Genomic DNA, 72089 nt, shown 5'->3' on the forward strand with positions numbered 1-72089 from the left:
CAAATAATTCAACAGTGATTTATTGAATTAGTTATTGCAGTCAAACCCACAACATCGGCCACAGTAAGACTTGGAACACCGAGACATGCGTATCAATACAGATGGATAGACCAAACAGACAGGCAGACAGATGCATACTGTCTTAAGTGCAGGACTATATATACTCATTGTGAGAAACAAAACATACCTACTATACTACTACAGATATACAGTATAGTTATTGGTCTTATATCCAGATAATCAGGGCTTGCTATGTACAAACTTGGCAACACTCCAAAACAGCCTGAGCGTGTGATTTAATAATGATTTATTCAATACCCTTAAAATACAGCTTTTCTTATTATAGTTGGATTTTCAGACTGAGGGATTTCTAAACGTCCAAACCTCCATGACAGTAAGGAGCCTCGTCGTAATATCAAAATCCATCAACTATCCTCTGGAATCAATACAATTCAGCGGATGTGATGAAGGGGCTATTATACAACTTAAATTGAGTTCACCTTTATTAAATACTGTTGGAGATGTATTTGGTAATAGTCTTCATTAAAATGTAACATGCAAGCCTCCCTCCTCATCTCCCCTTAGGTTGTTAGTGTTATTGATCCATTGGGAGGGTCCTTGATATGGCCCAGATAAGAAATTACATCACAGCCTGAATTTACAGTAGCATTGATAGTGGAGAGAGTTTGGTGTGGTGATGTATCATAGAATTGTATACTAACCAGTCCATGGTGCATGTTCATATATCCAGTACCCTACACCTCCATAGTTTACAAAATACATGATTGTCAGGGAAAGTCTATAAAATATTGGGGGGAAAAATAGATTCAGTTTGTAGGCTAACATTGTTTCTATTGGTCTTTGACACCTAACATGAAATTATAAAGAAAATGTCTTTACGGTATACTGTATAATGGTTTTAGAATACCACTCAGTTTCCATCGTTTACCTTTTTAATAAAGACATAACTTCTAAATCAAAGATCCAAAGGCCAAGGGTGGGGCATATATTCTGTCACACAAGGAAATGCAATACAAGATAATGCAATCTAAGCATTATGAATCACTCAGGAAATGAACACTTGTCCTCCAGATCTCCTCGTGCAGGACTGCTGACTTAAGACTTTGGCTCTAATTTATGACACACTTACAACTTACTGCTCGCGAGGGCTGCTGAAACACAGCATGCGTGACGGAATACTACACTGAATCAGCTGCTACTGGAGATGGGTGCTTGTTTCACGTGTCAGAAAGTGTGTATTTGCATTACATTGCACAGATTTGCTTTGTGGAATACACAACACGCCCAGTGTCAGGTATAGTGCAGTGGCTTTCTCTATCGCAGTTTGACTCCTTCCACCAGCTTAAAAGGCAGTTTCTGCTTTTGATTCAAGAGTCATTTTAATGGAAGAAATAAAACATTAGGCTGTCTTTAAGGACCATAAAGAGATTAAAGCACGCTCCCAGTAGAGGTGGTCTGATAAGTTGCACTGTGTCTACCTAAGCTTGAGCCTCCCTTTGTTTTTTTCTGCCCAGATGCAATTAAGAAGTACACCAGAAGCCATTACGACTCTCTTTAGCCCTAACCTGCTGATTCAAGATTTTAATCTGGCACTATCATCTCAAAAGGGCTAATAAAGCCAGGCGAACTCTGCATACACGCACATGCATGCACATGCATTCACACATGCATATACACAGACACACATGGACACTTGAATACATGCATGCACTTCTGCACACACATGCACACAAACACTTTTTCACACACACCTCCTGTGCATTCTCATTCAGATTGTAACGAATACGTCCATTAGTCATCATAGAAACAGAAACAAAGGTTAAGCCATTTTCCAGATGAGCTCTGTGTAAATTGCCGCAATATAGTACCTTATTGCCAATCTTTTTAATGTAATGCTTTTGGTGTCAACTCTCTGGCCTACTTCTGTAAGAGAACCATCTTAGTCAGACTAAACTATCAATTCTTTAACCTTCCATTGCCTTATGAAATTGGCCTGATAGAGGGACACAGATTGTAATTATTAAGATATGTTACAATACAAAACTAAATATACACTTAGGTCAAATTCAAAAGATTGTCAGTGTAAAGCTCCTTCTTTGTATAGACTTGATTGTTGTCCAAAATATCATATGACTAATTTTTACCACTTTATCAGCAAATTGAATAGATCAAGCCTGTCAGGATACAAATAACGTTTTTTTGGATTAATAACAGTTTTATGAACACCAGACAGATACAGGTGAATGACCACAAAACACCACGTCGTTTCTATACAAACACAGACACACCGTCATGGCTAATAGATGCTTTTGGACGATAACGCCATGACATTTCTTGGATTTTGATCTCTTTACAGGCATCAGCAATTAGGTTTTCAGTTCAATACACTGCTTCTTTATCCTTAAAGCAAATGGATGGCTACACTCAATCACTATTGAGTAACTTACATTATTGCTAGCCACATCAAGTACAACCTAGTCGTTACAAATGTCGTGGACTTGAAACGAAATGTCATGCCGCCTATTTCAGTGGCCAAACACTGCTGCCTTTCAGAATGAAAAGTATAGATTGTCCTCTCAATTAACATCGCCCTTTCCAATTCTATCAATAACATTGGCGCACACAATGTGCTAAGTTGTTCATATTTTGTAACAATTAAGAAGTACTTTATTGACAGGGTTGACTCCACACATACTGTACCTCATTCGAAATACGTCAGAATGTTAACATTGAATTTCACGCCCTGACCTTAGAGATATTTATTCTCTATTTGGTTAGGTCAGGGTGTGACTAGGGTGGGCAATCTATGTTGTCTATTTCTTTGTTGGCCAGGTATGGGTCCCAATCAGAGGCAGCTGTCTATCGTTGTCTCTAATTGGGGATCATACTTAGGCAGCCTTTTATCCACCTTAGTTTGTGGGATATTGTTTTGTACTGTTGCTTTCCAGACCAACAGAACTGTGCGTTTCGTTTTATATTTGTTGTTTTTTCGGTGTCGTCGATAAATGAAAGATGTACGCCTACCACACTGCACCTTGAACTACTCCTTCCAACGATCGTAACAGAAGATCCCACCACAAACAGACCAAGCAGCGTGGCCAGGAGGAGCAGGGATTGGAGGACTTCCTGGACATGGTAGGAGATCATGGCGGGAGACAAGAGCCTGCCATGGAAGCAGGCGGAGGCAGCGAAGGAGGATCAACGACGACTCTGGGGTTCGCAACCACGACGGGAGCCCGAGAGGCAGCCCCCCCCAAAAACAATTGGGAGGGGAGGCACACAGGGTGGTTAGCGGAGCCAGGGGTTGAACCAGAGCCAACTCCCCGTACTCATCGTGGGGAGCGTGTGACAGGTCAGGCACCATGTTTTGCGATGATACGCACTGTGTCTCCAATGCGCATCCACAGCCCGGTGCGTTCTGTGCCAGCTCCCCGCATTTTCCGTGCAAAAATGGGCATCTGTCCAGGACGGGTGGTGCCGGCTCAGCACGCCTGGTCTCCAGTGCGCCTCTTCGGTCCAGGATATCCTGCGCCGGCTCTATGCACTGTGTCTCCGGTGCGCCTTCACAGCCCAGTGCGCCCTGTGCCAGCTCCCCGCACTTGCCGTGCGAAGGTAGTCCTTTGTCCAGGACGCGTTGTGCCAGCTCTACGATCCAGACCTCCAGTGTGCCTCCATGGCCCAGTATATTCTGCGTCGGCCTTACGCACTGTGTCTCTGGTGCGCCTTCACAACCCAGTGTGTCCTGTGCCAGCTCCCCGCACTTGCCGTTGCGAGGGTTGTCCTTTGTCCAGGAGACGTGGTGCCAGCTCAACGCTCCAGACCTCCAGTGATGATCCATGGCCCGGAGCCTGCAGTGATGATCCATGGCCCGAGGACTCCAGTGATGATCCATGGCCCGAGGACTCCAGTGATGATCCATGGCCCGGAGCCTCCAGCGACGGATCCCAGCCTGGAGCCTTCTGCGACGATCTACGGTCCGGAATCCCTGGCAATGATCCATCCATTCTTCCGGCGATGATTCATGGTCCAGAGCTCCCTGGCGACGATCCCCGCACCAGAGGCGCCACTGAAGTTGACGGAGCCACTAGCAGAGCGGGGTCTGCGTCCCGCACCAGAGCCGCCACCGAGGGTAGATGCCCACCCGGACCCTCCCCTATAGGTTCAGGTTTGCGGCCGGAATCCGCACCTTTGGGGGGGGGGGGGGGGGATACTGTCATGACCTGATCTTTTATTCTCTATTTGGTTAGGTCAGGGTGGGCAAAACTATGTTGTATATTTCTTTGTTGGCCGGGTATGGTTCCCAATCAGAGGCAGCTGCCTATCGTTGTCTCTGATTGGGGATCATACTTAGGCAGCCTTTTTTCCACCTTAATTTGTGAGATCTTGTTTTTTTACTGTTGCTTTCCAGCCCTACAGAACTGTGCATTTCGTTTTGTATTTGTTGTTTTTCCGGTGTCATCGATAAATGAAAGATGTACGCCTACCACGCTGCACATTGGTCTACTCCTTCCAACGACGAGCGTAACATTTAAACATAGTGGTTGTATTCCCTAACCCTATCCATTAACATGTCCCTAACCCTATCCATTAACCTGTCCCCAACCATGTCATCTTAGGTGACATACTGTATAACTGCAAAGGTTAAATGTCACTACTTTGACATTCTAATGAGACCATGTTATTATTTCAGTCCCTTGGTAACTTTTGTAATTGACACCATCCTGTTTTGCTGTATTGCTGCGTCTCCTAATATATTACAATAATATTTAGGTACGTATTCTTCAAAATACGTGAAATTGCTGCAGGCTTTTAGCAGTGGACACAAGATAAAAATCAAGGTCCTTTTAGAATTGTTTTTACGCAGTCTAGCTGTTCTCTATAACTCATGTCAGTGGAGTCTGAGGAATGAGCTGAAAAGTCTTTCAGAGGAGACAAAACCCTTTTGGCTTCAAAAAATGTAGCTTCATGACAGATGACTAATGCCTCCTCTCCTCAATGGAAAGTTGTTACTGGCATCTGGATCATAACTCAGCCTGTTGAGGTGCATTGGAATATGAATTTTGAGCCCTGAGTCAGGTTTTGATTAAGCATGAGAACATCAATATTTTACAGGTTGTCTCAGCAGTATATCCTCTGACATCTTTACATTTGTATTACATAGGATATGAGAAAATACAGTAACAAATGAAGGGGGTATACTTGAAGGGGGTATACATAAGGCATTCGTAACACCTTTATGAAACCCGTCATAACACGTGTTGTGGTATCATTCATTCACATTGCCGATTATAGCGTTTGAATCTTGGTGGGGCAAACTCAACATGTTTTTTTTTTAGACGCATGCCAGCAAAGCCACAACACAACACTAAACAATACATTAGTTGCACTATAGTGGTGACAAATGGTGCCCACAAACTGCTAAGCCCTACAGAAAGCTGTCCCAATAACAGAGCTTTCTTTTCAGCACCGTGGAGTGAATCCTTACCACTGATGCACCTGGCTATCAGCAGAGCCTTGTCTGGCAGCAAAACAGTTATTCAGACTAATTTTACTCCCTTTAAAAAAAAACATAACTGATATGGCTGACTTGCTTAAACACATGTGGTTTCTACTGACAATTGAGATGTACAAACTATGGCATAAGGGGATGACGAGCGGATCAGAGGCAATCCTTAATTTTGATTAAGAAATTAATGAGCGAGGTAGGATGGACGTAGCCAATATAACTGTTTGTTGAGCACTTTCAAAATGTACAGCAACAGAATTGAGAACATGGGCTGTTCTTACAGTATTCTCCCAGCACACCAAGTCAGGGCCGTAGGATAAATAAAGGGGGCATATGAGCATATAATGAAAGCTCTTAAAATATTAGATGACATTTCTTTAAAACAGGCTATAGGCTACGTGTGCACCACCAAGTCAGAACAGTAGGCTAAGTGATGAGGGGGATAGGGACCAAATTATTGGGTGCCGCACATGGACCGCTAACAGATTACCACACAACATACTGTACACTTAATATTACTTTCTTAGATACAGTATACATATTTCCCTGGCATATAACATAATTTGTGAAGCAGCATACAATACATATTTGGACTTACCGTTGTGCTCACTTGAACAGTAAGGTGGCGCGGCGGTCCATCTTGTGGGCAAATTGTCATCAAAGTCTGGCATTCTTTGGATTTATGGTGCTTTCACCATAAACTGGGAACTCTGGAAAAAAACAAGGTTGAATCATGACGTCAGTGATCTTCAGGTCGGAGCTTTAGAAAGAGACCAGAGTTCCTGACTTGGAATTTCGAGTTGGATGACCATTCAAAACGAATTTTTCCAGTCGAAGCTATTTTTTTTCCCAGAGTTCCCTGTTGTCTTTAACTCACTGAAGTCTGAGATTTCCCAGTTCTGAGTTTCCACTTGTTTTGAACGTGACAGAAATCATGCTGAACCGACATCATGGCCAATGTATTCGTCCTATTCTGGCCCATGTTGTTTCTGGTGAATGTTTATCCTTTTAAGCTTTGAAAATAGACTCTTAAACCCAGACTTGGACTACACACCCACTCCAATGAATAGCAGGGGAAGAAAAATAGTCATTGCTTTGCAACGCTTGCAGTTAGCCACTGATTCCTTCCAAACCACTCATTGTTGAATTTGCGATTTCCAACTTGTTGTGTAATGTTTGTCAAGTGGCTAATGACCACCGATAAATGTTATCTATATTTTCTCTTCATATGACTAGGATTGAAAATGATTTGCCAGTAGATTGTCGACGTGATCCATGTTGATTTTCTAGCTTGCTAGCTAAGATTTTGAAAGTATGATGTTGACATGATGATCAGTCCAAGCAAAGCTACGGTAGATAAAATGTATTCAAATCGCGAATTCAAATTGTGGCCAATGACCTTGAGCCTTCTTGGATGGGCACTTCTAATGTAAATCTATGGCAGCACCGAAGTTGGCTTGAACTTTCTAGCTCTCCCTGTAGATTTTGCAGTGAAGTAGTGTCCCCATGAGTGACAGAATACTAAGCCAATCATGGCGCAACTAGAGAAGATTACCAACCCCTACGCCTTGTTGGCTGCTTTTCCTTCACTTTGCGGTCCAACTCATCCCAAACCATCTCAATTGGGTTGAGGGCGGGTGATCGTGGAGGCCAGGTCATCTGATGCAGCACTCCATCTTTTTCCTTCTTGGTCAAATAGCCCTTACAGGGCTATTGTCCTGTGTGTTGGGTCATTGTCCTGTTGAAAAACAAATGATAGTCCCACTAAACCCAAACCAGATGGGATGGAGTATCGCTGCAGAATGCTGTGGTTAAGTGTGCCTCGAATTCTGAAGAAATCACAGACAGTGTCACCAGAAAAGCACCCCCACACCACCATACCTCCTCCTTCATGCTTCACGGTGGGAACCACACATGCAGAGAACATCCGTTCACCTACTCTGCGTCTCACTAAGCCATAGAGGTTGGAACTAAAAATGTCAAATTTGGACTCATCAGACCAAAGGACAGATTTCTACTGGTCTAATGTTCATTGCTCGTGTTTCTTGGCCCAGGTAAGTCTCTTCTTATTATTGGTGTCCTTTAGAAGTGGTTTCTTTGCATCAATTTGACGATGAAGGCCTGATTCACAGTCTCTTCTGAACAGTTGATGTTGAGATGTGTCTGTTACTTTAAATCTGTGAAGCATTTATTTGGACTGAAATTTCTGAGGCTGGTAACTAATGAACTTATCCTCTGCAGCAGAGGTAACTCTGGGTGTTCCTTTCCTGTGGGCGGTCCTCAGGAGAGCCAGTTTCATCACAGCACTTGATGTTTTTTGCGACTGCAGTTGAAGAAACTTTAAAAGTCCATGAAATGTTCTGTATTGACTGACCTTCATGTCAGTAGTGATGTACTTTCGTTTCTCTTCGCTTATTTGAGCAGTTCTTGCCATAATATGGACTTAGTCTTTTACCAAATAGGGCTATTTTCTGTATACCACCCCTCCCTTGTCACAATACAACTGATTGGCTCAAAGCTGTCCTCAAGGCAAAGGGTGGCTACTTTTTAATCTTTCAACATTTGAACATTCTTTAATTGTTTTTGATCAAAGTTTTTTTAAATTATATATTCAAGGGAAAATAAACAGTTTTGGACAAATAACAATTGCATTGTTAGAGCACATCAAACACATTTCAACATTCTGACATATTTCTAATGAGAGGTCTGTTGTTGACTATATGTGAAAAGCCCAGAGAAAAGTTAGGCTACTGGTTCGTGTCAGGGAACAGCAGTTAGAACACTTGTTTTCACAAGCTTCTAATTTGGCTTTTAACTTGTACTTGTCTTCTCTAGAGCATTTGAAAATGTGATTCATTAAGATGTATTATACGGTATCTACATCATGGTCATTTCCTGGTACCTAAAAGCATTTTGAAACAATGTGATGTTGAGCAATTTAATTTCCCCAGTTGAGGAAGGCTTGGTATGTTGATTTGAAGATATACAATGTTACCTTTTGTACTTTCTGATGAAAAACTCAGAAGGATTTCAGTATAGGTTTTAAATCTTTGTTCCATTGAACATGCCGTAACAATAAAGGCATTTTAAGTACATGAGTGCCTTGGTCCTCGTTTTTGTTGATGACCAATTAAACCCTTTACCAAAACAGATAGGACAACCGCCAACACAAAACACTGCAAGTTTCTTTGTCTTTTTGTAAATGATTGTAAAGCCCAATATGGATGTTTTTTTATTTTTATCCTAGCAGCGCTCCCTTTCTTATTTTTTTTCTATGACCAAAACAATATTAAGTCAGATTGAGCGGACACAGTGAATGGGATTTCAACATTTCCAAAATAATCTGTCCAATATATTCTTACAGCTGACAAATCATTTCCCCACATTAAAGTGAAGGGAGCAGACATGGAGCAGTCTGCGCGATACTAAAAACCTTGCTCTGGGAAGCTCTTTCCTTTCTATCTCAGCTGTAGATCTATGGTTCAGTGAATGTGTGCTGATATGTTGACGGTATTATTACATCAATTATTTGGCAAGGGGGAGGTAAAACCCACACCAGCTTCCTGTTTCCAGAGAGAAGAGCAGGGATCCGAGATTAAATCACATCACTCCTGTCCAACAGAAATACACTCTTCTCAACGGTAGATAGACAACAAGAGATATTACAAATCATGCCCAAAGCGATTGCCTGAAAACAATGGCTTAAGTGACCATGTAACCAGACAGTGACCCCAATGATCTTTCATTATAAAATACACACTCATACAATACACACTTATACAATACACACTATGTTTTGTGTTCTGCACAAATTCAGCATGCTTTTATGATTAGCCTGAAATCAATTAGCTTGTAAACAAGTCGTATGTGGCGCTAGAGAGAAACAATTATCCATGTACATACCCTCAGAAAGTATCAAGGGAGTGCAGTCATGTTGATTTTGGTTTGGCAGTGTTAGCCTCATCCACACAACTTTGGGTTTCATCCTGAACAAAAACATTTCAGTCAACAAAGTTTCATTTTTTGGGTACTTCTTTATGATACTTAGGCCTTATATCAAAGTAACAACCAGTTATAACCATGTAACAAGCTTGTAAGTACATGCCATGACTTAAACACATGACATAAGTTAGGCCCTGGTAAATAAATACCCTGTAATAATGTAAACAGCATGTAATGTTCAGTGTTGCCAAAAACATTATTCTGTTTATTTTACAATCGTCAAATCATGCTTACTTGATAGTATTGCCTCTGCTAATGTGTAACAAACGCAAACAAAACTTGAATTTGCAGTTACAGAGTACCAAAATGAGTCAGATGGATCGAGTTGGACTTGTATGTCTCTATCCTTCCTTCTAGCTGTGGTGAGTTGGCCACTACTTCCTTGTTTTTTGAATAGCAGGCTTGGATTACTCTGGCCCTCTGCTCTCCCAGTTTGATTACCCTGGCCTGTTGGCCTCCATGCTGCAGTTTGGAGGGCCAGAGCAGGAAGACACTAGCACTAATTCTGTATGATGGATTTGACTGCCATCACGAGAGCATATGGGAGATGAAGGCCTCTTCCTCCAGAAGATGAGAGGAGCTATTCATGCTCTCCAAAAATACACATGAACCTGTCAGGCTGTCACGTTATGGACTAAAACAAGAGGATAGACACAATGCTTGATCTATCACTCTAATGTAGGTCTGCTGACTCCGCTAACATTTTTTATCAATTATCATATTAGCATCTCACAAATGACTTTGACTGGAGTCTGGAGGCTTTCAGTAATTTCAAATGCCTCTCAAATGTCATAGAATAAGTTGACGAAAACGTCTTCAATGCATTTGGTAAATCTAAGCTCGTTGAGTTTTGATTCCAAAGGACAATGCATTCTTTAAGACGAGTGATGTTTTGGATGTATAAACATAATATATTGTATAGAGAAGGGTGAAAGATCCAATGCAACTTTTTTTTATCTCAATGTCAAAACACAGGAAAATCACGTTTTTGACTGCACTTTCCCTTTAAATCCTAACTTGAGATTTGCATTGCAATAAGTGAATATGAATATTATTACCAACATCCATTGCATACTGTGGGCCTTTGCAGCAAACGGTCTCGATACGCTTTGTCATACAGCACCTCCTGTAAACAGAGAACAAGGAGCATTTACAAAGTCTTCTGTAGAATTAATCAAATACAGTACCTGTACAGGTAGGGAGCAATGACACATAGGCGAGCAATGTGTCAGCAGCACCATTAAAAAGGTAAGTGTCTGCCTGTGCAGATGGGAAGCGGAGAATGGACCTCCCTTGTAAATTTGGAAGATATAAAAAAAAATAATAACATATATTTTTTAAATCATTCTAAAAAAAATGATGAATACATAAAGTTTAAAAGACCCAAAGCCTTTCCGACTGAACTGAACAGAGAAACCAGACAACAACTTCCTAGGTTACATCACAGCCCTGTCTGGATGTCCATGTCAGGAGTGTTATATACCTCTCTATCAAACCAGGATCTGACTAGAGCTGACTACCACTTCCAGGCCAGCTCAAATGATTTTCTCCCTATCGTCTGTTTCTAGGCTCCCCAGTGGCGTTCTGTCACCCAACCAGTGTCACAGGGGGTCCCTCGAGGGAGAGAAACAGCCCTAATATGAAACACTAGACCAATCCATCACAGAGCTGTCAATCTAGGTAATCTGAGCCTTAAGGTATCCAAAAATGAACATTCTCTTAGGCTACTTTGTAACAGAACAAGGAAACAAAGATGGATTGAGTGTAGTGGACTGTCATCAATGATACAGAATGCTTTTGGGGATTACTATACCTATGTGCAGTAGACTAATATGTGTCAGCAGCTTGGCACAGACAGAATAGAGATACTGCTTTTTGGGGTAGGTTTCAAATCTTAATAATGTAATCTGTGAAATCCTATGAATCACCTACAGATATCTTTTGTATCAGCAACAAAAATCTGCAATTACTACACTGGTTTATTATGACTACTGTATTGTTTAGTAAGAAACAGTGAAGTTTAAACCACTGCATTAACACCTTAATGTGCTGTTGTCACATATACTCCCTCTCCGGCCTCTAGGTCAGGCTTCTGATTGTCCCACACACCTGTCACCATCGTGTCGCGTACCTGCGCCTCATGACACTCGCCTGGACTCAATCACCTCCTTGATCATCTTCCCTATATCTGTCACTCCCGTTGGTTCTTTCCTCAGGTGTTGTTGTCTCTGTTTTCATGTCGGAGCGTTGTTTGTGTTTCGTGTTTATTTTATTTATTAAAACACTCACTCCCTGAACTTGCTTCCCGACTCTCAGCGCACTCGTTACAGCTATATTGAAAGATAATAGCCATATAATATAAAAGGTAAACTACAATAAATTGGCCAAACAAGTGTCATTGACCTATAGAATTTGAAAACAAGCTATGTTATTAGAGGCCTCAAAGCAGAGGGGAAAGTAAACAAGGTGCTCCCTGTCTGTCGTAGAGTGGAAAAACAATGAGTGGCCATTTCATCTTTGGTTGAATAGACACTATGACATCCACTCTGAACAAAGAATACGCACTAGGTCACTTCTGAAAAAGTCCAACCTCTCTGTCAGTCACTCATTAAAAAGCCATATTACTCTCAATTCATGCTGGGGTAAATGTGGGTATGGTGCGTTGGCCCTAGTTTCTTATCCTCCTGATAGAAATGTGATATGAAAGGAAATTGTGTCTTTGCTAAAGTAATTAAAACCTTTATATATGTACTGTACAGTAGAGTAATTTTTATTATCAGCTAAATAGCTTACAGAGTAGGGATACATTTAAACTCAAAAACAGCATTGGACATGGAAATTAGATCCTAAAATGACTAAGTCATGTGTATTAGTTTAATTAATACTTAATAATCGTCACTATATCACAAACCACACTGGAAGCATTGTTGCTTACATTAACCTGGCAGGTGACTTGTGGTTTGAGCTACTGTAAGTGCAACACAAGTCTCCTAGCAACCAATTCCATGAGCTCCTCCTTAAATGTCAATGTTTTGTTAAATTATTTTAGTATATGTGAACAGTTTATTTTAGTGTATTGTTGTGTTCTGCACATCTAGAGGAATTGGAAGATACTTTTATTTTGTGGAAACGGTTTGGAGAGATGTTGAGAGATTGATCGACTTGGTTCTTGCATGGCTCATCTACTGAATCATCAGGCAACACAAGGAAGGATTGGGATTGGGGGACTGTAAACCCAACAAGGACCACAAGAAGAATTAGGACATAGATAACCAACAGAGGGAGAAACAGGAAGGATCTTTTTAGGTATTTCTGGAAGATCGTTCAGACAAACAAACAAACAAGAAGGCAAAAGAGCACTTGGAAAGGAGGTGGGAACATTCTGAACATTGAGAGAGTATGTGTAATGTGTTATATATATATATATAAATATATTTATTTGTATCATTCCTAAAAAAGTGAATTTATCTATAGGCACATTATTTAAATAGGTGCTTTTATCAATAGGCACATGCACATCATTCTATAGCAGAGTGCGTTTTTAAAATAGGTCACCATGGAGATGAAGATGGATGTATTCTCTAAGCATTTCTTTCAGAGACCTTGCCATCACATATCCTGAAAATGTTACAAGTGAGTCAGGAAAAAAGAAATTGCTAATAGAATCCCCAGAGACTCTGAGGGCAGACTTCATCCTAAAACAGCTCTCCACAAGACCAACAACTTAAAATGTCAGAAAAACAGATCAATGAGGCAACTGTACATTGATACCACCTCCAAAATGTAACATTAATACTTATAATAACGGCACTGTGATGGTTCAAGATTCGGGGGTCAGTCTGGATAAATGTTTCCACTACTATGAGCAAATAAAACCTCTTGTTGCTGAACTTAAAACTTCTCCACTGTCCACTACCTACAGCATCCTCCACTCCCTCTGTGCCCCAGTATGTAGTCACCAGTGTCCCACTCCCTCCCTTGCCTGCAGCAGACACAGTCCTGGGCATGTGTCTCTCACATGTGACACCTGCAGTACCACAGCATCTTATAGCCACCAGCCAGATGGAGGACCTGCAGATGGAGCTACATGAGCTAAGGCAGGAATTTCCCCGCCACCACCATCCACTCTACAAAGAGTCCCAAAAGAAAGCCAGGACCAAGCCAACAGCTAAATCAGAACACACCAACCAACCCAACCAACCAATGGACCAACCCAGCTGACCCCCTCCATCCCCATCTCACAGTCCGTAATTCCTCCCATCACTCCACAGACCTGACGAGAAACCAAGCATTATATTAATGACGGACTGCAATGAAAAGTTTATATTAGAGAATAAACGTTTCTCTAATAAAAAGGTGGCAAAGTTATGGGGCCCCACAACAGAGAGTGCTATGGAGCTCTTGACTGTAGCCCAGCTTGTCACCCTCAGCCATATCATCATTCACACGGGGACCAATGACCTGCATGCCCTACAAGAGAGGGTGGCCACATCACCAAGGGGACTGATAGAGAGGGCCTCCACCATCATTCCTCTTGCTAAGATTGCAATATCTACCCTTCTCCAGAGGAGAGATTTCCACCCTGCCACCATCCAGAGGGTAAATGCCAGCCTCTCTCGGGACTGTGTGCTATGGCCCAACGTACACCTGGCATTTCTGCAGGCATTGTGTTCATATTTTGATGTGTATTTTCTGTAATTTATGTCATTCATGGCTCATTGTAAAAGAGACGTTGGTCTCAGTTTGACGTCCTGATTTTTAAAAAAAAAGGTTAATTTAATAAATACAAGTAAAATACAGTACAAATAACATTAGAGAGTGGACTTGCATGTCCACTGTAATATTCAGGGATTTTATAGATTTTATAGCCCAGGACACAGTGTCTATAATACTGTAATATGCTCATTAACTTCAAACTAATTTCCCACTGAGCAAACCATTTCTGTACACAGCAATCATAGAAGTGAATTTATATTATGTTTTTGCTTCCTCCTGACCTTCTTTGAATGAATGAATGAATGCAACTGTTCATGTCAAATTGTTTTTGATTCTACTTGTAGCCCTGGTTGTCCTGAAATAAAATGGTAAAACACTTAATTGTGAGGCTAAATATAAGGGCTGGACATGCAGATAAATGAAAGTCAGATAAATGAAAATACTATTTTTGCTGGGGTTTCGAGACTGATAGGGTTAAAGTTAACTTTTAAATTGCAACGGCTAACTCTAACCTGCCCATCTGCCTTTAGCTTCTGCTGATGACCAGCCCATTACTTAATGCTGTGAGAGCCCTATGGGGCCTGACTATAATCACCAGACAGTGAAGCTAATGGAAGCTCATAATACTGCGGGGGGTGCTGTCACACTAGCCATATATCTGCCAGATAATGGCTACTTGGCCTTAAAAGTCTGATCTACAACATAATCTGAAATATTGTTAAGTAGAGTGTACATTATGGAGAGACGCTTTCAAAATCCCATTACGGCTTAATCCCTCCATGCTCCCTAATGTATAACCCACAATCCCTTTCCTATGCAGAGCACCATCCAAAACAAACAGAAAAGCTTTTCTTTTATCCGCTTCAAGAAAGACTGTCTTATCTAATCGATACACATCTTGTCCCATGAGAGGAGAGAGAATTACTTCTCAATAGGAGTGTACAACACGGCTCCTCTTTGCTGACTCAATTAGGAACTGTGAGGATCAAAGTCTCAGGCTGAGCCTTACTCCTAGAAGGATTCACAAGTACTTTAGTACTGTCTACTTTCACTTTTGTTGGAATTTGCCATTATTAACAGTTATCATCCACTGTACTAAGTAATTGTGATGTCACAAAAAGTACATAAAACGTACATAAAAGTCCATATCTTAAATCATCTTGTCCAGTTGATTGGACATTGTCAGTAAAATTATTTATCTATAGTTAAAAAAAGTATCCAAAGTTTTAAAAAAATGGATGCTGTTCTAAATATTTTGTTTTCAAAATGACAGGAAATTGTTTTTGTTTACACAAGCAAATTAGTGTTACTTGGACTGACATGCACCATATGGTAGCAGGTGACATTGATGGGAGACTACGCCTGTATCAACAACAATGCACTCCATAGGGGGAAGACACAAAGGCAACGAACGACCAGCTCATCATTATGTTTTTTTCAGTGATCATCAAAAAGCACGCATTTGATTGTCCTTTGTATCTGTCACACATTCACTCGACATTGTTGCAGTACACATTTGTATGAATTTCCCATAGTGGTAAATGGTCCATTCCACACCCTCCCCTCTGAAGGGTCCTCACAGGAATCAATGTAGCTCGTGGGGGATACCTAGTGTCCATAAGCCAGTAGTGCAGCCTTCAGCTGTATCCTACATGTCTCCAGTTTCACCCACCCTCCCCAAAAAATGTGCATTACAAGCTCCTATTGATCGACTGGGGGATGACATACTAGCTATCACTTGGAGTGTTTTTTTTTTAAGGGGGAAAGGAATTCGATAGTGGCTCACTCTGGTTAGGGACCTCGGCATTGATCTATAGGAAGTCCAAGACTAGACCTCAACTGAAGAGGAGAAGATGAACCTGCCTTGTCCTGTGAAACCAGATCCCTTGGAGCACGTTTAAGGTGACCCCCAAATGTCAATGCTCTACCCTGATGTCTTGTAACGCTCTGATTGTTTATAAATACGGCCACTGCTGTAACATGCCTTCTGAGGTTTCCACCGGTATCTTCGCAGGCTTAATGGCTCTTTCCATCATTATTGGCGTGTCAGCTCCTATTAACCCCACAAAGGGCCTCTGATCAATACGTGGCGAGGTAGTTTCAGCAGAAGCATCTGTCAGGCTCAGAAAGCAGGTCAGGATTACACTCCCACCCCAGGAAATAATCTCAAATGCAATCATCAGAATGCCAAAGCAGTATATTCTGCTCTGTGTCAGGATCTGGGAAGGTTACAGACCTGCAGCCAATCCACTGAGAGAGGACTAATTATCAAAAACACAAGGAACTAGAATGTGTAGTGATTTACTTACAAATCATGATGTTATGTGGAATGTTCAGTACACTAATTCAAATCTATGTATATCATGTTTTAAGTCATGTATGTTGCTCATTGATGGCAACAATGCCTACGGCAGTTGATATGTTTTGCTTGTGTAGATGTTATGTCTTATGTTTAATTATGTGCTCAATATCTGTGAATACATTACCTGCAGAGAGTTGTGTCACCCCCCATTGGTTGTAACAGCAAAGCTGTGACAAACACTGACAAAGGGCTGGTACAGACCCTGCATGGAAGAGAAAACAGGTTAAGTAGATTCTAAAAATGCACTGGTTTGTGATGTTTGGGCATGATGTCACCGTCAAACACTGTATGCATGACGTTCTTTGTTTTATACAAATATGCAAGCATGTGCACTCAGAACCAGATTTACTGAGCATTGTTACACCTGTGAACGAAGCTAAAATATGAAACTGTCTTTTTGCATTTTTATCTAACAATATTGTTACCTCTCTGTAAATCTCTAGTTGACAATTTTACCCCTTTTCAACCTTGTAGAATTTATAGACAAACACTGTACCTTGTAACAGTAGTCAGAGATGTCGAGGACATCAACTTTGGTTGGTAGAAGGTTATGGAGGGTAAGCCATGCCTGGTCCATTTTCAATGCAGGCAGTCCTAAAAACAATGGTTTCATAAAAATATGAATACAGTCATTTACAATTCCATGAAAAAGCTTTATCTGAATCATAACGATAAAGCAGGCGTAAAACACTGTAAATAGCATGCCTATATAATGAAGATGACCGCGCAGTAAATTAAGTGAAATTAGTCACAACTGACAACAAATGACAGTTTGCAAATTCTCTTTCCTCTTTTAAATTATACTCAATGTAAAATCTACACATTTCATTGTACTTTTTTAAAAGTTGGTTATAAAGTGGTAACAGTAAATACAAGTAAACTGACACGTCATTTTATGCTGCCTTGAAGAAAATGATCTAATATGTAAAAACGTCGCTCATTTTGGTTACAGTTGATAAAGTGAAGCCACGGTACTGTATATACAGCCACGTGGATTGAACTTTGCTGTTCAACTATGCATACACAGCCTTACACATTCGCTGTTGGACATCAAAATAAGACCACCTCTTTTGCCCTTACCCCTGAAGGAGAACACTCACCTGAATACAACTTTGCATTATGCTTTCCTTCATTTAGCTTGGTTGTATAAGAAGGAGCAAAAAAAATTGTGTCTGTGTTGGAATTCTTCTGAGCTCTATTTCCTACTACAAAACAATTCCACTGCCACTCATCTTTATGACAGACAGTTACAAATAGTGTTTCAAGGGCAGTATGCATGCGTGCAGAGTAGTTCCCCTCGTTTGGCTTGGAGTGTCTTTGGGTTGTGATTGAGGGGATAAGACAACATAAACAGTCACATAAGGAGTTGTACGTGTGCTTATAACGTATTATGAAGGGGTTATTCATAGTACATGGTACCTAAAGGTTTTACCCACACATTTGAAACTCATTGCAATATGAACATGTGTGCATTGATATGTTGGTACTAAGACTCTATTGGTGTACCATCCCAGGGTCTGTCTTACGCCAAAGGATATACAGATGAGAGGGAGCCATATTCTAAGGTGATATCATTTGGGGGAAAGAAGAGAGCTCAAACAACCCACTATCAGTACAACAACCCCCATTACCCATCTACCTCGAGTTCTAGCCACTCAATATATGCACATTAGCAAATCCTTTGCAGTGCAAATCAAACCAAACCACTGAAGCGGCACATTCATTTCCCACACTCATTCAGCCATTTAACATTATCACTTGTCACATCCTCTCCGTCGGTTCATTTCATTAACTAGTTAATTTCCATGAGCGCTCCCCGTGAGGGCTGAGTTCACAGGGGTCATCTCACAGTAGGGCAACTCATTAAACTTTGACCTGCATTGGACCACGACAGTGGGACAGAGGTAACCGTCGACTCGCTCAGACATATGGGTCCTCATTTAGCTAAGTCTACGTCTCCATCGCAGTAAACCATTGAATATTAGTATCCTGCACTCATGTGAATGACATCATTCAGTGGTTTTTGTTTACAGTGAGTGCTGTTGTATATGAGAACATAATGTGTGATCATCCTTTCACGAAGAAAACATAATCCTACATGGATGCCCTTTTCAATTTCCCCTCATAAAGACTGGCTAGAGAAATGGCGTTGTTATGGGCAACGGCAGAGGATTTATGATGATTGCCATGCTGAAGACAAGCTGGGCAGTATAACCAGAAGAGGGCATTTCTCTTCAGGCTTCTGCATGGACAGCTGAAACAGGACCCCAGCTTGCATTCCAGCTGCTAACTGCAATAGCAGATTGACTCACTGCAAGTGAAACGAGCAGAAGCCGAGCCCTCTGTCTCTCTGAGAACAGACAAAAACCATGGTGAGTGAACTGCTTCAATCTTATCAGAGGGCGCTGCTCATAGCCAAGTGCCAACTGTATTGTTATGTTGCTGCGTTGTCTTCAATAGATACTGAAGATGAAGCAATATGAGTTTTTACTGTTGATTGATCATTTGATCGTGCCAAATAGAATATTTGACGAACAGAATACTAACTCAATATTATAACATGAGATGGCACCTAAAGTGTATACGTTGTTTTGCAATAAAACATATTATTGTCCTGACAGGAACAGTCTCTATGCAGCCAATCATTGGATGAGATGAGGTTGAAGCCTCAGGTTATTGTATGCCTGTGCTCAATGTGCTGTCCCCAAAATCTGTCAGCGTTTCTCAGATAGAACAGATTAGCCTGTTGCTAAGATACCTGTTGACTTCGTTCCACTTTATCAGCAGTATCGACTACTTCATTGTGACATGTTTGCTTTGTGTCTATGTTGGCTCAACACCATTACGTTCATTTGGGGGCATTGACAAATCCTCAAAAAATATCTCCCTTCATTCATTCAGTTGCATGCCTTTTATTCTATAACACAAATTAGTTGAAGATGCGTGATTTGCTTATTATTGCACTCCATAGTCTGTGCCTTTTCCGTTCACAACTGCAGCTGACATAAGCCTCCTTTTTGATTTACCTTTCAGAATTAACTGAGTTTTAAGCTCATGTGATACCACATGTGTGAAGCGCTGTGGGATTCCCATAGACTTAGACATTGCATCATTATATCTGTCCCATTATGGTGTCTGAGAGCATGGGCAGCGCCTTTGATGCCATCTCCATTTTGAAATGGCCCATTTTCTTCTTCCACTACTTCTATGAGTTGGTAAACAAACTGAAAGTGTGCACACTGCCACATAGAGTGTGTTGTTTGAACAGGTATAAAGACAAGGTTGGCCATTTACTGCCATTTGCAGTTATGGAATGTTTCCTCACAAGTATAATTCATTGGCTGAGCCCTCCTGGTGACCAGGATGGAATTATGTGATCCTTCCTTATCCCATAGGAAGTCCCACCCAGTTGACTACTTCCAAAATGGTGAAAGTCCGCGACCCATCCTAAAACGGGCTTTTGGGCACTTGAGTCCTCTATCTATCTCTATGGGAATTCTATGCGATATGGAGAAAGTAATGAGGCCTCCCCCATTTTGAAAACCAGGGTGTTTGCAGTTAGGGTGAATTTTTTTTATTAATAAAGCTGACACAATTCCCAATTCTACATAACAGGTAATTGTACATGTCTTGTTCTACAAAACACATTTCTATCTGAACGTTCTGTAACATTTGCACCCTTATGAACAGGCCTTGGGAATGCTATGCAACACTCTATTGATTCCAGATGGGCTTCTTTGTAACCAATCCCAGTTTGCATTTGTGCAACTGCCCCCTTTACATTGGAATCCGGTGAATGTTTGCTTTGCTCTTCCAGGCCAGTAAAATCCAGGGTTTGAGTGAGGAGGAGAGGGACCACTTACTCCCCCTGCTACGGAACGCCCAATGGGTGGAGGTTGTGGGCAGGGATGCCATCTACAAAGAGTTCATCTTCAAAGACTTTAACCAGGTCAGATAGGCTTGGACAATATACTCAAACTAGGGCTCAGGGCCCATTATTTATAAAGTGTCTGTTTTATCTAAGATCAGGTGCTCTCTGTCCATGCTATATTATTCATTATGTTCTAAAAGTCATCACTGATCCTAGCTAGATCAGCACTCCTACTCTGAGATACTTTTTGAATACAGGCACAGATTATTTTCTGACCATGTGACGTCAAACAAAATACAAAATTTGCTAATAAATGGCTGTAGGCTATACAATGCATATTACTTGACTGTGACAATAAGACCATGGAAGTATAATCTGCTACTTTATCACAGGCCTTTGGTTTCATGTCCAGGGTGGCACTACAAGCTGAGAAGATGGACCATCACCCTGAGTGGTTTAATGTGTACAACAAGGTATTTCAATAAGCCCCTGCCCAAGGCCCACTGCCTGGGGTAAAATAGATATAGACAAAGCTGTTAGCATCACTCGTTGTAAAAGGTATGTTGTGACTTGACATTTTTAAAATTTAAATGTCCCTCTGTATGTCTCATTCTCACCCATTCCTGTCATTCTGGTTTCCATTTACCATGTCTTTCCTGCAGTCTCTCATCCTTATCCTCACTCCATCTTCTCCTTTCCCCCAGGTCCAAATCACACTCAGCACACACGACTGTGGGGGCCTCTCTCAGAGAGACATCACTTTGGCTACCTTCGTTGACCAAGCATCGGTCCTCTAAACAACTCGTGGCCTGCTGCCATTTCAGTTTATAATTTCAGTGGTGGAACCCAGAGCAGAGCCTGCCTATTAATCGCTCTCCATACATTCATTCAGATGACTAACCTTTTAACAGGAACAGGAAATTATCAAACAGGAAATTACATCACAGAATCCCAATTAATGTTTAATGTTTACAGGTAACTTTTAATTCAAACATTTTGCTGGTGTGGTGTTTGTTGCTTGACTGATGAAGCCAAATATACCTTTTAAAAAATTGCTTTGGTGGAAAGTGGATTTATTAGCAACCAGTGATTAGCCTGGTTAAAAAATACCATAGATACTGTATATCAAACATTCCTCTGTCCCCAACTGAGCAGAATCAGGTAATGTAAAATCAAGTTTCTAATGTACATATAACTTTAGCTCGGACTCTAAACCTTTGAAATCTGGGGAAAATCGATTTGTTCATTCCAACATATTTGCTATATAAAACACTGACGTTGTCGGTCTGTGTGTCTGAAATGGTTTTCCTGTGTAATGTTTTGTTAGTGACAAATAGTTGTTTGAATAACCAGTAAGTGTCTGTTTATTCATTTGTCCAAAGTGTAGCATACAGACAAATGGGGTCAGCCTCAATATTTCACCCCTCCTAGAAATAATATTATAAAACAAGGTTATCACATTGAATGAATCTCTTGGAACAGCTGTTGTAGGTTTATTGAAATTGTTATGGTGCTCAGCTTCCTGTGTGCTGAAAGTATTTTGGAATCAATTGTTGTGCTGAAAGGAGTGTAACCATGGCCAACAAATGCTTTCCAACGGGGTTTTCTCTGGAATAATGAAGGGTAGCAAGAAACTACTCAATAATACAAATAGCTACAAATTCATGCTACTATATTTTTAGATTTTCAAAAACATTTCATGATATTAAAATTAACATTTTACATGTACAGTATAAATTAACTGGACCTTACTGAACTTGATGTTGCGAAGCCAAATCCATAAGGCTGATCGATACATAAATAGAATCTACATTTTGAGATTCTATACATTGGTATTACCCAACAGCCCTCATTAATCTGGCCTCTGAAGGCATACAGGTGAATGTGATTTATTGCTGTGAAGATTATGCCCTTAGACAATAACAGAAGGCATGATCTTAACCCTACCTCCTTGAGGGCAAGGTGCTTTGTTAAGATTTACACTGTACAATTTAGACTATGGTGGGGTAAGCACTAAGCAGCAATTCAGGTACTATCACAATTTACATTAAATTACCTTTGTTTCTTTTGCAATTTAATATACTCCTGGCTATTAAAAATGTCAACATATTAGTGGTTATTTCTCCATTGATGGCTCCACCTAAAAAATAGAAACTACACATTGTCAGATCTTTTACCCTTTTGTTCAGTGGTACTGTATGGTTCCACTAACTACTATATTTACTGTACATTTTCAGGTAATCCAGCTAGTGTCCTCAACTCGTCTGAGGGCCACCCTGTCTTATTGGTTTTCATAGTTGCTATATAATCAAGTATTGATTTTGAGCTAGAAAACCAATCAAAGCCTTCAAGGACCAGGATTGACCCACAAATTAGTATTTACCCCAAAACACAATCGTTGCAGATAAGAAAAATCACAGTGATTAATAAGAATAAAAACAGTGGTCACACAGACAATGCTTAAGAATTATACAACAGGACTGGGCTAAAAGTAAAATTGTATGATTTAAAAGCCATCGCATCATTATAACATTGTCAGATTATTTCCCTTTTTATGACTCCAGAAGGTTAAACATCTACGACACAAACCAAATTTCCCTCCACAGTTTTGTGAGTAAAGTAAAAGTATTCAAAAGAAATGGAAGTGTCGGTACAATTTTATAAATACGACAGATCATTTGTTTGTTCGGCATGGTGTGATCTTTTTGTCTGTAAAATGTATGATGAGAGAAATGGCGGTGGAAACGCCTTTATGCGCCAAATAGAAATATAATAACCATCATATCGAAGTAATTTGAGTCACTCGATGATAGTGTGTGGTCCTCCCACTACGACTTGGAAAACCATACCGTTTATTAAATTACAGATTAAATAAATGGTGAGCACAGCGTGGTGAAAGTGCACGGTGAGCATGATGCTCCTTTCCATTAAATATCGATGGTCATAGTCTGGTAACATGATAATCGATGCTTGACAAATAAAACATTCATATGCATAATATCGTGTAGACTAGCCTACCCGCACTTTATCTGTGAGCTGTTGGCTATAGCGGAAGTGTCAAGACCAGAGCCGGCACATTTGCTAATTAACGCAACAGTTTGTGACAAAACTGTCAGTAGAGTTGAAGATTGCGATGGAAACACATTGAACTTCAGATTTGTTTGGGGGTCGGTACATAAACTTCAGCGAAAAATAAAATGTTTTGTGCCCTACGTTATCACGCAATGAGTTTTATCCGCAACAGGTCTGTTTGGTGGAAACATCACTGGTGGGAAAGTGAGCATGCAGTATTTTCTTTGTTAATTTTTTAAATATTCGTATGAATCTGTTGTCAATTGGATAGAAACCTAGCTACAGACATGGAAAGAAAAGTGGATATTCACTTAAGTTTGACTGCAAACACAAATGTGAAAGCACATGGAACATTTTGATGTAAAGATCATTTGAAGTGTGTTTTGGGGGCATACCAAGTGTACATCCAGTATTTATTATTTTTTTGCAAACAGTTTTATACCATTATTGCTTTTTTTAAGAACACTGCAGTTTATCAAATGCCATACATTTAAATGTTACATATGAAAAAAACTGAGGCAGGCTTTTCCGGTATTCTTTAGACCTATAATGACTGAACAAGCAACACAATTGCATTGAACAGAAACTGAGGTAGATAAAATTAGAAGCCAAATCAATTAATTAGCTACAAGAACACATAACTGAGATGGAGACTTTACAACTTCTAAAGATATTTCAGTATGTATTCTGTTCTTTGAGATCATTTCAGGTCTAAACCATTCAATTAAGGGCTAAACCATTGTCTCAAAGAATAGAGGGGGTAATGAATATGTTGATCAGTGGATTGCAGTCTCAGATTCTTAATAACATAGTGGCGGTGTACAGTATACTAGGTCATGTGTTACAGCAGCCAGGGTTTCTTGCAGTCTAAATTATTACTGAAAGATGCAAATAGCCACAAACTGACCACAATTAGTCATACATGTATATATGCAATATAGTACAAGCCTAGGTAGGTAATGTTAAATTCAAAATGGGCTCAAGTCTTAGATTCAAGTATGTTGTCCTTACAAATACATGCAGAGAACATTGCTCCCTCCTGTTCACTGGATAAGTATTTATTTCACTAGGACATTAGTGCTTTTCAGTTAAAACCATTATTTGTTGTAGATGAATCAGAGACTGACAAACACTGTTGTACCTGGAACATTGAGTATGAAAGATGTCCTCTGGCGATTTTTGTTTACTGTTAAAGCGATATCCCAAAGTACACACACTAAAGGGTAAAAAAAAAAAAAGTCAGCCTCTCCCTTGCTTGAGGAAAAGTAGAGGCGCAATAGAGAAAAATAGGAAAGTCCCCCTTTAGCGATATCATGATTTACCTGAACCACCTATTGAGATGTGCTTTTTGTTAAGTAAATCAGGTGTTAAACAAGGCAACAATGAACATGTCATCCTCCACAAATGATGCAGTGCAGTTGTCTGAAATATCGCATGTGACTAATGTACATACAGTCGATTACTGTAGTGCCTCTCTTGGGCCAATGAGTAATTCTGTAAATGCTAGATCTCTAGGGTAAGACATTTTGATAAAGAGGGAGTTGGCTTTAGCACAGACCTATAGGGAGCCGGCGGAACAGGAATTCCCTGTTACACAGAGATAGGGGGGCTCATAAGGGTGTAAGCTATCAGCCAATACAGTGCCTTGTAAAAGTGTTCATCTCCCTTGACATTTTTCCCATTTTGTTGCATTACAACCTGTAATTTAAGTGGATTTTTTTATTTGAATTACATATAATGGACATATACAAAAAGTCAAAATTGTTGAAGTGAAATGAAAAGGGTTATGCCTTGCAGAATGGGCAAAAAACCCAGTAGCTAGATGTGCCAAGCTAATAGACACCCCAAGAGACTTGCAGCTGTAATTGCTGCAAAAGGTAGCTCTCATTTGATTTTCTGTAACTACTACATGTGCCCATCTCATTGATATCAAATTATTAGGAGGTAGGCAAGTAGTTTTAAAAAAAATAGGTAATTGTAATTATATCTACAGCCACTGCACGACCTGCATGTAATGGTCATATGGTTGGGTATTACAACAGTTTACAAATCGTTTTACTGTTGCCCATGTTTTCATTTGTATGCATTTAATCCTTTATGACCATGAGTACCTCTGGGATTAATTATATGATTGACTATGCGCAAAAGTGAATTGAATTAATTCCACACCCACCATGCGTCATGTGAGGTGAAATGTGTATATTTTGGGATGTGAGCACTCAGTCTGTTTGACTGGATGAAGATCTGTTTTGGATCGAAACATTGTGAATAAAGCTGCGAATTGGGAGCTTTAACAGTGTGCAGGCTTTCCTGTTCTTTACACATATTCTTTATTAGCCCAGCCCCTACGTTGTTAAGGATGTGCGTATGACCACAAATTTTTCTAAAAGACAGATAATTCCCCCAAGTTCCATCAAAATATTGCGAGGGTTAGCTAGACTCAATAGTGGGCATGTTGTTTTAGGTACTAGTCTGGAAAATATTCCGCTGAGAGATCTTAGTTCATAGATGCCACATGTTAAGTTTCATGCAGATCGCTCATTTGGTGTCAGAAGAGTAGCATTGAGTGTTTTTTTTATCACGGCAGATGCTTCATTCACATAAGTTTTGTCAAAATCGGGCCAGTGCTGTCTGAGATATCGCGTGTGACTAACGTATGAATGTACGGAGACAGATCAATAGTCCCATCCCTGATTTCATCGTGGGGGACAATTAATACAAACAGACCAAAACCCCTCAATGGTTTGAGCAACTATTCTATATATTTTTGTACAATAGGTGCTTTCACTTTCTACATATTTGAAGAATTCTCCTCACGATAGCTAAAAACAATGGCTTGTGCTTCAGAACATATCTGAAAAAAGGTGAGTAGGTAGATAAAAGGTGGGCAGGATAAGGCAAATGTTGAGTGATGTAGCGGGTGGACCAGAGGTGAGGCAGGCTGGTAACCAGGGCCGTGTTCATTAGTCACCGACCTGAAGAAAATGGACTGAATCATGGAGGGACTACTTGAGCTTATCCAGTAAACGCTCCTTTTCATTTTCCGTTGCAAAACGTTTCACAACGCTTACCATTATGTTCCCTAATGAACATGACCCAGGTGTGTGTCCAGGCCACAGCCAGCCTACTCCTGACTCAGTGGGCCTTGCCGTTGCCATTCATATGGGTCTTCTGAGGCTGAGACGACTTGGGCTCCTCTGTGCTGTAGAGGCAGTCCAAGAAGCCTCGGGAGATCTCGGTCACCATGGATCTGTCAGGGATGGACTGGGCCATGCCATAGATTGCTCCCTAGAACATGAACACATGAATGTAGAGCCATTTATCCAATTTCTACAACATAAAATAAATGGATTAATATGGTGCACTGCTGTGTAGTGTATTCCAGTGTCAGCATTAACAATCACCATTCCAGTGGTCTTCTCATTGGGGTTTTTCAAAATGACAGCCACCTGCTCTTTGATGTCACTGATTAACTGTTTGGCCACACCTTCATGTGTGTGCAGTACAGTACAACAGATATGGATGCTGTGATAGGAAAGATAATTTTGTTTAAAAACACAAAAGGACTTAAAAAAAAAAATTCAACATGAATTGATTGATGTCTTTGCTTGCTGGTATTACTTCAAAATAAAGTGCATAGTCAATATTCTATGAAATCTATACATTATAACTGATAAGTATGACTGAATTTCAAAGATGAGAAAAAGGCGAGGAAAACATACCTGGATGGATACTGTAGCATGTTGAGATTCCAACCCTTTGAAGTCAGTGCGTTGGATAAACGAAAAATGTCGAAGACGTCAGAGCCTATTGCCACCACGGACACTTCAGGGTCTCCAAACACAAACACCCCATTTATCTTACGGATTCTGTCCGGAAATAAACAAAAACAAAACATTTTTATCTCATCCAAAAATAGTGAGATCACAATGTGCCTGCCAAGAGCTCTTATAAACAGTCAAATTTAACAACATTTTATATATAGGTTGACAGACGGATTAGGAATCAACAAAAATAATATCAATACAGGTAGCCTAGCAGTTAAGAGTGTTGGGCCAGCAAACTGAAAGGTCCCTATTTCGAATCCCTGCCCAACTAGGCGAAGAAAAAAAAAAAATCTGTCAATGTGCCCTTGTGCAAGGCAATTAATCCTAATTGCTCCTGTAAAATCGCTCTGGATTAGAGCGTCTGCTAAATTACTAAAATGTTAAATATCTTGATGAGAAAAACTACCATAATGTTTCAGATTGTACCTATAATAGTCTCGCTTTACCATACATCCAAGTCTTGTTCAGTGAGAAAGCCAGAAATCAAGGTTCTGCTGATAAAGACTGCAGTAAAAGATGAGTCTCTTACTCTGTCTTGATGGTACGTGCAGTATCAATTATCTTCTTGGTGGCCTTTATGTAGCCATCCTCTCCCATGTGCATCATGGTAGCCCAGCACGCTGCGATGATACCGCCTGGCCGAGATCCTGCCACTGATGGGGACGCATAGATGCCCCCTTGCCAGTCTGGAGCCACAAAGTACTGGTAGTGCCTGTACTTCTTGTCACTATACAGGATCACTGATGAACCTTTAGGGGCGTAGCCATACTGGAGAGTAGAGGTAGATCAAAAAAACTATTCTTAGTCAACACCATAACCGGTTAAACGACAAGTCTATGGAACAATGAGCATCTTATGATCGAAAATCAAGAAGGACAAAATGTTTGGTAAGACAGCCTGGGATCCACACCCTCTTACCTTGTGTGTGTCTGCAGATATACTGGTCACACCCTTTACCCTGAAGTCAAAGGGAGCCAGTGGGTAATTGGCTTTGGCCATGAACACGATGAGAAACCCTCCCAAACAAGCATCCACATGCAAAGGGATGTTGTACTTTAAAGCCAGCTGAAAAACACCATGTGGGATGGATTAGGTAATTTCATGTAAATTACTATGCTACAACAATGTTGTTATTACAGTGTTACTACAGTACACAGGTATACAAACAAATTAATGTTAAAGATTCAATGCAGACATTTTTGGTTCAATATCAAATTATTTCTGGGTAACATTAAGTACCTTACTGTGATTGTTTTCAAGAAAAAAATAAAAAAAATATATATAACTATTTTTTTTAGCAAAGAGTAATTTCTCAAGCGATAATTTTGCTACAACTATGTGGGAGTAGTCTGAGTGGGAAGTGGAAAACTGAAAATTTGCTGTTATCGGCAGAGAGGTTGGGAACTCCTAACTAATTTACCATAGGGGGATGTCGCCATGAAAGGCCAAAACTCCATCCCACCAAAATAGGCTGAAATTTCAGGCGGCCTTTTCAAAACAGCCTTTCACAGTATTATTCCAACCTCCTAGTGTGAAAATATATATAAAACACAGGAACATTACTGCACTGGGCCTTTAAGTATTACCCCCCCCCCCCCCCCCCCCAAAAAAAAAAACTTACTTACCTTACTTACTTACCTTTTACAAGTACATAACAATGAGACAATTTACCTTTCCTACTTCCTCAATAGGATCAATGATTCCATGCGGGAACTGGGGTGCGGAACATACAAGCATGGCTGTGTTCTTGCTGATAGCTCTCCTCATCGCCTATACAAAACAAGTTGAAGGTGTCACAATATTGCTTTAAGACAAATGATTATGGTGATGATAAGTCTCATCTACACTCACTAAGAACGAGTAATTCTAGTTGTTGCCACCATGTTTTTTGTAACTACTGCGGTCATGTCTGAAATGTTCATCTTGAACAGTCCAAAATGAGGATGTGATCCCCAGTCAGTAACGGAAGTGCCATATACATCACACCATGCTCTCGTTACCTAGAGTAGGCTGGGATCTAGGCTACAGTTCAATTGGGAATTTGTACACCAACATTTACTCTGACCTTTTCAGCGCATGTTGAGCACCGATTGAATTTATTCTTTAGAATAACCATTTGTACAGGAACTAATACATATTCACACCTTAACATCCACTTTCAATGTATTTTTGTCCAGGGGGATGTGAACAAGCTTCATTCCAAAGTAGTTTGCTGCTTTGTCAAAGGCGGCATGGACACTGACTGGTGCTATGCTGCAAGATTAGGGGAGGAAATACAACACAAATGATTCCCAGTACTATATAAAATGTATTTCACAGGTGATATTACCATTTATGAGACAGACAACATCTCAACAATGCAAATCAAGCTTGTTCTGAGGTCATCTGGTGTGAAAGTTCAAAGAAAAAGAATCTGGAGGCTACATTTTGACAGTGAACTTACATTTCAGGATGTTTCACACCGCGCTCATAGGCCATGTCTCTGTACGCCTTGCATGCCATCAATATGCTTTCAGTTCCTCCAGAGGTGACCTGAACAAAGCAGAAACAACAAGGAACAATCCGTGTTCAGAATGTGCCAGTGAATAGGTTTTGATTATTCTCTCAAGTAGAACATTTCCCAAGCCCTGGGTCAGTGAGTCTTGTGGAAGTACTGAAGGTAAACTCACTGTGCCACAAGTGTTGGGCCCACCGTTGAAGAGGGTACACGTCATTCTTACAACCTCTGCCTCCATCTTCCTCACACCAGGAAAGATGTCTGGGTGAAGTGGGTTGCTCCATGCAAAGTCTCCATACACCTAGCGACAAGAGGAAGAATATCAAAAGGAATCAGTAAGATATGGGATTTGTCATACAAAACAACAAGGCATATTCCGACTGTAGTATGAGCTCTAAATTCCACGTATTTCGGGAAAACGTATTACTCAGAATACTACACACAGAAGTTTAACGAGACAAAAACGGTTGGTTTGCGGACTAGACATACCTTCACCAAAAGTTTGGTAAGTGTCTGATCTCCCCAGTACACTGCACCGGACACTCGTCCATTCTCCCAATCCACTTCATCTGTGAAGAGCAGACAACAACAATGCCTCAGGAAACAACTATATACTGTAACTCCACATCAACTACAAATTTTAAAAAATTAAATATGCTAAAAAACACCCTGGCACACATGTCACATATTCTAGGATAAAAGTAGTCAATACAAAAAGGCACTGTAGGTCATTGGCTCCATAATATTGTCATTAAATTGCATTATGGCTCCACAGAAGAAAAAAAAAAAGGCAGTCTAGAACTTGCCAAAGCAACTTTTTAATTAACCAGGTATCCATCCAAACTCTTTATGTGAGTAAAGTACATGTTGTATAACAAAAAAATAATAATGACAGGCCTGAAAAATGTTGACAAAACACGCTATAGACAAGGTGGGATCTATTTGTCTGTAAAATGCATTATGCGAAAAATGTAGGTGAAAATGCTTTTATGCGCATATCTTGATATAATAACCATCATATCGAAGTAAACTTGGATTCACATTATGACATGTTGTGTGGTCCTCCCACTACCACTCGTTGGGAAAGCATGCAGTTTGTTAGGCTACAGACATAATAATGTGATCATTTAGGCTATATGTGCGCTCTAGCCAACAGTGTGAGCACACGTGCCAATACCAGAACGGGCACACTTGCTATATTACACAACAATTGTGAGAAAACCATCAGTAGAATTAAAAATGCAATGGAAACCCATTTTTCATTAAAAAAAAATTTGATTTGGTACTTGGGAATATAACCGCAAAAGGTACTTTTAAGTGCACTGTGTCATCACGCACAGCCTTTTATGGAAACACATCTCTGGTGGGAAAAGATTGTTGAATTATTGCATGAAAATCTGTCACCAATTGGATGGAAACTTAGATTATGTTTCATTTTCTAGGATCTAGTCAATACAAAACATATTAGGGCAGTAGGGCACTGTAGGTCATCGGCCCCATTTAACTACAAAGAAACAAAGCACTCCAGAACATGCCCTGGGATAACTCTCAGCCACTTACTCAGTGTTTCGTACTCGCTGATCCTGTCTAGAACTTCAGCTTGGGTTAGCCCTTGTTCAGGCAGCTGTTTGGTGTAGTTCATGCCCTCCTTCAGTGTGCAAAGACTGACAGACATGTCATCCAGGGCCTTGTTCAGCTGGGTCTGGATCTGTCACAAAGACACACGGAGTCAGTCACATTACACACATCACTGCTCAGACAACACAAACCATTTCCTAGAAGCAGTGACCCATTATGGCATTGAGAATGTCTAGGCTACAACACTCTGGCATTGACAACTTATCTAAAATATTGAAAAATCAATGAAAGCAATCAAAACTGGCTAGTTGTTTTTGTGAAAGTAGAGGTGATAGCAGTGTTGTGTTCGAGACCAACTAAAGCAAGACCAGTTCCAGACCAAGATTGGTGTAAATTAAATCTGAGTCAAGACCGGAGGAGTAGGTGAGACAGAGTCAAGACCGGGAGGGGGACAAGGGTTCCGAGACCAGAAAAAGTCAAATTCAAGACCATGATTGTAATTGTCAAAGCACCACCATAAGAGTCTAAAATGTCCAGTATTTCTGTGTTCAAAATTCAGAAGAACATAAGGATTCTTAAGACATTCAGAATGGTGAAAAAAAAAATGTTGAAGGACAAGGACATTCCTGTGTTTTTGTATTGGAGCTCGCTTGCCATTAGTCATATCTTTGAAAATAACTTGTGTGAAACACTGTTGCATTTAAACTTTAGGTCACTGTGTGCTAAACATGAAATATGTTTTGCAATGGGAAGTAATAGTTGCACATTTAGATTAGGAAACGCTTAGCCGAATGGTTGTGTGTTTTATATTCTTATGATTGGGACCCACACTGGTTTATTATGTCCGAGTGAATGGACTGTTTATCATTTAACATCATGCTATGTGTGACTGCTGTCTTTCCATCAGCCCTATGCAGGGTAGTGGTGCCTGGAGAAGTAGGTATATTCAAATTGTACATTAAAAAAATCCCAAACGGACTGCCCAGCGAAGGAAAGGCACCCTGTGTGTTTTCCAGTTTTTGTTTTACAAATTAGTTTTCATATATTTTTTCAGAGTCGCACTCTCAAAACCCCACCTTTTTTATGTGACATCCACAACAATTCTTAAACCACATCAAGAGACTATTTTTCGAGGACTGGGAAAATAATAATGTACACCCCTGATGCAAACAGGTCATGATGACTGAATTGCGCAACACAAATAGCCCACTAACCAAGACTACTGATCAAACTTTCTCAATACCTGGTTTGCATACCCATTGTTGCCTTAGTTAACATTTAGTGGTAGATAACATGAATTTAAACGTTTTTCCTACCTACCGGCTACCAATATCATTCTTCTGTGAGCTGCTCCATGCCAAAACCAGTTGAGAGCTGTGCGCTCTGCCTGCAGATTATATTCTGCTGAAACAAGGCTGAGTGCGGCACGCATGTGAATATATTTCATTTGCTGTGCGATTGTGTAGTCTACTTTGCACATGATTTCTCGATTGTACTACATAATTGATAAATCGTATACTTCCACTACGCCACTTTGATACGTATCAGTGGGGATTAAGGAGTATACGCAATGCCCGTAAAAAAGTGGGTATACGGCGACTGCAGGTATTCATGTTTAAAGAAAGGAGTGAATACATTTGACCTGGCAAATAAGTTTCTTTATTATCGTTTTTATTTAACCTTTATTTGACCTGACTAGGCAAGTCAGTTAAGAATAAATTATTATTTACAACGTCGGACTACACGCATTTATGCGCTTACTGAATGGAATCTGATAATTATGAGTTTTTTTTTTTAACTCCGCTGGTTTTGGGAATAAATAGTCCTCACTGCCCGAGACAGAGTCAAGGCCGAGTACAAATGTATCCGACACAAGACCGAGACACTCAAAATGTGGTCTCGAGTACTACAACACTGGGTGATAGCGTACCAGGAAGATCTGGGCTAGTATTTGTGGCAAGAGAGCATTTAAAATAAGATATGCAAAATCAGTTATGTGAATATACCCATCTGATTAAAGTGTAGCCTATTCACACTCTTCAGTTGAATCCAAATACAGTTTAGTCATTCCGTTAGGTTAGACAGTAATGACCAATAGTAACCCAGCATTATCACAAATCCATGATGTAAACTGTGTCAAAGGTTTCACCCCCCCCCCCCCCCCTCGCCCTAATGCCGACACTCAGTCTTTAGTGAGTGACTCATCCCACACTAGACAAGGAAGAGTACGAGCACATCTGTAGAATAGAGGAACAAAATAACCGCTTGAAACTTACTGCCGCGCCAACAAAGGGTATTTTTCTGATGAGTCGAAAGCACTGCTTCTTGATTCGGGATGTCAGGGCTATTAAGCAACAAAGAAAGAGACGATTGTGTTGAAAGAATGCTAGATGAGCACGGGAGAAAACCACAAGCTGAATTCAATGGGGACTTTTTGATTAATAAAAACAGCTGATTAGAGATGGCAGACAAATCAAAAAGGCCAAACAGCTGGCCCACAAGCTAATACTGGAACACCGTTTCTTGCCAACAATCCTGCCAAATGAGATTATGTGTACAGCCAGTTAATGCCATCAACAACAAAAAAAAACGAATTGTAATTTCCCCTGATTTGGAATATGAATATCACTAATCTGTGGAATTCTAGAAAACGCACAAAACATCAGTGGGAACACAAATGTCTGACATGGCTCTATGTCACTTGTAATAGCTGTAAAACACATGTACTGTACAAAAGAGAGCCAAACTGAAGTTTGGAGCAAGAAGAAAAATAGCAACTAAAGTTCAAAGTTATTTAAAATTGCTGGCCAGCACACCTCTGATTAAACCAAAAACCACTCTCCTTAAAGTGCTTTAACTGATCACAGAGATTGTTTTGTCAGCTGATCTTTGCTCACAATTGTATCAGGAATAAGTATTCAAGGCCACACAGGGATTGACATTAAGGGTTGCCCTATTGCTCAGGGCAAGTGATAAGTGCAGTTGTGCAAGTTGAGCCTGCTCTGAGGTTGGGGATTGACAATAAGGGTTGCCCTATTGCCCTGGATAAGTGATCTGAGCAGTTGTACAAGTTGAGCCTGCTCCCATTGAGCAGGGGATTTTTACTGATAACAACCAAAAAGGAATGAATTCTCAAAATCTGGTTTTTCTGATTCCTCCTCTGTGAGTAGCCAAAAATAGCTACTTCAAACAAGTAACCATAATCTTCAGGCAACCCCAAAATACTCCTGTGCCTTTCAGACCTTAAAGTCAATCCCTGCCATACTTCAAATTCTACTCTGGGTGTTTTAATGCTGACACCTTTCCCTGCATCTAAATTCTCTACCAGCCTACACTTGAGCACTTCACCCAACACATTTTCAAGCATTGGATTGACGTAAGCATGAGCTAGAGAGAGTTTAAAGCATATTATTGCGCCAGTCCTTTTAAATCCATGAGAGGAAGTGAACAAGTGCACACTTACTCAGACTGGTAAAGAATCATGAAGCAGCAGTCTGAATAAACCCCCCCCCCCCCCCCCCAAAAAAAACTCTCCATAATGTAGAACACAAAAACACCCACGTCACTTTTTATCCATGCATATAATAAACACATGCCTCATTACTGAATCTGAAAACGTACTTTCTTGCTGAAACAGGAAGCCTTTGACCCAGACTGCTCCTAAGGTAGATATGAGAGTGGCTCCAATGATCTGCCATGGTTCCAACGCCTCACAGTTGGTGTTCACAAGCCGCCTGCCTTCCTCCAGGTAGAGCAACAGCATCTCCTTGTACACCTCCAAGGCACTCTAGAAACAGAGAGAGATTACATTGCAAATTAACAATGGTCTAACAGTTGCAGATCCATCTGCACTGCTATGCAACGTGTAAGGATTTTATGGAGGATTCCAAGGACTACACATGCATATAGATAAAACTGCTGAGAAAAGGAAAATATGGTCATGGCTAAAAAAATATATACTTTGTTTTAAAGATCATACAAAAGTAAAGCTTTTATCCTACAGTGTCTTGCTTTGGGTTGAATATTTTCCCCTTATATGATCAAAATAGTGCGAGACAGAAACATGTCCCAACATGGACATCAGAGACACTGACTGTCCCCGCACATCATAGTCAATTATTCACATGAGTACTCGTAGCAGCTTCACATCCCATGCACAAAATGTTAATGGAAAAGTCACAACACACATATTACAATGCAATTTGCCTACCTTGTAATCAATTGACATGTTCACCACACTTTCCATCATATACAGTTCCACACACCATCTGTCAACTAAACATTTGTGAAAGTGGGAATACAATGCCCAACAAGCAATAACAAGTCTACTTCTGATTAGATTTCAATTGCTGTGGAAACGTGACACAATTGCAGTTGTGAAATTTGGTCAGAGAGAGAGAGAGAGAGAGAACGTGACTAGGACTGACATATAGCTAATATTCCTGAACCAGGACCAGGTGAGGAGGTGGAATAAGAGTCAGCTGACTAAACTCTGCCCCTATCAACCATTCGACATAACATATGTAACCAATGGATAGGAGAAACCTTTCCTCTCCAAACAAATTATAGTACAGAGAAAGTGCAATAACATGCGACTGAAAAAGTTCGTTATCAAATCGACTTAAAAGCTCATCGCTATCTGTGAACATTGAAAGAAGTGTCACTAATGTACTCCAAATACAAAGCACAGCATGTAAGAGAAATACACTGTTTTAGGTGTGGATTATTGACTAACTGCTCGTATCATATTTGCATTTGACAAATGAACAGGAAATAGGCATAATGTCATTAATTTTATGAAGCTGTAAAGATGAGCACATCTATTCTCTCTAGATCACTGGTTTTTACAACACTATGCTTGTCTGCTTGATAACACAAAAAAAAGATTGTATCCATAAAAGGTTCACATAATCAAATAGAGATAAGCTTAAGGTCCATAGGACCGTAAACTTACACAACCACTATTCATAACCACTGGAACTAACATCACATAATGCTTTGGTGGGGATATATAACATACTGGTGATGCATTCCCATGACATCATGCAAACTAACCATGCTAAACTCAAAAGTATTTGTTTGCAATGCAAACACTGAGGTACTTTGTTTGAAATGTAGGCTTTAATTGACTGAATGACTAATTGCGTAAGTGGAAGCACATCATTCCAGGTCTAGTAAAGTCACAGCAAACAAAATAGCAACAGTATGACATTAACAAAAGGTTTACGTAATAAAGAGTACTGACATTTTACAGACGGAGCCTTTATGTCTTTGCATAATGACAAACCCAAATTCGACAATGAATGAACCTGAATAGAAGCTTTGCTTTTCAATGACAATACACCCCCTGACGACAGTTGCTCAGTCCACTTGTCTGTGTAACATGCTCTACGACAGGTTTGCCAAGGTTAGACAAGTAGAGCAGAGTCGGGAGCAACGAAAGAACCATACCATGTGACCAGCCATGTTTCAGATGGGCAGCTTATCTGAATGCCTTATCATAAGATTAGGCTTCACTGTCCATCTTAAATAGTGTAAAAAAACAACATTTTGTCAGGACTCAGGACTCTGAAATATGTATGCAAAAGCTGTAGTACCCTTTGAGTTCAGTGCTTCTGTAGCACAGACGACAGAGCTGAGCATCCAGTGCCAAATCTTAGTTTTCATCTTCCATAAACTGGAGTGATTACATTTTGTCATCATGCTTCAGGGCAAAAGGCAAGTCCTGATGCAACAGGTACATGAACCATTCGCCACATATACTGAGTGTACGAGACATTAGGAAAACCTGCTCTTTCCTTGACATAGACTTGTGAATCCAGGTGAAAGCTATGATCCCTGATTGATGTGACTTGTTAAATCCACTTCTATCAGTGTAGATGAAGGGGAGACAGGTTAAAGAAGAACTTTTAAGCCTTGAGACAATTGAGATATGGACTGGAGTATGTGTGCCATTCAGAGGGTGAATGGGCAAGACAAAATATTTAAGTGCCTTTGAAAGGGGTATGGTAATAGGTGCCAGGGTTTTTCATGCTCAACAGTTTCTGATCTGAATCAAGAATGGTCCACCACCCACAGGACATCCAGCCAACTTGACAACTGTGGGAAGCATTGGAGTCAACATGGGCCAGCATCCCAGTGGAACGCTTGACACCATTTAGATTCCATGCCCCGATTAATTTAGGGTTTTCCGAGGGCAAAAGGGGATGCAACTCAATATTAGGAAGGCGTTCCTAATGTTTTGTACACTCAGTGTACATGCTCCAAGTTATCCAACACATTTCTTTCTGACATTTTTCAAATAACCTACTTTGCCTGTTACAAAACATTTGTTCCGGCCATCTTTGTATTAGGAGAGCAATGCAGTGCTGTAGCCCAGCCTTCACGCCTATTTTGTTCTCCCTATTGTTGCGTAAACACCCATGCCCCTGGTTTCCCAGGCCAGCCGTATTCTGTAAGGAGACCTTTGTTGTGTCCAAAGGGAGGTCATATTTCTCCTGGGAATGTGCTGGGTGTGAGGAGGAGGCTACTGCTATGGAAGACATCAAGGAGAAAATGGTGTGATAACATACACACACTCACAGAGTTTTTTCTGGATCAAAAAGAGGCTTAGGGGGTGGGCGCGGAAATGTCTGCGGTTGGCCCGTAGGCACGGCTGAACTTAGGAGATATTTTTTAGAGGCCCCCCATCTTGGCGGTGTAGAGACATTTTTAAGCCAATTTCTTGCAGATCAATGCATTTTGTCAAGGCTAAATGCTGTTTTTTTTGCTCAAACATAATAAAATCAATACTCCTAAATTAATTGTTTTTGGAATTGTTTTCTTCTCCATGACTGTCTAGCTTTTATTTTGGTGATTGTTAGTTCTCATTAATGATATTATAAAAATATACAGATGCCCATTATCTTTTCTACATACTTTTTAATCTGATTTTAGTCATTTAAATGTACACTGGAAGTGTTTTTCCACCCCCACCCCCCCAAAAAAGTTACATTTGAATGTATTTTTTAACACGGTTTGGAGTTATGCGGTCCACCCAATGATTTCAATGACATTAGTATCAACACTGGTTTGGAAAACACATTCTATGAATTCTTAGGTCTGTATCTTATGGAAATTAGACCTTATACAAATAATCATGTCAAATACCAACATCTGAGCGTGTGCAATACTTAAGAAAATATCCTTTATAATCAGCAACATGCATAACATTCCACATTGTACTATGAATTTGATTATGCAGAATCACTTTAGTGGTTTTGTCGCATTTCCTTTTCTTTTCATTTAATGTCGACTGGATTCATTGTATGACCGACCGTAATACAGTCGGGGTTTGACCTAGAGTAGAGTACAACACACCACATGAAGAGTGGTTTCTGGGAATTTACAAAACTGAGCAAATCCATGAAATTCAGAATAGGGGGGAATTTCTTTGCCTTTAGTGTCTGGGTTTGGAGGCTGCATTCACCATGACCTAGATAATACAGTGCTGTGCAAGTGATTAAAAAAAAGTTAAGTTCCATAGCAAAAAAAAAAGTGTTGAAGGTACTGATGTCCAAAGACGAACATGTGGCTGCTGATATCTGTATCCACCGTATTACAGTATATAAGCCTATAGCCACATAGTATGTTTGTGCTAAACAGGAAGTCTAATGATAGGCAGTGTAGTACAGTACAATACAATGAGGCTCAGTGTGGAAATCTCAGTGTAAACATCCCTTCATTTGTCTTCAATCACTGCAAATGAGATTGCCTGCAAGTTTTTTGGGGCAAAACCTGTCAAGCTACAGCATTAGTGATGGCTATACTCCATAATAAGAACACTGCATTTTATGACAATTTTGCCCCATTTCTATAATGTATTTGGCCAATTATTCACTTGAACAAATGTAATAACACCCTGCATTATACTGCAAACGCAGGGGTTATAAAACCTACAAACCTACAACTAGAAGGCTATGCCTACAAGCATGAATGGTTGTTGAGGCAGTTAAAACCAAATGTTGTTCACAAGAATCAACACCTCTGGAAGATGCTTGAGGTTTCCATATCAGATTCATTTATATTTGTTTTTATGCCACATTATTCTCTCTGAATATATACAAAATAAAAACTACCCTAAAGAAAATGATCCTCACACTTGAAAAAGGTTCAACCTCGAAATAATTATAAATGCCGGGGGTGTTATTCAACTAGTAAGTCAATAGAAACGTGCTATAGTCACTGTAACAATGCGCGAGCGATGGCAACATTGTAGCGCTCCAGGGCAAGCAATATGATTGTGTAGACAAACTTCTCTCACTCCACTGTTCTAGACACTTTACTAGCCTATAGGTTGCAGCAATACTGTAAACATCATGATTTTAATGTAAATCATTTGTCAGCCAGACCTACTGCTCGTATTCTTTTTGACACACGGAGGTAGCAACATGGCTCAAACTAACGTTAATTGTACATGTATTCAATACCATGTAGGCTACTTAGAGAAAGAACATGCATCTGGGTATATTATTTACTTACCAAATAGTCCATAGTTAGTGTCAAGGCAAGCCTTCAGCAAATGGTTGTCTTCACTTTTTAGTGGTAGCGAAAGTCACTCCAATATCTTTGTATAGCGTGCTTTGTGATCGAGGATCTGATTTACATGGCACTATATCACAGACAATCGTAACCTAAATTCAGGAAGCGACAAGCAAGCAAGGAAACAACCGTGTCCCGTCTTAAAGGGGAAGTTCACCAATTGGAATATGTAGACTTCTTTTCACTCCTTCTGTGATTGTAGTTCATCACTAAAACCGTTTTTTTTTTCATTACAGAGAAAATTGGCAGATACATTGTGCTGAGTTATCACTTGCCGTTGACTACAATGCATTATGAAAATATGTCTACCAATGTGTCTACCTCTACATAGCCCTTGATCATAACCCAGTTCCATTTAAACAATTTTTTACACATTTAACAATTTTTATTTAACCGTTATTTAACTAGGCAAGTCAGTTACGAACAAATTCTTGTTTACAATGATGGCCTACCCAGGCCAAACCCGGACGACGCTGGGCCAATTGTGCGCCACCCTTTGGGTGTGCCACCCTACGAACCAGGGACTGCAGTGACGCTTCTTGCACTGAGATGCAGTGCCTTAGACCGCTGCGCCTCTCAGGAACCCATTACACATAACATGCTGACCACACCGCGCGCGAGCATTGCAAAATAAATGTACACCGTACATGTTATTCAATCACACTGCTCCTGCGCGTCAACGAGCGTATGCGTAGCCAGGCGCTAAAATAGAACTTGATTCTATTTGTGACGCTTGTCCCGCCTCTCCCAGCCTCTCTCAACAGTTTTTAGGAGCCTATACCCACGTGGGTGATTGAAAGATAAACTGAGGTCCACACTTCAGTCGAGTTGGTGGTGGTAATGCACCTTAAAGTTGGTTGCCAACCGCCATATAAAGTCCAAAGAAGAAGAAGAATCCTGAAGGAGAAGAGAAATAAAAACATACAAAATCATCTGGTCAAAAAGAGTATAGCATTGAATGTAAGGGAAGCCAGTGATCATTTGGCCTCCCTTGATAAAAAAAAGAAATAATAATAATAGCCAATCAGCATTGAGATCGGCCCTTTCCTAAATTAGCCAAGGATGAAGATAGAGATTTGGACTTTGGGTTTTACTTAATTTACCTTACTGACCAATGGTTATAATGGCGATTCTGATCCTACCATAAATTCATACATTGTGCCCCTGGCCTGAGAGGGAGGAAGTTCAACATGTAGCTAGATATAGTAGGCTAATATTAACTAGCTGGCCTGGTGTATCATTACCCATGAAAGGAAGAGGAAGTTGGTGGTTGAAGATATCCCTCTAGTGGTGTGGGGGCTGTACTTTGGCAAAGTGGGTGGGGTTATATCCTGCCTGTTTGGCCCTGTCCGGGGGTATCATCAGATGGGGCCACAGTGTCTCCTGACCCCTCCTGTCTCAGCCTCCAGTATTTATGTTGCAGTAGTTTGTGTCGGGGGGCTATGGTCAGTCTGTTATATCTGGAGTACTTCTCCTGTCTTATCCAGTGTCCTGTGTGAATTTAAGTATGCTCTCTCTAATTCTCTCTTTCTCTCTTTCTTTCTTTCTCTCTCTCTCTTGGAGGACCTGAGCCCTAGGACCATGCCTCAGGACTACCTGGCATGATGACTCCTTGCCGTCCCCAGTCCACCTGGCCGTGCTGCTGCTCCAGTTTCAACTGTTCTGCTTGCGGCAATGGAACCCTGACCTTTTCAGGTCCCAGACCTGCTGTTTTCAACTCTCTAGAGACAGCAGGAGCGGTAGAGATAGTCTTAATGATCGGCTATGAAAAGCCAACTGACATTTACTCCTGAGGTGCTGACTTGCTGCACCCTCGACAATTACTGTGATTCTTATTATTTGACCATAATGGTGATTTATGAACATTTGAACATCTTGGCCATGTTCTGTTATAATCTCCACTCGGCACAGCCAGAAGAGGACTGGCCACACCTCATAGCCTGGTTCCTCTCTAGGTTTCTTCCTAGGTTTTGGCCTTTCTAGGGAGTTTTTCCTAGCCACCGTGCTTCTAAACCTGCATTGCTTGCTGTTTGGGGTTTTAGGCTGGGTTTCTGTACAGCACTTTGAGATATCAGCTGATGTAAGAAGGGCTATATACATACATTTGATTTGATTTGATTTGCCAGTGAGCAATCATTTTAGGCAGGTAGCCTAGGACAATAAAAACGTAAAACGTGTACTGTATGACAGAGTCATAAACCGTTTAAGCAACGTGAAAGAGGATGGCATTGGCAATTCTCCACAAATAGGGACTACTTGCAAGAACGCACACAAGTGCATACACACACATACAGAAATCAGTACCATGGACACCCACATCATATTTAGCTGACATTTATTGGACTAAATCGTTTTTTACATGTTTTTGTTGTCATTGTGTCAGACTAAGCATAGGTGATTAGATTATGTTAACATTTTGAAGTTGAAATGATGCTGGATTAGTGGAGGCAGCTCTTGTTTTCTTTGCGACTTGTGATAACTCTCCATTGTTATAAATCAATAGTTGTTTAGTAGTCTAAAAATGTTGGAAACATAAACTTGCTTGATCATGCTGTAGGTCATGTAACGGTTTATTACATGCAACATGTTTTGTGGACTTCACCAGACAGATGTTGCTCTCCGGTTTTGTGATGAAACAAAGGTGTGGTTGAATTTATTCTGCCACTGTGTCTTCTTATTGTCTCAGCCTTAAGCCTATATATCATGGTGTCAAGGCATATCATTGGACTAACAGGTTATAGAGCAAACAATGCAAATACCACAACACATAGGTTGTAATATTACTTTTCTCCCCCGTGGAATGGCTTCCCCAGGGATTTTACCCACACACCGCTACTGAGTAAGTGCATATTTTTAATTTGTGAAATTATTTTGATGTGACATGAAAGTAAAGGGCTTTACGTTTCTAGAACCGTACCGCAATTGAGAATCGATTCAGACCAGTCTGCCTCTGAAAATACCACAGAAGTTCCTTGGACATTAAGGAGTAACAGTAGGCTCCATAAGAGTACATCTTGGGCTAACCTCTACCTAACCCAATAATGGACTAAAGAAGCCTAACGTCAATAATCCTTATAGTAGAAGGATCTTACATGCTTGTCCTGCCTATCCTATCTCCTCAACAGTTTTTAGGAGCTTAAACCCACATGGGTGATTGAAAGATGAACTCAGGTCCACACTCCAGTCGAGTTGGTGGTGGTAATGCACCTTAAAACCTCTTAAGGACTGGACCCTTTTTTTTTAAATTGTCGCCTAAAATGACATACCCAAATCTAACCTCCTGTAGCTCAGGCCCTGAAGCAAGGATATTCATATTCTTGGTACCATTTGAAAGGAAACACTTAAGTTTGTGGAAATGTGAAAGGAATGTAGGAGAATATAACACCTTAGATCTGGTAAAAGATAATACAAAGAAAAAAACAACCATTCTTTTGTCTTTTGTACTTGGGAACTGCACCCCTTGATTTGGCATCGTTTTTTGGCTCCTCAAGAAATGCTGGTGGCCATGACAGAAGCCAAATGTGAGTTGGCTTGGGGGTGTGGTTTGTTGTGGGCATTTTCTTGGGTGTGTCCTTGCCACCACCAAGACACACCCACTCAATTACAACTAGCCACCTGCAGGTTGAATTCAATAACAGTCAGGACTCCATCACATTTTCTTGCAAGTATCCAAGTGCTGCAAACTTTGAAAGCTCATGCCCCTCATCCTGTGTGATATAGAGAAGTTTGTTTGGTACATAGGTCCCTGTCCTCACAAGGAACACATTTACCTCAAGAACTCACAAGGTCTGCCATGATGGATTTTCTGGCAATTAGAGCTTTGTGAAAAACACTTAAAACCGCTACTCCTCTGGCACCAAATGACCGATCTTCATAAAACTTGATATATAGCATCTATGATCAAGTTTTGTAAACACACTATAATCCATACTAGTTTGTCAAACAACATGGCTGCAACTGATGAATAAACATTCACGTGGGCATGGTCTGTCACATACATGCATTTAAAACAGTCATGGATATTTCTATTGTAACAAAACTTGATATACTTGTTCCAAACACTGTGAATACTCTACACTCAAGCACATTCATATCAACTACATAGTGGCACTATAACGGGCACATTTTTATATATCTTGATCTATTTGACGTAGAGTGATGCAATTTGTCACACGTGCTCATCGATATGAGTCAAGCTAACTTGTAAAATATGGTTGAGTTTGGCTACATTGTGGTGCTGTTGGACAGGAAAAACCATTCATGCAAGCTCATTGGCTCACAGCAGCCATATTGTTTCAGCTAGAGTCTTGGAAAATAGCATGTTTAAAGATGTCCATTCATAGATGCTGTATACCACATTTTGTTCCAATCGGCCCAGCGGTTTTGGAGAAGCTGACGTTTGAAGTAGTTAACATCATTGAAATGGTCCAACATACATCCAAAGCATATTATACTGCATCAACAGTTTGAGTTCTGATGAGTTCTGATGTATCTTTTTGATGTTGAGTTCTGAGATTTGGCTGGCGTGGTAAACAGTACAGAAGTAGCTCATCCTAGACCAATGTGTCCAATTTGTCCTGATCGTGGCACAGTGGGAACACAGCTGAACCCAGCTGCTTGCAGCTTCAATTATTATTATTATACCAGTTCTTGCGAAGAAAATTAACATGCAAATTTCTGTGAGATGGTAAGGCCGTGGAGGGTGGAACTTGACATGATGGTAAAGGCCGAAAGTCCACACCCTCTCATGCAATGCCATGCCAATTGGCCAAAAGGTGGCGCAATAAAAGGTGATTAAAATTGCAAACTTTGAAAGATCACAACCCTCAACCCATATGACCTAAAGTCCTGAAATTCAGCGCATAGGTCCCTCTTCTCACAAGGAATACATTTGCCTTATGGACCCACCATGGATTTTCCACCATTTAGAATTTTGTGAATAACACTTAATTAAGGATTCGCTTAAAATGACATACCCAAATCGAACTGTCTGTAGCTCAGGACCTGAAACAAGGATATGCCCATTCTTGATACCATTTGAAAGGAAACACTTTGAAGTTTGTGGAAACGTAAAATGAATGTAGGAGAATATAACACATTAGATCTGGTAAAAGGTAATACAAAGAAAAAACTATGCATTTATAAAAACAAATTGTACAATCATCTTTGAAATGCAAGAGAAAGGCCCAGCCCAGGTACAATTTAGATGTTGGTCACTAGAGGGCAGCAGTGTATGTGCAAAATTTTAGACTGATCCAATGAACCATTGCATTTCTGTTCAAAATGTAGTATCAAGACTGCCCAAATGTGCGTAATTGGTTCATTAATACATTTTCAAGTTCATAACTGTGCACTCTCCTCAAACAATAACATCGTATTATTTCACTGCAATAGCTACTGTAAATTGGACAGTGCAGTTAGATTAACAAGAATGTAAGCTTTTTGCCAATATCAGATATGTCTATGTCCTGGAAAATGTTCTTGTTACTTACAACCTCATGCTAATCGCATTAGCCTATGTTAGCTCAAACGTCCCGCAGGGGACCCACCGATCTTGTAGAGATTTTAAATGACATCTCCGGAACCACTGGGCCAATCCGGATGAGCATTGACATATGACATCCATGGTCCAAGGTCTCTCAATACAATATCTTCCAGACTAGTATGTCAAACAACATGGCTGCTACTGACCAATAAACATTAATGTGGGCATGGTCTGGTACGTTAATGCATATAAATCAGACACAGATATTTGTATTGTAACCAAACTTGGTACACATGTTCCAACACTGTCAAGGCTCAACATATTTAAGCATATTTCGAGAACATGTTTATATCTCTTGATCTGTATGACTCAGAGTGATTACATTTGGCTCACATGCTAAGGGATATGACTCTAGCTAATCTGTAAAATATGGTTAAGTTTAGCTGCATGGGGGCATTGTTGGATAGGAAAAATCATTCCATTTGCATGTTGCGGCCATATTGCTTGAGCAAGAGTCTTGGAAAATTTAGTGCCGATAGGTCCTGGAGAAGAAGATATTTAAAGCAGTCAACGTTATAACATGTTTTCCAAAATACGCATCTTGCATGATCTGTTTAATTTTGAGTTGTGATATTTGGCAAACTTGGTAAGCAGTACAGAAGTAGCTCCTCCTAGGGCGATGTGTCCAATTTGTCCTGATGGTGACACAGTGGGCCCACAGCTTGAACCCCAACATTGCTGCTGGCAGCTATATTTACTATTGTTCCTGTTCTTCAATCACGGAAAATTAACATGCAAATTCCTCTGAGATGGTAACGTTTAGGAGGGTGTAACTAGGCATGATGTTAAATACCCATAGTCCACACGCTCTCAGGCAATGCCATGCCAATTAGCCACATGGTGGTGCTATAACAAGCAATTGTAAATGCAAACTCACCCTGCGTGACCTAGAGTCATGAAATTCGGTACATAGGTCTAGGCCTCACATGAAAAATATTTGCCTAAAGGACTATAAAGTCTGCCATGATGGAGTTTCAACCATTTTTAATTTTGTGAAAAACACTTAAAACGCTACTCCTCTGGCACTGAATGACCGATCTGCAGGAAACTTGATATACAGCATCTATGGACCAAGGCAACATTTTCCAGGCTGGCTTCTCCAACAATATGGCAGCTATTGACCAATAAACATTTACATGGGTGTAGTCTGGCACACAAATGCATGTAAATCAGACACGGTTATTCAAATCATAACAGAACTTGATGTACATGTTCAAAACACTGTACTACGTAAAGCCATGACTACATGGAATCTATTCCACATCATGTAACTCATTCAAGAAATGAAATTAGGAAACAAAAACTGAGAAAAATACACCTTAATGTAACAGCGGGGACTGTGGAGCAACACAAACATAGGCACAGACACATGCATACAAACACACGATAACATACGCAATATACACACACGTACACATGGTTTTGTGTTGTAGATATGTGGTAGTAGAATAGGGGCCTGAGGGCACACAACTAATGTGTTGGGGGAGATGTCACAGGAATACTATCCACCGGTCCTGGGATTCATCATTACGCATAACTGGCACTCATCATTACGTGCACCTGTTAATCATTATGTTTCACACCTGGTCTTCGTTACCTTCATCATTTCCTCCCCTTTATACGGTTGAAGTCGGAAGTTTACATACACCTTAGCCAAATGCATTTAAACTCAGTTTTTCCCAATTCATGACATTCAATCCTAGTAAAAATGCCCTGTCTTAATTCAGTTAGGATCACCACTTTATTTTAAGAATGTGAAATGTCAGAATAATAGTAGAGAGAATGATTTATTTCAGATTTGATTTCTTTCATCACATTCCCAGTGGGTCAGAAGTTTACATACACTCAATTAGTATTTGCTAGCATTGCCTTTAAATTGTTTAACTTGGGTCAAACATTTCGGCTAGCCTTCCACAAGCTTCCCAAAATACATTGTGTGATTTTTGGCCCATTCCTCCTGACAGAGCTGGTGTAACTGAGCCAGGTTTGTAGGCCTCCTTGCTCGCACATGATTTATCAGTTCTGCCCACAAATTTTGTATAGGATGGAGGTCAGGGCTTTGTGATGGACACTCCAATACCTTGACTTTGTTGTGCTTAAGCCATTTTGCCACAACTTTGGAAGTATGCTTGGGGTCATTGTCCATTTGGAAGACTCATTTGCGACCAAGCTTTAACTTCCTGACTGATGTCTTGAGATGTTGCTTCAATATATTCACTATAATTTTCCTACCTCATGATGCCATCTATTTTGTGAAGTCCACCAGTCCCTCCTGCAGCAAAGCACCACCACAACATGATGATGCCACCCCCGTGCTTCACGAGTTGGGATGGTGTTCTTCGGCTTGCAAGCCTCCCCTTTTATCCTCCAAACATAACGATGGTCATTATGGCCAAACAGTTATATTTTTGTTTCATCAGACCAGAGGACATTTCTCCAAAAAGTACAATCTTTGTCCCCATGTGCAGTTGCAAACCATAGTCTGGCTTTTTTATGGTGGTGCACTTACATGCACTACACAAAAACATGATCCCACAAAGCTCAAAGGGGAATGGCTTCCTAAATATGACCTCCAATCAGAGACAATGATAAACAGCTGCCTCTGATTGGGAACCATACGAGGCCAACATAGAAATATAATTACCTAGATGACCCACCCTAGTCACACCCCGACCTAACCAACATAGAGAATAAAAAGCTCTCTATGGTCAGGGTGTCACAGTACCCCCCCAAAGGTGCGGACTCCGACCGCAAAACCTGACTCAATAGGGGAGGGTCCGGGTGGGCATCTACCGTCGGGGGCGGCTCCGGTGCAGGGCGAAGTACCTGGGCTGTAGATCGGCGCCGGAGGCTCCGGACCGGAAACCTTCGCCGGAGGCTCTGGACCGCAGACCGTCGGCGGAGGCTCTGGACCACAGACCGTCGCTGGAGGCTCTGGACCGAAGACCGTCGTTGGAGGCTCCGGACCGCCGACCGTCTCTGGAGGTTCCGGACCCGTGGACAGTCTCAGGAGGTTCCGGACCTTGGACCGTCTCAGGAGGTTCCAGACTGTGGACCGTCGTTGGAGAACTGGGAACTGTCGCCGGGAGCTCTGGACTGGGAACTGTCGCCGGAAGCTGTGGACTTTCAATTGTCTTGGGGCACAGTAATTCACTTAATTTACTGCCAATGCGCGGCTGCCTGCTGGAATAATGCAGTAGCCAATTGATTTTGTGGGAATGCTCACAGCACATCAATTGTTTTTGCTGCTGGTGTTATGTTAAACTATGCTGGGTTTCATAACATGGGTAGTTATACTATTCCCAGAATAGTATTGGCCTGATAGGAGCATTTATGTGACACCATAGAGGCCTACATGACCTTTCAATGTGTGCCATCCCAATGTAGGCTATCTGCCACTGTTCTCTGACGTTGATATCCCCGAGCCATGTTCAAGAGGAACAACAATAATGCCACCTACTGGCCTTACTAACACCATTACAGCAACTTGATAGTAAATAGTCTCCCATGAGAGTAAACAACCAAGCCAGGCCATATTGCTAGAGACACAGAGAAGTACAGGCTATTGATTCCATAACAAATCATTAGCAATAAAAATATACCCAATTAAATCTATTTGCATTTTTTTTCCTGGTTATTTGAATTTGCAGGATTTGGTTACAAAAGCAACGAAAGTTTGGATTTTACAGTCATAATGATTAAGTCCTTTTCACAGTTGCCCTTACTCCTAATTTGATTTGGTAGGCCTACAGCTCAGTCAATTTCAAGGCATATCAAGCATAATCCATAAACATTTCAGATGTACAGTACCAGTCAAAAGTTTGGACACACCTACTCATTCCATGGGTTTTCTTTATTTTTACTATTTTCTACATTGTAGAATAATAGTGAAGACATCAAAACAATGAAATAACACATTTGGAATCATGTAGTAACCAAAAAAGTGTTAAACAAATCCAAATATATTTTATATTTGAGATTCTTCAAAGTAGTTACCCTTCGCCTTAATGACAGCTTTGCATACTCTTGGCATTCTCTCAACAAGCGTCATGAGGTAGTCACCTGGAATGCATTTCAATTAACAGGTGTGCCTTGTTAAAAGTTTATTTGTGGAATTTCTTCTGAGCCAGTCGGTTGTGTTAGGACAAGGTAGGGTTGGTACTGTATACAGAAGATAGCCCTATTTGGTAAAAGACCAAGTCTATATTAAGGCAAGAACAGCTCAAATAAGCAAAGAGAAACAACAGTCAATCATTACTTAAGACATCAGTCAGCTAATCTGGAAAATGTCAAGAACTTTGAAAGGTTCTTCAAGTGCAGTTACAAAAACCATCAAGCGCTATGATGAAACTGGCTCTCACGAGGACAATCACAGGAAAGGAAGACCCAGAGTTACCTCTGCTGCAAAGGAAATATTCATTAGAGTTACCAGCCTCAGAAATTGCAGCTCAAATAAATGCTTCACAGAGTTCAAATAACAGACACATCTGAACATCAACTGTTCAGAGAAGACTGCGTGAATCAGGCCTTCATGGGCGAATTGCTGCAAAGAAAACACTACTGAAGGACACAAATAAGAACAAGAGCCTTAGTTTTGATGTCTTCACTATTATTCTACAGTGTAGAAAATACTCCAAATAAAGAAAAACATTTGAATGAGTAGGTGTGTCCAAACTTTTGACTGGTACTGTAAATAGAATAGAGAGACTATTATTACAGCTCAGTACTACAAATAGTGTTATTAATTCCACTGTAGGACTCCAATAAGGACAACAGGTTTAAGACATCAGTCAGCTAATCTGGAAAATGTCAAGAACTTTGAAAGGTTCTTCAAGTGCAGTCTCAAAAACCATCAAGCGCTATGATGAAACTGGCTCTCACGAGGACAATGATAAAATATCAAATTTACTGTAATGGAACACTTTTGTTGTGTGGAAAGTCTAACTAAATCGTCGTTGTTTTTTTTATGTTGTTTGTTTTTGTCCATCGACTATGGACAAAACCCCATGATAAAGTATTCCTCAAAACACTATTCCATTTAGATTTCAAACCGCAGGGCCTCAAACCTGTACAAGCAGACAAAATAACTGTATTCATTTGACCCTGAGACCACAAAGAACATGTTCAAGTCGGTTTGCTATTCCTCTATAATTGGTGTATTGTCATCAAAAGCTATAGGTATTGGAACACATTAAATAGCATGTGAAATTAAATCTCCAAAGCACATCAAAACCGAATTACTTCTTGCGATAAGTGTGCTCAGGGTCATTCTGGTCAAGATGCGCACACCTCTCCAAAAGCGCACGCGTCTCCAAAGGCGCACATACTACTTTCTAAAGGAGAGACATTGTTAGAATATACACAAAAAGGTGTACATATGGCCTCCGGGTTGTAATTAAATGTTTTTTTAAGTTGTTTTTCTTTCTTAGGGATGTTTCTTTTTTTTCTCTATATGCAGCCCCTTTTCGTGTCTGAACAAGAGGGGACAAATTCAATTGGTTCGCCGCGAGTTTGTACCAAATGGATGGCAACAATCTGGTCAGCGAGTTTTTAGACTTTGATTGCCCTCTCCAAAGGTCCTTCAAACAAAAGCTTAAGACGAAAATAAAGCCCCACCTGGTACTTCTGTTTGCTAAAATAATAATAAATAGATTTCGTTTAATAAATAATTACAACAGATGTAAAGTGAAGTAGTAGAAGTGTTAATCACGAGACTGGGGCAGGTATCACCTGCTCTCGAGCTAGCTTAGTTTATTGTTAAATATTGTTAAATCACTTTCGTACCAACTCTTTCCCGATATCTCCCATTTCCACAGCAACTGGGCTGTCTATGTTTGCCTATACTTTGCATAACAAGCAAGACACTACACAACACTGATAAAAATCAAGGGGGAAGACTGACAGCTCACACCTGTCCATTGTATCCGAATATGGATTTGGCATCAATGATTATTTGTAAAGCGGTAATATTTAGTTTACTTTGGACTTTTCGTGCCTTTTATAACAGCAAGGCAACATCTCCTATCTACTTGGCATATTTGTCCATTTTATTGAAAGCATATGGTTATCAGAGTGCTCCCAAAATACATATTTAGATAGAAAGTTAAGGTTTGCTTTTGTGTTCACTTGTAGGCAATCTAAAATGATAGCCTATACTGTTTGTCTTACAGGGCTACCAAACGCTTTCTCTATATCATTCACAGAATGGGGAACATATATCTTGATAATGAAGATACAATTGAAGTATGTTTTAATTTTAAAATGTATTTTTATGGATTTTTATTTTATAAAAATAGAATGCGCTCTTGATTTTCAGGTGATACAGTTTTTTTTGGCGATGTCAAAGCGCACAGAATCACTACCACGTCAAAGCATACACAAAGCTTTTATGGACTAGACAAAGAGATAGAACCTTTGTCTTGTCACCACAGACCAAACGTTTCACTCCTTCAATAATTGTTTGTGACGTGAGCCTCCGCGTAATGTCGCGCAGCACAACACCTGTCCAAGCGCAATCTCCTTCAAAATGTAAATATTCGAAAGCACATTTGTGGATTAATTCTTTGTGGGCACACATGCCGTATCATATAGATTATTGTGAATGTGCATTTTTTTTGTCATTTTTGTAAGCGCCAAATTGTTCGAAAAATAAATCACAACTGCTAGCTGTTGTTTGTCACGGTTCAACTAAAGTGCCAAATAGTTTGGCGCACGGCCCCTACAGTGTCTCCAAGCAAACCCAGTGATCAAATGTGAAGTTTTAATGATGTTTGAGATTTTTGGGGAATTATACAAGAAATTACAGTGAAAATTTGAGAACGGTTGTGCTGTATATTAATCAAACAAATCATTATGAATAAATCACCATATATAGGCCTATGTAGGCTACCCATCTGTGTCCAATTTATCCAAACTGAATGAAATGATAGGGGTGGTGGATGATATTTGAATAGCAATTATGTTCTACACTCACAGATAAAATCACGAAAATGTGCTGAAACTCGAAATTAACGATGGCATAGCAGAGGGAATACTCTTATTTTGCTTTGGTCGTGTGCGTATTGGGAGGAAAAACACATACCATCAGTTTGTATCCAAGTGGAGTAATTAAATATATCACTTTATTGGAACATAAATCATTTCAAATCAAATCAAATTGTATTGGCCACATACACATATTTAGCAGATGTTATTGTGGGTGTAGCGAAATGCTCGTGTTCCTAGCTCCAACAGTGCAGTACTATCTAACAGTATTTACTGGTTTTAGATTAAGAACCACCCGAAAACGTTGCTAAATAGCTGCTTAAACTAATTTTTAGATGTATCATTAGGGAAATGCTTTATACATCCCCAAGCAATGCAAATTAGGCTACTTGGCAAACTTGGCAACTTAGGGTACTTGGCAAATTATGCACTTGGCAGCTGCTGTTGATCCAGGCGCACTCTATACAGACAGATAAGATAAAGGGGACATAAAATGGCAGAGTTGCGCATCAACTCTCCATTGTCCGCAGCACTTATATAGCCTACAGAAGGTACAGAAGAACCCTGAGATGAGAGAACGGACGCCTGTCACAAATTAATACAGCCAGGCAGTGCATCAACAAAGTGAAGCCAAAAGACACCCGACTCCTTCCCACTCAACCCAAGCTGTATCTGTCATAGGTAAGTGATGTTGTACATCAGGGCACATATACATTTTTCCTCCATGTATGTTTGTAAAGGGTATTTGGGATTTTGTTGATAAACACTTCCATTTATTTTAGTAATAATTTAATGTAGGCCTAATCTCATTATTTTCATGATCTCGTTTCAATGCCATATCATGATTTTATTTTGCAGAATGTCACCCAAATTGCTGTACGACTCTGTTAAGCGGTGCCTAACTAAAGAAGCAGTGACGGCTGACGTAAGTTCTCCAGAGGACAAGCCAAAAGAAGAATTCACTGTGGTCAACATCAGTAATTACAGAAAAAAATTGACACATCATGGGGAAAAATACAAAAATCGAATGAAATCAAAAACGGGGTTAAAACTTCCCAGACAGAGGGTAAATCGTAGGACGAAAGCAAACAACAGGGAAAGGCATCGCATGCACCGTCTTAACTCCGCATTGGATGTTCTGAGAAGCATCCTTCCTGCTCTGCCGGACGATGCTCAACTGACCAAGATTGAAACGTTGCGTCTTGCGCACAACTACATTTGGGCACTGACTGAGACTTTGCGCATGGCTGATCACTTCGGTGAAATTCCTGACTACCTTTTCCACCACCATGAGGCGTACTTACCCGTATCACAGGTTTGCATGGAACATATGGGGAGTCCAACAAGCGTGAGCTCACCTGAGTGCGATTCAACATCCACATCGTCCACTTGGAATGGGAATTCAGCGGACACGTGGGTGGATTTCAACCATCGAGAACATAATAAACAATATTGGGATGAGTCAAACGGTTTTGACAAGGAGGAATCCAGCGTTTTTCCTTTTGCATTTTAGCTCACAATTTTAGCTCACAATCAATGATCGATGAAAGACAATGGCATCTAATCAAACCAAAGCTTGATTTCATCTTTAATTTTAATTTAATTTAATTGTAATTATATATATTTGATTAGCACTTAAATTACCAATATTTTTGTACTTGTTAGTGTTAGTCTCTCTTGCACTTAGCAGAGGTAAATTGGTTGTAGCCTAGAAATGAATCTGGACAGAAATACCTTATAATGCATGTAAGCCCTAGCCTTGGTAAGTAAATACCTTACATAAGATCATTAAAAACTCTACAGGATCACCCCCCCCCGCCCCCCCCCCCCCCCCAGACTGATAAGCTAATGGATAATGTGATTAGCATGAGGTTGTAAGTAACATGAACATTTCTCAGGACAATTCTTGTTAATCTAACTGCACTGTCCAAGTTACAGTAGCTATTGCAGTGAAAGAATACCATGCTATTGTTTGAGGAGAGTGCACAATTATGAACTTGAAAATGTATTAATAAACCAATTAGGCACATTTTGGCGTTCTTGATACAGCATTTTGAACAGAAATGCAATGGTTCATTGGATCAGTCTAAAACTTTGTACATACACTGCTGCTATTTAGTGGCCAAAATCTAAATCGGGCCTGGGCTGGAATAATACATTATGGCCTTTCTCTTGCATTTAAAAGATTATGGTATAAAAAAACAAACAAAGAAACACATGTTTTTTTCTTTGTATTGTCTTTTACCATATCTAATGTGTTATATTCTCCTAAATTAATTTCACATTTCCACAAACGTAAAATAGTTTCCTTTCTTTTTTTTTAATATGTTTATTATTTTACAATAAAAAATCAAATAAAAAAGACAGCAATACTAACAATGACATTCATTGTACTGTTGAATGGGATGGCCAATTTATAGGCCATGTATAGGAAGACAGCATATAGTCATTACAAGCAGTGTAGTTAAGCCAAAAATAAATATTGAGTGGAGTATTGCACAGAGTAGCAGCAGATCGTCAACCCAGTTATGAAGCGGGACTAGACCATTTATCCAGTATCGGCTGCCATATTTTGTAAAACATTGGACTTCTATTGGAGGTATTGAATCAAATCTTTTCCATATGTATTACATTTCCTAAATCCCGTAACCACATTTCAAAGGTAGGTACAGTCTCCAGTTTCCAAAATTGCAATATGAGCCTTTTGGCTAATAGAGTACAAAGAGAGACAGCTTTCCCTTCGTGATTATTCCCATCAACTGTGCCAAACAGAGCGGTCAATGGGTCTGGGGCTAGAACTCTATCAAAGGCTCTAGATAAATAATCAAAAATGAGAGACCAGTAAACATGTAACTTAGGACATGTCCAGAATAAGTGGGTCAACGTCCCCTCATCCTGCTTGCACCTCTCACACAGTGGTGAGGTGTCCGGGAATATTTTATGCAGTTTTACTTTTGAGTAATGTAACCTGTGTATCACCTTAAACTGTACAAGGTTGTGTCTGGCATTCACTGAACTGTGGTTTATATTCCTGAGAGCGTCTACCCAGTCCTCATCTGAGATTTCTGAGCCAAGTTCTTGTTCCCAAGCCCTTTTAATGGTGTCTGTGGATACCTCTATGTGGGCTTGTAGCACATTATACAGTCTAGAGACCAACCCTTTTGAATGGGGTTTGACAAGGATCAAGCTATCTAATGTAGGACTATTTGGCTTCATGCCATACTGTGGGATATGTGTCCTTATGAAATTCCTGATTTGGAAGTATCTGAAAAAATGTGTTGTTGGCATGCTGAACTTTCCCTGTAATTGTTGAAATGAAGCTAACTGACCATCTATGTATAGATTACCAATTGTTGTGAGCCCCTTCTCCCTCCACTGTGAAAACACCACATCATCCAATGCGGGGTAGAAAGCATGATTCAGGCAAATCGGGCTGTCAATGTATACAGTGGGTATGTTAAGAAAATACCTGATCTGTTTCCAGATCCTAAGCGTATGACAAATGACTGGGTTAGAGTCATAAGTTGATTTTTTCACATATCATGGGCTATTAACAAGTGCAGGGAGTGAGGAATGTTGACAGGAGGCCTGCTCAATCAAAAGCCATGCAGGCATATCCTTCTGTCTCATCGCAGGTAAGCTTTCCCTCCAGAAAGACACAATGTTCAGATTAGCAGCCCAATAAAACCGTTTAAAGTGAGGAAGGCCAAAGCCCCCCTCTATATTGTACTTGCATAAATGCTTCTTTGAAATTCTGTCTGCCTTGTTATCCCATAAAAATGGAGTTACTATTGAATCCAGTTTCTTAAAATAGCTTTGTGGTATGAAATTGGGTAGACATTGGAAGAGGTAAAGAAACCTGGGTAGGACAACCATTTTAATAGCGTTTATACGACCAACCAAGGAGATAGGCAGAGTTTCCAAAAATCTATATTTTGTTTAAGCTGATATATTTTCATGTCCCAATTCGCTTTCAATAGCTGATCAAGGTCTCTTGTCACTACAATGCCAAGGCTTGTGAACTTGTCCATCACTGTTCTAAACGGGGTAGATTGCAGAAATTGCATATCCACAGGCCGTGATATTGGCATCAACTCACTTTTTTGCCAGTTTATCTTGTAGCCAGAGAAGGAGCCAAATGTGTTTATCAAGTTAAGTAAGGGTGGAATAGAAGTTTTAGGCTTGGACAAAAACAAAAGAACATCGTCTGCATATAGGGAAATTTTGTGCTGTGGGTCCTTTATTTTAACAGAAGCTATATCGGCACATGCCCGAATGCGAGTAGCAAGGGGTTCCATGGCTATAGCGAAGAGAGCAGGCGAAATAGGGCACCCCTGTCGGTACCCCTTGAACAAGCGGAATGACTGCGACATTTCAAAATAGTTTCCTTTCAAATGGTATCAAGAATATGCATATCCTTGCTTCTGGTCCTGAGCTGCAGGCAGTTATATTTGGGTATGTTATTTTAGGCGAAAATGGTGGAAAAAAGGGCCGGATTAAGGAATTTGTCTGTTGGCCCTGCATTAAAAAACAAAATTGGTTAAAGAAAATTGTGATAAATAAAAAAAGTATACAAGTTTCGTTTAAGGATGAAACATTTTACAGCTGTGCCATATAGAGTGCAAAATAGTTGGGAAGAGATTTTCGATGTACCGATTATATGGCACATGGTTTATGAACTGATACACAAAACAACACTGGATTGATAACTTAGAATTTTCAATTGAAATCATTACACAAAATTCTTGCAACCAATAGAATGTTATATACAGTATGGGGGATACAACCATCCCAGCTCTGCAGATTTTGCTGTGAAGAGCCGGAACCATTAGGTCATTTGTTTTGGCACTGTCCATATCAAGCTTGTTTTTGGTCGCAGGTCCAGGAATGGTTGAAGAAGTGCAACATTTACCTGGAGCTAACTCTGCAGATAGCACTACTAGGTGTTTTGAAGAGTCAATTGATCAATAATATAATAACACTTTTAGCAAAAACAATTATCTTTAATTTACAATCTGTGAACTTTTGTGAACTTTTGTGAACATCACAGCACACAGTTGAAAAATATATGGCAAATAGAAGATGGATGGTGTTACGAGATAGATGGGAGTGGTTGAGTTAGCTGAAGGATGGTATTAAAACCAAAAAGATAATTAATGTAAAATATACTGTGACAGTAAAATGTACATACAGTGCCTTGCGAAAGTATTCGGCCCCCTTGAACTTTGCGAACTTTTGCCACATTTCAGGCTTCAAACATAAAGATATAAAACTGTATTTTTTTGTGACGAATCAACAACAAGTGGGACACAATCATGAAGTGGAACGACATTTATTGGATATTTCAAACTTTTTTAACAAATCAAAAACTTAAAAATTGGGCGTGCAAAATTATTCAGCCCCCTTAAGTTAATACTTTGTAGCGCCACCTTTTGCTGCGATTACAGCTGTAAGTCGCTTGGGGTATGTTTCTATCAGTTTTGCACATCGAGAGACTGACATTTTTTCCCATTCCTCCTTGCAAAACAGCTCGAGCTCAGTGAGGTTGGATGGAGAGCATTTGTGTACAGCAGTTTTCAGTTCTTTCCACAGATTCTCGATTGGATTCAGGTCTGGACTGTGACTTGGCCATTCTAACACCTGGATATGTTTATTTTTGAACCATTCCATTGTAGATTTTGCTTTATGTTTTGGATCATTGTCTTGTTGGAAGACAAATCTCCGTCCCAGTCTCAGGTCTTTTGCAGACTCCATCAGGTTTTCTTCCAGAATGGTCCTGTATTTGGCTCCATCCATCTTCCCATCAATTTTAACCATCTTCCCTGTCCCTGCTGAAGAAAAGCAGGCCCAAACCATGATGCTGCCACCACCACGTTTGACAGTGGGGATGGTGTGTTCAGGGTGATGAGCTGTGTTGCTTTTACGCCAAACATAACGTTTTAAATTGTTGCCAAAAAGTTCAATTTTGGTTTCATCTGACCAGAGCACCTTCTTCCACATGTTTGGTGTGTCTCCCAGGTGGCTTGTGCCAAACTTTAAACAACACTTTTTATGGATATCTTTAAGAAATGTCTTTCTTCTTGCCACTCTTCCATAAAGGCCAGATTTGTGCAATATACGACTGACTGATTGTTGTCCTATGGACAGAGTCTCCCACCTCAGCTGTAGATCTCTGCAGTTCATCCAGAGTGATCATGGGCCTCTTGGCTGCATCTCTGATCAGTCTTCTCCTTGTATGAGCTGAAAGTTTAGAGGGACGGCCAGGTCTTGGTAGATTTGCAGTGGTCTGATACTCCTTCCATTTTAATATTATCGCTTGCACAGTGCTCCTTGGGATGTTTAAAGCTTGGGAAATCTTTTTGTATCCAAATCCGGCTTTAAACTTCTTCACAACAGTATCTCGGACCTGCCTGGTGTGTTCCTTGTTCTTCATGATGCTCTCTGCGCTTTTAACGGACCTCTGAGATTATCACAGTGCAGGTGCATTTATACGGAGACTTGATTACACACAGGTGGATTGTATTTATCATCATTAGTCATTTAGGTCAACATTGGATCATTCAGATATCCTCACTGAACTTCTGGAGAGAGTTTGCTGCACTGAAAGTAAAGGGGCTGAATAATTTTGCACGCCCAATTTTTCAGGTTTTGATTTGTTAAAAAAGTATGAAATATCCAATAAATGTCGTTCCACTTCATGATTGTGTCCCACTTGTTGTTGATTCTTCACAAAAAAATACAGTTTTATATCTTTATGTTTGAAGCCTGAAATGTGGCAAAAGGTCGCAAAGTTCAAGGGGGCCGAATACTTTCGCAAGGCACTGTAGGTTCAGAACTTTTGTGAAACAGCACAGTTAAAAATATATGGCAAAATATAAATCAAACTGGATGGTCTTCAGAGATAAAAGGGAGGGGTTGATGGTAGCTGAAGGATGGAATTAAAAACAAACAAAATATAACTAATGTAAAATACATTGTGTCTGTAAAATATATATAGTATGTATAAGCTGGAAGTAGAAGCCTAAGTGTTGTTGTTTATTAGTTTACTCAAATTAGGGGAGAGGTGGTAGGGTTAGGGGAAAATAATAAAGGAAATATATTTAATAAAGATATGTATATATATTTAAATGTTGTACTTTTCTTAAATGTAGTTTTGTAACAAGATAATTGTGTTTTAAAAAGGTAAAGTTTTTGCTGTGAGCCAATGAGGTAACCTAGGCAACCACAGGTTGTTTTTTGCGCAGGCAGGCATAATGTTCCATCTAATACTAATGTTCTATCTAATACTAATGTTCTATCTAATACTAATGTTCTATCTAATACTAATGTTCTATCTAATACTAATGTTCCATCTAATACTAATGTTCTATCTAATACTAATGTTCTATCTAATACGGACTGGAACTTGGGGTGAAGCATAAACAAAAGGCTCATCCTATTTTAAACATTGGGCGGTGGAAATTATGTAGAATTTATATTTCATAAGACGCATTTTATTTGACATTGTTTCAATGTTGAAAGTAAAATGGTATGTTTATATCAATGTCATGCCATCTACCTAAATAAAAAGGTACATTTAAATAAAATGTGAAGCCACCACCTCCTACTGACATATGAGGGGTAATGCACTTCAGTGCAAAAAAGTATTCCATCCAGATGCCTACCTCTATGCACCCTGCTTAGCTTTGGAAACAAGCTATGTTTGTTTCAGATGAGCTGTCTTGTCAACACATGTAGATGGTGATTAGCTTCCATACTCATTTGCGTAGACAACCTAAATAACGTTAAACGGTTGAATGTAACTAACTTTTCTTACATAAGCTGTATGTAACAGTAAATTCGGAGTGAAGTTGGGTTTATGTAGAGCACATTGACATGTGATTTGCCCAAAGGACACCATCATTTCAATGTGAAGCTCGGTATACTATCATTCATCCATGTTTGATTGGTTCTTTTGGAAGTAGTTACCATTAGACTGATAAATAGGATGCCTAATTCATGATATTGATAAAAAACGTTTATCTTTGGATATTGTATTTTATATATGTTATTCATAATATACTACATATACACAGTGCATTTAGAAACTATTCAGACCGCTTGACTTTTTCTACATTTTGAGGTATGTGAGGAGGTATGTGAGGTATTGGTCTGTCACATGGATGAAACAAAATGATAATGATTCATTAATTATGCCAAATCATGCAAATATAACTTGTCTGTGTATCTTCGTATATAAGACAACTGCTGGGACTGCCCAAAGAGAGCTCCTGATTGACATGTGTACTATGTGTACTATGGTGCATTGAGTTGGTTAGAAACACCCCAGCGAGCTGACAATAAACAATGATTCATTTAAGATTGACTTCGAGTGTCCCTGTGTAAGAATTTCCACGACAAAGACATAACTGATCTCGACAAGAGGCGCAACATTCAGAGAAATTCACAATTCAGGGTAACATTAAGCAGTTAACTTCAATTAGGTAACTGGACAACCATTTTTCAACAATCATTTTCCAGCTAACGCTAGCTAGTTGCAAGCTGTCATATTGAGGTGTCTAGCTATAAGTTAAACATGGATAGGTGTAAGCAATTATGGTAATTCAAAATGCCCTTAACGAGGTGTCTTCGCCAGACAGACACGGGGGGGAGGAGGGGTATTGATGAAGAGGAGAAGGAGGCCGTGCTGACCGAGATGCATGCTGGCCATTTCGAAGCGCATGATTGCCAAAATCAACCTATGCTTATTCTGACGGGGAGTTGTCAAGGAGGTGGACAGCTGGGCAAGTGAAATAACCTTTTGTTGATCAATCACATTCCATTATATCTGAAATTATTATGATTTCAATGAATGTCATATCAGTTTTTGCTTAAAGGTCAGTACCCTGTCTAGCCTGCCAGAAGTTTAAGATGGCGAAGACTGTGAAGTCGGAGTTGAAGCCCATCAAAGTTGTTTCACTATGGAACATGATCAGTAAGTGTCCCAATTCAAATTATGCCCTGATAAGTTGTTTTGTAATGGTTTCTTTATTTGACCACAGCAGAGTTCAATATTATAGAATGTGTGTTTGTGTCAGTATCCTTACAATTATGAAAACCTGCATACTGTATGACAAAGAATAAATTAACCGTTTCTCTAACACTTTAAAAGTTAGGGGTAGACTTCCTCGGACACTTCACGAAATCCAGGAACGGCAACAGCTGGTGTCTGACAGAGACCGATCACTACCAAGTGGGTGGAGGTCTGTAAATGAAGAGTACGTGCTTAACTTTCAATTCCCTTCTGAAACCCATTAAAAAGGGTGCTTGGAACCAAAAATAGATTTTTGTTATGTATGATACCCATCAAGGACGAGACTAGAGAGGCCACCGCCAAGGCGATGGTGGACATCTTCAACACCCACAGTTCTCCTTGAGTGACCGAGGTCATGAACACTGGAACAAGGTACGGATGTTATAGGTTATATTCTGCCACCAATGGTTTGTTTCATTTATTTTTTTGTATATACAATTATTGCATATACTGTAGTCTTTCAAATTTTTGATTGACTTAGTGTTGTTGTTTGTCTATTGCTATTTTTGTATAACGTACTTTCAGATCACTGAAACCCCACCTGATGTGGTGGAAGTTGTCGAACCAGATCAGAACGTCTTGGAGTACTACCTTCAGGCATAAGGATGTGGAGGTTTTTAAAAATAATTTTCCGCTGTTAATTTATTTTCTGGCCCGCCAAGAGATATGTAAGAAATGTGTTTGTAATATGAAATATAATTGTATGTATTCCTGTCATCAATCAAGGTGAGACTGAACATGGACAGGGAGCAGGAGAAACAGAAGGAGAGCCACCAGAGCAGAATCAAGAATCAAGAAGGGGATCAAGTGCTACAGCATCCGGGAAATTTACTTGGTTTGGAAGAAGGACGAAAGGAAGGCGAGACATGGGCAACCTCGCTGCTCTTTCGCTCCTAGCTGGGGTCACCATCTGTTAAAGTGAATATCAAAAATCTCAGATAATAACTATTTGCATACAAAATAACTTGAAGCTAGTTTTAGTTTCCCTAACACTGATATTTTTCTCTTTGTCTTCCTAGGGTTACTTCGGTGGAAGCCAACAATCTTCTACAGTTGGAGCAGTCGGACAGTCGACCACTGGAGGCTCTGAGGCCTTACACATCAGTGAAGCCCAGTAGACAAAGTAAGTTAAGCTTTGGTTGACATTTGAGGAAGCAAGAAATGGGAGTTACGCTAAGGTTATAAAAATGTACCTCTTCAATTTTCCTCTCCAAATGACTTTTGGACCATTGACTGTCCGAGCCCCCCCCCCCAGGAGGTAACCCATCCACCAGAACCAGTGAGTTCAGATCAGTCTGATTCTCTGTGCTCTGAGTCAGAGGGGGACCAGCTTGAGGTAGGCTATACCTTCCAAAAGGGTTGAAAAGTACATATCTCCCATTTATAACACTGCACTAATCCATCAAACTCTCTCACAGTAAAGTGTGTTTGCTTGTTTGGGTCTCTGTCTCCTACCCTGTTCCTTTTAACTCTGCTCCTGTTCTCCAGGACCTAGGGGTTCTACCCAACACCCAGACGTGGATCCACCTGATGTCCTCCATTACCAATCACCCTCCAACTTTTCATTACATCATCTACAGCTACTGTTGTTGTCATTATCTGTTCAGAATGTTTTCTTGCTACATCATACCGGGCATATAATATGTGAGACACACAGATGAGCTAAAAACACTAGCACTGCAAACACTCAGAACAAAGAGAGCAGCAGCAATTGGACTTTGCAGTCTCATCTTCAAGTCCCCCTTCTGAGACTGGCTGTTTGTCGAAAACAAGTGTCAGCCAGAACCTCCCACTCACACAGCAACCACCTCCTCTATATTCCACACACCATACTTCAGTATTTTAGTCTGATTGCCATGTGAGTGCACAAACAAATCTGTGAAAATAAATGAATGACACAACTGTACCAAAACCTATCAAAGTTTATGTATTAAAATCTTAAATATAGCCAGGTTGGTTTTCACAGCTGTTTCACAAGGTGTTCATTATTAATAAGTTGTAAGGTATCCCTTGTTGCTATTTATTTGTTCCACATTATTCATTGTTGTATCCTAGGACCTAGAATAGATCCATATATATTCAACCACAAGGGTGTACCAATGAGCTCTGCGAGATAGAATTGTTTTTTTTAAATAATAGAGTACCACTGAAATTACATTATTTCAGTGAGGAAAGGGCAGGTTAAAATTAAACATGACAGCCAGACAAGCCAGTGTATGAATCAAACGGATGTGCATATAAATGGAGTGGAAATTAGCTGACTTCATGATCTGTAAGGTAAGTAACTTTAATGCGTCAAGCAGATTACACATTTGCTTTACCATTTCCCGAAACGTAGCAATGTTTAAGACATGGATTTCATGTTGTAATGTTAAAACTTCTTATGGCTGGGGGCAGTATTGAGTAGCTTGGATGAATAAGATGCCCAGAGGTGCCCAGAGTAAACTGCCTGCGCCTCAGTCCCAGTTGCTAATATATGCATATTATTAGTATATTTGTATAGAAAACACTCTGAAGTTTCTAAAACTGTTTGAATAATATCTGTGAGTCTAACAGAACTCATATGGCAGGCAAAAACCTGAGAAAAAAATCCAAACAGGAAGTGGGAAATCTGAGGCTTGTAGTTTTTCAACTCAGCCCCTATTGAAGATACAGTGGGATATTGGTCATGTTGCACTTCCTAAGGCTTCCACTAGATGTCAACAGTCTCTAGAACCTTGTTTGATGATTCTACTGTGAAGTGGGGCTGAATGAGAGGGGAATGGGTCAGAGGTCTGCCTGAGTCCCACGAGCTGACCATGCGCGGTCACGTGAAAGTTAGCTTGCTTTCCATTGTATTTCTACAGACAATGGAATTCTCTGGTTGCAACATTATGGAATATCTATGTTAAAAACATCCTAAAGATTGATTCTATACATTGTTTGACATGTTTCTACAGACTGTAACGGAACTTTTCGACTTTTCGTCTGCTTGCGCGTCGATGAATTTGGATTACTGGACTGAATGTGCTAACAACAAGGAGGAATTTGAACATAAATTATGGACATTATCGAACAAAACAAACATTTATTGTGGAACTGGGATTCCTGGGAGTGCATTCTGATGAAGATTACCAAAGGTAAGTTAATATTTATAATACTATTTCTGACTAATGTTGACTACCCAGCATGGCGGATATTTCTTTGGCTGTTTGGTCTCTGAGCGCCATACTCAGAATAATGCATGGTATGCTCTATCCGTATAGTTAAAAAACAAAAAAATCGGACACAGCGGTTGCATTAAGGAGAAGTTTATCTAAAGTTCCATGTATAATAGTTGTATCTTTCATCAATGTTTATTATGGGGGCTTTGGGTGTCTCCTCCACCACCCTGCCCTCATCCCTACAGGGCCAAACCCCTGGTACCCCTAGACACCTCTGACAATAGGTCTCTCGGTCTCGATGGGCCCACAACTTCTCCTCAGTCAGCCTCTTCCTCCCATCCTTTTTGGCCTTCCAATCATCTTCTTGTCTCTATCCTCCACGGTCTTTATCTTTATGCTCTTTGGGCGCCTGAAGATAAATGTTTAGATAAATGATTGAACTAATTCCCATCTCATCCTTATTGAAGTCTTATAAAGACGTGGTTATGAAACTCACGAGATATAACATAAGATTGGTGACTACTAAGTCTGAACCTACAGGAACTATTCTGTCTGGAGGAAGTCGGTTTTGACATGTTTCAAACTGTTATTTTCTGTGGTTTTAGCTTAGGCTAATGTTAGCACAGTGTATTGCTAGCAGAAGCAAGTGCATAGTCGAGCTAGCTAAGAGAGAGAGAGTTAGCCTCAGCAGAAAAGGTTTAGAGATGAACGCTGGAGCGGGGAAAGAAAATGATTGAAAAGGGAGGAATATACAGTGAGTAAAGGAAAGGACGTAATCAACTATGAAGATGAACTGTGGAATTAAAAACTACTAAATGTGTGAACTTGAAGATAAAACAACAGTGAATTAAGTTGACTGAGGAAAATATTGCCATGGTTGAGGACTATATTAAAGTGAGTGACAATCAGGAGCCTCTTGAGAAACAAAAAAAATTGCTGACATTTTTTGGAAACATTGAACAGTTGATGAAGGTATTGAGCAGTGGAGCACATATACAGAATGGCTTGAATATTTTGTTCTTGCAAATGACATTGATGAGGACAAAATTGTGCTTAAATGTTTTTGTGTTATGGGTCCAAAGACATTCTGGGTTCAAATTTACTACACAATTTACTGGGGATATTGTGGAAATACTGAAAGGAACACAACCATTTCACCACAACCATTCGTTATTGCTAAAAGGTTCCACAGAAGAAATCAGAAAGAGGGAGAATCAGTGACAATGTTTGCTCCTGCGTTAAAGAAACTATCATATAACTGTGAGTTTAATAATGTTCTAAATTGTCACGCCCTGGCCTTAGTATTTTGTGTTTTCTTTATTATTTTGGTTAGGCCAGGGTGTGACATGGGTGATTTATGTGGTTTGTTTTGTCTAGGGGTTTTGTAGTTTATGGGATTGTGTTTAGTTAAGTAGTCTAGGAAAGTCTATGGTTGCCTAGAGTGGTTCTCAATCAGAGGCAGGTGTTTATCGTTGTCTCTGATTGGGAACCATATTTAGGCAGCCATATTCTTTGGGTATTTCGTGGGTGATTGTTTCCTGTCTTTGTGTTTGTTGCACCAGATAGGGCTGTTTCGGTTTTTCACGTTTCTTGTTTTGTATATTGTTCATTTTTCATCTTTCATTAAAGATGTATAAAGATAACCACGCTGTATTTTGGTCCTCCTCTCTTTCACCAGAAGAAAACCGTAACAAATGACACCATTAGAGACACACTAGTACAGTTGAAGTCGGAAGTTTACATACACCTTAGCCAAATACATTAAAATCAGTTTTTCACAATTCCTGACATTTAATCCTAGTAAAAATTCCCTGTCTTAGGTCAGTTAGAATCACCACTTTATTTTAAGAATTTGAAATGTCAGAATAGTAGTAGAGATAATTATGCCTAATAATGCCTTTAAATTGTTTAACTTGGGTCAAACGTTTCGGGTAGCCTTCCACAACCTACCCACAATAAGTTGGGTGAATTTTGTCCCATTCCTCCTGACAGAGCTGGTGTAACTGAGTCAGGTTTGTAGGCCGCCTTGCTCGCACACTCTTTTTCAGTTCTGCCCACAAATTTACTATGGGATAGAGGTCAGGGCTTTGTGATGGCCACTCCAATACCTTGACTTTGATGTCCTTAAGCCATTGTGCCACAACTTTGGAAGTATGCTTGGGATCATTGTACATTTGGAAGACCCATTTGTGACCAAGCTTTAACTTCCTGACTGATGTCTTGAGATGTTGCTTCAATATATCTACATAATTTTCATTCCTCATGGTGCCATCTATTTTGTGAAGTGCACCAGTTCCTCCTGCAGCAAAGCACCCCCACAACATGATGCTGCCACCCTGTGCTTCACGATTGGGATGGTGTTCTTCGGCTTGCAAGTCCCCCCCTTTTCTCTCCAAACATAATGATGGTCATTATGGCCAAACAGTTACAATTTTGTTTCATCAGATCAGAGGACATTTCTCCAAAAAGTACGATCTTTGTCCCCATGTGCAGTTGCAAACCGTATTCTTACGTATTTTTATGGCGGTTTTGGAGCAGTGGCTTCTTCCTTGCTGAGTGGCCTTTCAGGTTATGTTTATATAGGACTCGTTTTACTGTGGATATAGATACTTTTGTACCTGTTTCCTCCAGCATCTTCACAAAGTCCTTTGCTGTTGTTCTGGGATTGATTTGCATTTTTCGCAACAAAGTACGATCATCTCTAGGAGACAGAAGGCATCTCCTTCATGAGTGGTATCATCGTGTTTATACTTGCGTACTATTGTTTGTACAGATGAGTGTGGTACCTTCAGGCGTTTGGAAATTGCTCCCAAGGATGAACCAGTCTTGTGGAGGTCTACAATTTTTATTCTGAGGTCTTGGCTGATTTCTTTTGATTTTCCCATGACTTCAAGCAAAAAGGCACTGCGTTTGAAGGTAGGCCTTGAAATACATCCACAGGTACACCTCCAATTGACTCAAATGATGTCAATTAGCCTATCAGAAGCTTCTAAAGCCATTACATCATTTTCTGCAATATTCCAAGCTGTTTAAAGGCACAGTTAACTTAGTGTATGTACATTTCTGACCCACTGGAATTGTTATACAGGGAATTATAAGTTAAATAATCTGTCTGTAAACAATTGTTGGAAAAATGACTTGTGTCATGCACAAAGTAGATGTCCTAACTGACTTGCCAAAACTACATTTTGTTAACAAGACATTTTTGGAGTGGTTAAAAAACTAGTTTTAATGACTCCAACCTAAGTGTATGTAAACTTCCAACTTCAACTGTATGTGTGCTACGCAGTGAAGCTACACAAAAGACACTATTGACAAAGTAATCTGACCTTGACAAAAGCCATTGAGGTCAGTGTGTCCATGGAACTAGCTGCTAAAGAGGCTCAGCAGTTGAGTTCATCAGGAAAAGTGCACAGATTTGCAACTGAAAATCAGAGACAGGGAAATCAAGGCATATGCTTCTGCTATGGCAAAGCGGGACATCAGGATAAGCTGATGCAAGGACATGGATAGCATTCACTTCGAGGAAATTGAACAAAGCAGAAAGTAAATACGCACAAATAGAATGAGAAGCCCCAGGCATACCTTTTTGGAGTACGTAAGTTTCACAAGTATCTGTATGGGAGGAAGTTCACCCTTCTTCCATATCACCTTCTGCTGACAAGGATCTTTGGACCGTGTACTGGGATTCCGTCCCTTTCTGCAAACAGAATGCAAAGGTGAGCTTTGTTGTTGTCAGCACACACCTATGACATCAAGTACTCAAGTCAGAACTGCACTGCAAGGCAGATGGAGTTACCACTACCTGTGGTCAAACCAGAGTCACTCCAAATAGAAAACGCACCAGTCACTTCAACACAAGTGCGGAGAAACACCGGAAATGACCCAGTGTTATGTGAAGTGATGGACATCATCATAAACGGTAGAGCAGAGCCGCAGGGGATGCTCTGGAACTGAAACCTTACCTTTCAAGTATAACTGAGCTGTCAGTACAGTCCAGTTGTCTGCTGTGGGGGAGGAGAGTAATCATTCCGCCTGTTCCTCGTGTCAGAAGATTCGCAACGTACCTCAACATCCCTTTATCTGTGAGATTGGCCGGAGGAGGCATGGTAACTCATACACGTCAACTTCGCAGGTCCATTTGAAGAAAGAATATTTCTCGTGGTCATGGATGCTCATAACCAGTGGCCTGAGGTTGCCAAGCTTGGGGAAGTGTTTAGTCGATTCGGATCGCCACTTCACCTTGTTAGTGACATCGGACCGCAGCTAGTGTCCCAAGAAATGCACACATTCCTACAGGTGAATGGTGTACAGCACATCAGGTCTGCCCTGTACCGACAGAATCAACCGTGAGTGGTCCAGAACTGTTGATGGGTGACACCCTGACCCAGCAGTCGTCACCTAGGGGCTCACAGTCCCCTTCTCAGGACTGTTGTTCATAACGGGGACAATTTAAAGGACCCCCCCGAAAAAGTTGCCGCCACTATTTCTACGTAATTTCCTGTCCTAGAGATGAAATGCACATTTAGGTGCCACCTCAGAAAAATTATGGCTACAAATACATATTCACAAATTGGGTGTGGGAATTTTCTCGACAAGTTGATAAACATAAACAAATAGGGCACTGACATAAGTCAGTGTAGCTAGCTAGCTATCTTGCTAACCTTATCTAGCTAGCTAATGTTATCTGTTGTTGCCAGGTTTTTTTTTTTAACTACACCGTATTCAAAAGATGAGCCAGCTGGCTCTATGGCTGGTTCTGGAGATACATAGAGGACTCATCTTTGTATCTGTACCATGGGCAGCGCCATTAAGGCTATCTCCATTTTAAAGTAGTCCATTTTCTTTTTCTTTTTTGGCTGATTGCTCCCAACTCATAGGAATCCCCACCCAGTTGGCTTTTTTTTAAATGGTGGAAGCCCTCAATGGCAACTTCCATGCTAAAACGGGTTATATCCATGATGAGTCCTCTATCTATCTCTATGACAACAGGCACAACTCCTATATAAAGTTTTTTAAAGTTTCCGAAATGCCACGTGAGATCACAGTGAGCTCAAAAAGTATTGGGACAATTACACTTTTTTGTTGTTGTTTTGGCTTTGTACTCCAGCACTTTGGATTTTAAAGTATACAATGACTATGAGGTTAAAGTTCAGACTGTCAGCTTTCATTTGAGGGTGTTTTCCATCCATTTCGGGTGAACTATCGGGTAAACCGTTTAGAAATTATAGAACTTTTTGTACATAGATCCATCTCCCCCATTTTATTGGACCAAATTTGCTTATGTGTATTAGAGTAGGAAAAAGTTAAGTATTTGGTCCCATATTCATAGCACACAATGACTATATTAAGCTTTTGACACTACACATTTGTTGGTTGCATTTGCTGTTTGTTTTGGTTGTGTTTCAGATTATTTTGTGCCAAAGAAATGAATGGTAAATAATGTATTGTGTCATTCTGGAGTCACTTTTATTGTAAATAAGAATAAAATGTTTCTAAACACTTCTACATTAATGTGGATACCTCCATTATTACAGATAATCCTGAATGAATCGTGAATAATGAGTGAGAAAGTTAGAAATATCACACACCCCAAAAAATGCTAACCTCTACTGTTATTGTAGTGGTGAGAGGTTAGCATGTCTTGGGGGTATGATATTTGTGCATTAATAAACAATACCATGCTGAGGGGTGATAACATTCAAATAAAATCCAGCCCTGAAATGACATCTGGGTTGAAAATGTATACATTCTTTAAAAATTGTGGGCAGTTCAGATGTCAATTCAAGTCCAAATATATCATACTTTGACTAAAACAATGACTCGACTTAAATCGTTGTGCAACATCATGGTCAGCTCTGGCCATCGTCTTTCAGCTCCAAAAAGTGGAGATCTACTGGTGTGGGTGTTGAAGTAGGATGGGATATGTGGTGTATTGAGGTTGTGCCGCAGAGCATCATGGGGGGTGTAGGTGTTGAGATGAGCGCGTTCAGATAAATGGTTGAACTAATTCCTGTATCCCATCCATCATTATTGTTTGTTATAAAACCCACGAGACAAAGGCACAAACCTGTTGTGACTATCACCATGCTTACATGATAGAATGAATGTCCTGTAACCTGATGTTATAAGTGACTTAACAGTAACAGATTGGCCACTTGGTCATCAATGCAATGTGTGTTTTCATAATAAAAGTCATCAAGTTTTAGGAAATGTAATAAAAACAAGTAGTTCTAAATGTAGCTTTTTTTTTGGGCTTTATAAATAAATGAATGGCATCTTGGAGACACTAATAGGTAATGTGCAGTTTGAGGCAGTGTTCAATGAGCAGCTCTACTTGGGAAAGACAGTGACCACATCATAGCCTTCGGGTGGAGTCACTCGCTCACGTGCGTGTTTCTCACAGTAGATCTGGTCCTCCACGAAAAAATGTCCCTTCTGTTTCAGGTTGAGGTCGCAATCTGAGCAGGTGTAGCACTCGGGGTGACGGAACTTGTCCCGTAACTTGACTACCACCCCCCTGTGTATGGGAAAGAAGAGATCACATACTAAATGGTTAGGTTAAAAAAAAATAATCCAGAAAACGTATGAAAATCCTCTTCATAATGCATTATTTACGCAGCCAGCTGGTTTCTTCACGCATCGCGCCGACAGAAACAAACATCTTTCTGGTAAGAAGAGGGGCGGGGGCGTATGCCTTATGATTAACGAGACGTGGTGTGATCACAACAACATACAGGAACTCAAGTCCTTCTGTTCACCTAACTTAGAATTCCTCACAATCAAATGTCGACCGCATTATCTACCAAGGGAATTCTCTTCGATTATAATCACAGCCGTATATATTCCCCCCCCAAGCAGACACGTCGATGGCCCTGAACGAACTTTATTTGATCTTTGCAAACTAGAAGCCACATATCCTGAGGCTGCCTTTATTGTAGCTGGGGATTTTAACAAGGCTAATCTGAAAACAAGACTCCCTAAATTGTATCAGCATATCGATTGCGCAACCAGGGCTGGTAAAACCTTGGATCATTGCTATTCTAACTTTCGCGACGCATACAAGGCCCTCACCCGCCCTCCTTTCGGAAAAGCTGACCACGACTCCATTTTGTTGCTCCCTGCCTACAGACAGAAACTAAAACAAGAAGCTCCCGCGCTCAGGTATGTTCAACGCTGGTCCGACCAATCGGATTCCACGCTTCAAGACTGCTTCGATCACGTGGACTGGGATATGTTCCAAATTGCTTCCAACAACATTGACGAATACACTGATTCGGTGAGTGAGTTCATTAGAAAGTGCATTGACAAT

At 40.2% G+C, this 72089-nt stretch overlaps 2 protein-coding genes across 5 annotated transcripts; one reads left to right on the plus strand and one right to left on the minus strand.

Annotated features, from left to right (window-relative positions):
* Positions 1-18684: 18684 nt before the first annotated feature.
* On the plus strand, positions 18685-21778 carry LOC110502272 (pterin-4 alpha-carbinolamine dehydratase/dimerization cofactor of hepatocyte nuclear factor 1 alpha). Its single transcript, XM_021580179.3, has 4 exons — positions 18685-18979; positions 20425-20556; positions 20871-20951; positions 21183-21778. The coding sequence occupies exons 1-4, from the start codon at positions 18977-18979 to the stop codon at positions 21273-21275; spliced, it is 309 nt and encodes a 102-aa protein (XP_021435854.1). The 5' UTR covers positions 18685-18976; the 3' UTR covers positions 21276-21778.
* On the minus strand, positions 21417-40528 carry LOC110502271 (sphingosine-1-phosphate lyase 1). Of its 4 annotated transcripts, none has more exons than XR_016490900.1 (15): positions 39973-40528; positions 35074-35239; positions 33729-33796; positions 31435-31582; positions 30364-30443; positions 30047-30175; positions 29821-29909; positions 29522-29630; positions 29049-29147; positions 28296-28442; positions 27907-28145; positions 27273-27419; positions 26955-27075; positions 26622-26838; positions 23645-26525 (listed from the first exon to the last, which is right to left on the minus strand). XR_016490900.1 is itself a non-coding variant. In XM_021580178.3 (14 exons), the coding sequence occupies exons 1-14, from the start codon at positions 39982-39984 to the stop codon at positions 26686-26688; spliced, it is 1707 nt and encodes a 568-aa protein (XP_021435853.2). In that variant the 5' UTR covers positions 39985-40528; the 3' UTR covers positions 21417-26685. The 4 variants fall into 4 exon arrangements, 2 of the variants coding, with proteins under 2 accessions (XP_021435853.2, XP_021435852.2); XR_016490899.1 differs by lacking the exon at positions 39973-40528 and adding an exon at positions 35663-35853; XM_021580178.3 differs by having other exon boundaries at positions 21417-26838.
* Between the last annotated feature and the right edge of the window lie 31561 nt (positions 40529-72089).

The sequence above is a fragment of the Oncorhynchus mykiss genome, chromosome 23 (genome assembly GCF_057628025.1).
Source record: "Oncorhynchus mykiss isolate SJ-2025 chromosome 23, ASM5762802v1, whole genome shotgun sequence".
Taxonomy (NCBI): domain Eukaryota; kingdom Metazoa; phylum Chordata; class Actinopteri; order Salmoniformes; family Salmonidae; genus Oncorhynchus; species Oncorhynchus mykiss.

Coding starts and splice junctions, on each gene's coding strand:
- LOC110502272 (XM_021580179.3), top strand. Junction 20,557..20,870: donor TCTTCAAAGACTTTAACCAG/GTCAGATAGGCT, acceptor ACTTTATCACAG/GCCTTTGGTTTCATGTCCAG. Junction 20,952..21,182: donor GGTTTAATGTGTACAACAAG/GTATTTCAATAA, acceptor CCTTTCCCCCAG/GTCCAAATCACACTCAGCAC.
- LOC110502271 (XM_021580177.3), bottom strand. CDS start 35,701: ATGATGGAAAGTGTGGTGAACATGTCAATTGATTACAAG. Junction 33,797..35,073: donor CTTCCTGTTTCAGCAAGAAA/GTACGTTTTCAG, acceptor GTTGCTTAATAG/CCCTGACATCCCGAATCAAG. Junction 29,910..30,046: donor GGCCCAACACTTGTGGCACA/GTGAGTTTACCT, acceptor TGCTTTGTTCAG/GTCACCTCTGGAGGAACTGA.